Raw genomic sequence first — 71,940 nt, 5'->3', positions numbered from 1 at the left:
ATAGCCCCTCTCTAATCCCAATCTCATCCACAGGCGTCACTCTCCATCTTCCAAAACACTCCCAGCTCACTGAAGGGAGGTGCAATTTGAAGTCATTCTGAGCAGGAATAGAGGAGTGATAGTTAAGTGGTGGAGGGATGGAATTGGGGTTAGCAACTATGTGGGAGGGGAACATGTGGAGGATGATCACAGATGTGAGGAAGAGCAGGGGAAGTGGGCGGATGAGGGGCCATCTCTGTGTCCCAACCCATAGGAAGATACCAGGAATGGAACTGGTGTTGTATCTGCCCCAGAGATATTTTCTTGAGCAACCTGCATGGAACTTGAAGGGAGGAGCACAGGTTGCAGAAGGGAGAAGTTTAGAGGAGCAACAAGACGTCACTCTGTTTGCACGTGGCTTCAATGCCAGCTGCAGCACCTCTGTAAATAGTTCTCTTAATAGAGAAGTAATTTAGTATTACAAGCATGGAGTCTTCCTGGTATTACCCAGTATGTGGTACACAAAACATTGTGGCAATGGTCAGAGACTCACGGCAAGGTAGCGAGTGTGATTAACAGGCAAATAAACAGTACCTATAAGCAGAGCAAACAGGCAATAGGGAGGGACTCAGACCACCAGAAATCATATGCTAGATTGCCAGACAAAGAACCTTGCACAAGCACAGAAGTAAGAATTGAGTCTGTATACAGAGCTGAGTATAGGGGATGAAGATGAAAAAAGGAAGGTAAAGCCTTTTTTACTCTCTCATGAGGAAAAAGGATGATAAGATAATGAGATGCTGTTGCCAGGAATAATTACCTGAAACACTGAACAGCTGGTAAGTCTTTGAGTACTGTGCCAGGCATTAGAGGGACTTCAGGCATCACAATTGTAGCTGATGACAAATTGTAGGAGGAGATTATAGGCCTGGTGGCCTATTTCACTCGTCCTTACATAAGAAGCCCTAAAACCAACACCCAAAGTCTGTACAGGCCCTTCCTTCAGGACACAGTTTATTCTTCAAACATAATAAAGTTGTTCAGCAAAAGCTTCACATATAAACCCAGTCTTTTAACCTGGGCCAGGGTCTTCTGCAGGGTTCCCAAGGCCTTTCTCCTCACACTATCCCCCAGCCTGCCACAGGAGTCAACCTGCCTCCTATAACTTTCCTCCCAATTGAACTCTCTGAATCCTTCTCAGATGGGTCTGATAATCAAACAGGGCTGGCTGGCCTCTGGGCTGTTGGCCTTTAGGGGGAATACCACCCTGTTTGGCCGATGGAGTTTCCTGTGACTGTGGGGCCGTTTTCCGATCCTCGGTCCGTTCATGTATCCGGGTGGAGTTCCTCTGGGCGGCATCCACTGACTCCCTTGATGCTTTTGAGGAGCAGTGGGCACTGTCTGAGGTTCTCTGCTCGGTGTCCCCGTCCGGGTCCCTTTGTCTGACCCTTTGATTGGGGAAGAGAGTAAGGGACCCCAGCCCCAGCCATTGCTGCTGCGGACACCACCACCCTAGAGGAGTCCTTTCACACGTGGGTACACGTGACCCCCCCCCCCCGGATTGTCCACCCCACAGCCTGCCCCTCTTGTTGGGTGCTTTCAGAGGAGGGAATTGTTGGTGACACTCGGGCGTGGCGCCAGGTAACTCGAGGGGGTGGAAAACCACGAGAGTCGATGAAGCCCCCTCGCTCTGGGCCACCAGGTAACTCGGAAGGGTGGAAGACCACGAGAGTCGAGGAAGCCCCCCGCTCTGGGCCCGGGCAAGCTTGAACACTTCCCTCCCCTGAAGCTAATGAGAAAACAATTGTGATTAGTTGCTGTGTTACACATTGCATATGCTGCTTTTACTTTGTAAGTGTGTTATGCAAATAAAAACATCTTTTGCTTCAAAAAAAAAATACCACCCTGTTAAAATGATGGCAAGGAAGAGACAATCCAGGACCATGATATCAAGTTGTGACAACAGCTAACCAGGTGTTGGGAGCAGAATATTAGGCTGAATGCAGGCAAGCGGAAGCTGAGGAGACCTAAGGCTCCCTACGCTGGACATCTGTTGACTTTTGAGGGACTCTGGCAAGATCTTGATAAACTGAGAGATATTAAGGAAATGCCCAGACCAAAGGATGTGAAGAGAGTCCAGGGATGGGTAACTATCTTTCCATATTCTGCACATACCTGTTAGCAGCCTGTAAATCTCTCAGACAGTTAACACCCCGTGAAGCAGCATGGGAATAGTCAGAGACCTAAGAATAGGCATTTGAAAGGAGTAAAAAAAATCATAAGCAAGGCACCAGTCCTAAATATGCCCCATGGAGCAGCTAGAGCTACCGTGTAATGCTCAGAAGGAAGCTTAGGAGCAGCACTGGTGTGTCGCCGGCAGCTCACAGCATTTTCTAGTAAAGCCCTTGACAGGCACAGAAAGGGGAAATGCTTAACCAGAAAGAGAGCTACTGACTGTGCTCTTTGGCCTGGAATGATTCCATCCGTTCACCTCTGGGCGCAGGGTGGATGTCTGATCACAAGCCATTAGAAGCCACTGCTGAGTGCACCCAAGCCACTGCTGAGTGCACCCAAGCCACTGCTGAGTGTACCCAAGCCACTATCATGTGCGCTACTGAGACTGCAGCACCATGGTGTGGGCGTAAGATACTGCCCAGACAGTCTCTCTCTGCTGGTGGCAGATACACTGAGCAGGGCATACCTTCCCGAGTACAACACAGATGTGTCTGTGCAACAGGAAATAGCATCTATCAACATGCGACAATGCGTTGGCATCTCTGACGGGAGGTGCCAGGCAATCCAACAAAGCACTGAACAAGACGGGACACAACAGGCAGTAAAACGATTCATACTCCAGAGCTGACCAGACTGCTAGGAGCAAGTGCCACAGGAGGTTACCCCCTACCACCACATGAGGGATGAGCTGTGTGTACAAGATGGGATTTTGTTTAAAGTGGACTGAGCAGTAATCCCCCAGATTTAAGAGTTGACATCATGAGACAGATCCATGCTTCCCAACTAGATATAGAGGCAATCCTGAGATGAGCCAAGAAGTGTACCTACTAGTCAGGCAAGATTGCCCAACTGAGAGCATACATGAAACAGTGTGAGGTATGCAGAGACTACAGTGATCAACAACAAATTTAGGAGGCTCTACAGCCCCATGAAATCCCAGCCCAACATTGGAAAAAGTTCAGAAAAGATCTGTTCACTGTTCATGACAAGAATTACATGTGCTCAGTAGATTAAAGGTCTAGAAAACATGATATATGAGGGAAGATTGAAAAAATTGGGTTTGTTTAGTCTGGAGAAGAGAAGACTGAGATGGGACATGATAACAGTTTTTAAGTACATAAAAGATTGTTACAAGGAAAAGGGAGAAAAATTATTCTTCTTAACCTCTGAGGATAGGTGAAGAAGCAATGGGCTTAAATTGCAGCAAGGGAGATTTAGGTTGGACATTAGGAAATGTCCCAAGAAGCAAAATTCAATTGATCCAGCACCAAATGGGAAATAGAACACAAGACTTCTTCTCCTGGGTACCCCCAAAGTAATGGGAAGGCAGAGGCAGCAGTAAAGACAGATAAGAGACCAATGGCAAAGGAAAAACAAACAGGAAGACAGGCAACCATGTCTTCCGCCTCCAGGCCCTGCAGAGGCTCCTTTATAGTGCAGGTAGTCCGGCGTGGAGTACGTTGGTGCACGCCTTCCTCCGCCGCCTCCGAGGGCTCCGCTAAGACCGGCAGCTCTTTTTTCTCAATCTGAGAGGCCTTCTGCGAGACCTCTCCGGGCTGCCGGTCTTCTACCAGGACCTCCTCTGGACCTGGAAGCTTTTTTCGGCGACCAGGTCATTTGTGGCCACCGAGGGAGCGGACCTCCTCGTGGAGCCCCTGCTACACAACTTCAATCTCCGTGTGCAGGTGGCGGAGTCTCCCGCGGTGTGTCGGAGGTTGGTCCTGGCAGAAACCACCAGAGTCGGAGACCTCCTGGACTACGACAGTGGGGATTGGGTGGAGCCCCATGCTCGGACGACGCATGGGGCTTTCCACCCTTCCGACCCCTAGGCGCGTACTCCGGGAGGTGACGGCCGCCTTGTCACCCGATTCTGTCGCTTTCCTGTGGCGAGCCCTACGAGAGGGCGTTCCCCGCCCGCCTCTCACCCCTGGCCCTCCGGACATTTTTCTCGGGCCCCTGTTCTGCGAGCCCCCCCGGCCTCCCCGCTCCCACACCCCAAGCCGGCTGCACACCCTGCAGCTGGTCCAGTTTCAAACCGCGCCCAGAAACCATCTGTACACGCTCATGCTCCATACGTTACATTTCCTCACCCTCGTGTCCCGCCCTGACACCAAATGGTGGGACTATCTTCCACCTAAAGAGGGTGACGAGCCCCGGTGGGCCAGCCTTTATTCCACCTTGGTCCCACGGCCCGCTGGGGACATTAGTTGGCGGCTCCTTCATGGAGCCGTGAGCACGGGCGTGCACCTGGCGCGGTTCACCCCTACACCTGAGGCCTGTCCCTTTTGCGGTGTGAGGGAGAACCTGGCGCATACCTATCTCGAATGCGCCAGGTTGCAGCCCCTCTTCCGGCTCCTCCAGGACCTCTTGTTGAGGTTCTGGCTGCACTTTTCCCCACACTTGTTCCTTTTTGCACACCCTATCCGTGGCCCCACGAAGTCTCGAGACCGCCTCGTCAACCTCGTCCTGGCTCTGGCCAAAGTCTCCATCTACAATACCAGGAGGAGGATGTTGGACGAGGGGGTGCTCTGCGACTGTGGGGTCTATTGTCTTTCCTCCCTAGTTTCACGCATCCGGGCAGAGTTCTACTGGGCAGCGTCCGCTAGCTCCCTCGACAGCTTTGAGGAGCAGTGGGCGCTGTCTGGGTTTCTCTGCTCGGTGTCCTCATCCGGCATCCTTAATTTGAACCTTTGACCCTCACTCCCGTCCCTGTTTTTCATTAGTTGTGCCCCGTAATCAGTTGGTCCCTGGGTCCAGTGGTCCCTCCCGTAGGCTTGTGCCCACCCACTTCCCAGGTTTTCCAATACGACCAGGCAATGTAGGACCATTGCAATACACTCTCTCAGAGACTGTGAAAGGCGAGGCTGATTGAGGAAGCAGCCACAGCTGGGGCCATGCGCCAGTCAGGCCACAGCTGGCCCTATAAAAGGGCTGTGAGCCAGGAACTGAGAGAGTCTCTCTCTAGCTGGAGAGAGAAGGACCTGGCTGCCTGGGAGAGGAGGGTACCTGAGATGGAGCAGTGCTGGAAAAAGGAGCTGGGGAGCTCCAGCCTGGTAAACTCCCCAGGATGAAGGCCTATCAAAGGTACTGGGGCTACAGGGATACAGCCCGGGAATAAGCAGAGGCAGCTGGTCCAACCTCCTTGACAATGATGAATGGCCATGACAGACTGCAGTTTGCCCCAGTGAGCGGGGGCTAGATGACAACTGGCAGTAGCCACTGAGGCAAGGTGGGTGAGAGGGTTAGGGGTTCCCCTAGGAGGGGAGACCCAGAGCGTGGTGGGGTATTGGTGGGGCAGCACCAGAGGTAAAGGGCACTGGGGTCCGGAAGAGGACACTGGGGCCAGCGGTAGGCAAGACACTGACCTGAAAAGGGAGCTCTGAGGCTGGAAAGAGCTAATTCCCAAGATAACCAAGAGGAGGTGCCGCACCGGTGAGTCATCACCTCGCTACAGGCATGCACAAGGTAACTGACCTGCTCACTCCATCTGGTCTTTTGGGATGGATGCAGTTTCCAACATTTTTAGCAAAGTCCGGTTGAATTTCTCAGGTTGTGGATCTCCCTGAGGATGGTAAGGAGTGGTTCTGGACTTCCCTATTTCCAGGGTTTTTGTTAGTTTGTGAATTAGTCTGCTTTTAAAATCTCTTCCCTGGTCAGAATGGATTTGGGCAGGGAAACCATAATAGATAAAGAATTTATCCCATAAAATTTTGGCCACTGTACTGGCTTTTTGGTCTTTTGTGGGATATGCTTGGGAACACCTTGTAAAATGGTTAGTAACTACCAGTATACTGGAGTTGGGGGGGGGGGATTCTTGGTTTTTTTTTTTATCAGACTCCAGTGATAAAAAGTCAATGCACACCAATTGCATGGGTGCATTTGTAGTGATGATCACCATAGAAGCTGCCTTTCGCTTAACACACCAAGAGCACTGTTTCCAGTGGTTTTCCACAGTTCCTGTCATTTTGGGCCAATAAAACCAGTCTCTGACCAATTCCAAAGTCTTGTATACCCCTGTGAAGGTTCCTTCCCCACTCTGACCTCTAGGGTACAGATGTGGGGACCTGCATGAAAACCCCCTAAGCTTATTTTTATCAGCTTAGGTTAAAACTTCCCCAAGGTACAAACTATTTTACCTTTTGCCCTTGGACTGTATTTCTGCCACCACCAAGCGTCTAACAAATATATAACAGGGAAAGAGCCCGCTTGGAAACGTCTTTCCCCCCAAAATCCTCCCCAAACCTTACACCCCCTTTCCTGGGGAAGGCTTGATAAAAATCCTCACCAATTTGCATAGATGAACACAGACCCAAACCCTTGGATCTTAAGAACAAGGAAAAAGCAATCAGGTTCTTAAAAGAAGAATTTTAATAGAAGAAAAAGTAAAAGAATCACCTCTGTAAAATCAGGATGGTAAATACCTTACAGGGTAATCCGATTCAAAACACAGAGAATCCCTCTAGGCAAAACCTTACGTTACAAAAAGACACAGGAATATACATTCCATTCAGCACAGCTTATTTTATCAGCTATTTAAACAAAACAGAATCTCTTGCATATCTAGCTAGATTACTTACTAAGTTCTAAGACTCCATTCCTTTTCTGTTCCCGGCAAAAGCATCACACAGACAGAGAGAGAGCGCCTTTGTTTCTCCCCCCCGCCCCCAGCTTTGAAAGTATCTTGTCTCCTCATTGGTCATTTTGGTCAGGTGCCAGTGAGGTTATCCTAGCTTCTTAAACCTTTACAGGTGAAAGGGTTTTTCCTCTGGCCAGGAGGGATTTTAAAGGTGTTTACCCTTGCCTTTATATTTATAACAACCCCCAAGTGACCATGGTCATTGTGCAAAGACTTCAACACCGTCTCCTGGTATTCTTGATGTAAGACCAGTTTTCACACCTGGCCCCTTATAGTCTGGATGGTTTGGAATAACAAGCCTTTGATGATTACTAAACGATCCCACTATTTTAAGAGAAGAATTGTGTCGGGGGGAAAGTTAGCCTTGGAGATGGGTTTTTCACCCTTTTCCACAGCTTCCATCATGGGACCAATGTTTGAATTTTTTCACTGAGCTCTTCTCAATTCAGACGGAGTTAACTGGGGCAATTCAAAAGTTTTAGCCCAACGAGGTTTGCATAAATTGTAGGTATAGCCTTGTCAGATAACCCCAGTGTGTCGGCATATTTTTCCTCATACAGAAGGGGACTGCAGTTTTTTTTATTATGGTCTTGCAGGTGGCACGAATAGCAGGAGAAGACATTTTTATCCACTCAGACTTTTCCTTGAGTGGGTTATGAGGGCGACGGGAAAATGCATCTGTATTTGCATTGGCGTGACCCAAACAGTACTGCAGCTTAGTCATAAGCAGCCAACACAGCCGTTCATCGCTGACCAGTACCATCTAGTTTAGCTGTGGTCTGCACATAAGTAAGTGGGTTGTTAGCTGTTCTTACTACAAAGATTGCTTCGTATAGATAACTATGAAGTTTGTTCCCAACAGCCCATTCGAGAGCTAAAAACGTAAGTTTGTGCACGGGATAGTGTCTTTCAGATGCAGCCAGCCCTCGACTGACAAAGGCCACGGGATTTCATTGATTCTCATAATTTTGATAGAGAAGTGCTCCTAATCCATCAAGACTAGCATCTACGTGCAGTTCATAGGGCTGGGTAGGGTCTGCAAAGGTTAACACTGGTGCAGTGGTGAGTTTTTTAATAAGGGCATGGAACGTGTTGTTGGATTTCTCAGTTCAAGGGTCACCAAAGGGTTCATTTACCTTGAAATACCTCTCAGGAGGACTCACAAGCTTATGCTGGGGTGATTTCTTCCACGTTGGGGGGTGGGGGGGCCGCGGCGGTATCCCATTGTCAAATTGGTGAACGGTCTCACAACAGAGGAGTAATTTTTTTACAAATCAGCGGTAATATCCACAGAAGCCTAGGAAAGATTGTAAGGCTTTCAGGTCTTTGGGTATAGGCCAAGTGGTTAATGCCTTAATCTTCTTGGAGTCAGCTGCCACACCTTCTGCTGACACAACATGGCCTATACATTTTACTCGGTTTTGACAAAATTGACATTTATCAAGTGACAGTTTTAACCCACTAGCTTCCAGGTGGTCTAACACTTTTGTTAGTTGAGCTTCATGCTCTTCCAGAGTTTTCCCCAAAACAATTAAGTCATCCAAATACACCAGCACTTCTAACAAATTTATATCCCCCCACTGTTTTCTCCATCAAACACTGGAATGTAGCAGGAGCTCCTGAGATACCTTGGGGCATCCTCTCAAATTGGTAGACTCCCAAAGGGCAAATGAAAGCTCTCTTCTTTTTTTTCTTCAGAGCTCATCGGGATCTGGTAGTAGCCACTTCGTAAATCTAAGACAGAGAACCATCTGCTTCTTGCTAGGCAAGCTAAGGCATCATCTACCCTGGGTACAGTGTATTGATCTGGGATGGTTCTTTTAATCAGTGTGTGATAGTCAACACACATGCGCACAGTCTGCACCACCACAATGGGGGATGCATAGGGGCTATGGGATTCAGAAATTATTTCTGCTTCCAATAGTTCTTGGATATGCTTTTTCACACTCTCAATGTTTGCAGGTGCCAGTCTTCGGGACCTCTTCCTGAAAGGCCTGTCATCTGCCAAATGAATGGTGTGTTCCACATTAATGGCACATCCCATTCCTCAGTGAAAAACACATTAGGTCTTTTACTTAGCTATTTTTTTTAACCGGTTTTTCCAACTGGGAGATGGAGGAGAATCACCAAAATCAAAAAGATCAGGATCCAATGCCTTACAGGGCTTTCTGGCAGCAGTTGCAGGGCTCACGAGACTTTCTACCCTATAAAATTGTGCCAACACCATTCCTTTCCTGATGGCTATGGGATGGTTGGTTTTATTGCCAGCTTTCTCCATCGTAGTAAGGACAATAAACCTCCCTAGTGGTCTGATGGTTCAGAAAGGTTCTCCATCATCACTGTATGAGGAAGGCTTGTCATAAATATAAAGGGAAGGTAAACCCCTTTAAAATCCCTCCTGGCCAGAGGAAAAATCCTCTCACCTGTAAAGAGTTAAGAAGCTAAAGGTAACCTCGCTGGCACCTGACCAAAATGACCAATGAGGAAACAAGATACTTTCAAAAGCTGGGAGGAGGGAGAGAAACAAAGGGTCTGTGTCTGTTGGTATGCTGCTTTTGCCAGGGATAGAACAGGAATGGAGTCTTAGAACTTTTAGTAAGTAATCTAGATAGGGATGTGTTAGATTATGATTTCTTTAAATGGCTGAGAAAAGAATTGTGCTGAATAGAAAGACTATTTCTGTCTGTGTGTCTTTTTTGTAACTTAAGGTTTTGCCTAGAGGGATTCTCTATGTTTTGAATCTAATTACCCTGTAAGGTATCTACCATCCTGATTTTACAGGGGTGATTCATTTACCTCTATTTACTTCTATTTCTATTAAAAGTCTTCTTGTAAGAAAACTGAATGCTTTTTCATTGTTCTCAGATCCAAGGGTTTGGGTCTGTGGTCACCTATGCAAATTGGTGAGGATTTTTACCAAACCTTTCCCAGGAAGTGGGGTGCAAGAGTTGGGAGGATTTTGGGGGGAAAGACGTGTCCAAACTACATTTCTCAGTAAACCCAGTTAGAGTTTGGTGGTGGCAGTGGATATTCCGAGGACAAAGGATAAAATTAATTTGTACCTTGGGGAAGTTTTAACCTAAGCTGGTAAAAGTAAGCTTAGGAGGTTTTCATGCAGGTCCCCACATCTGTACCCTAGAGCCCGACATGCGTGGTGAAGACTGACCTTTCCTTGGCAGATTCATCTAGCGGTACCTGCCAGTACCCTTGGTTAAGTCCAAGGTAGAGATGAACTGGGCCCGTCCCAGTTTCTCTAATAGTTCATCTGTGCGTGGCATTGGATAGTTGTCTGGGCGAGTTACAGCATTTAGCTTACGGTAGTCCACGCAAAAACGTATTTCCCCATCTGGTTTGGGAACTAGAACCACTGGAGATGCCCATGCACTTCCAGAGGGGCGGATTACACCCATCTGTAACATATCCTGGATCTCCTGTTCTATAGCAGTTTTAGCTTGAGGAGACACTCGGTAAGGTTGGACTTTAATTGGGCGAGCACTACCTGTGTCAATGGAGTGGTATGCCCGTTCAGTCAGTCCTGGGGTGGCTGAGAACGTTGGCGCATACCTAGTGCACAGCTCCTTGATCTGCTGTCGCTGCATACGCCCAAGGGTCATGGAGAGGTTCACCTCTTCCACACCACCAGCACTTTTCCCTTCGTAGTAGATACCTTCAGGCCACTCAGCGTCGTCTCCTCCCTGGGCTGTAAACTGACAAACCTTTAATTCTCTGGAATAAAAGGGCTTTAGAGAATTAATATGGTACACCTTAGGCTTTCGGTTGGAGGTGGGGAATGCTATGAGATAATTCACGGTCCAGGAGCGCCTGGGAGCTGTTAATGGCCCTTCCCACGATGCTTCCATTTCATGGGCCTGGAGCGCCTTTAAGACCATGATCTGGTCCCCTACTTTGAAGGAACGCTCTCTGGCATGTTTATCATACCAGGTTTTTTGCTCTTTTTGAGCATCCTGTAAGTTTTCTTTAGCAAGGGCTAAAGAGGTTCGGAGGGTGTTCTGTAGGTTGGTTACAAAGTCCAGAATGTTAGTTCCTGGAGAAGGTGTAAATCCCTCCCATTGCTGCTTCACTAACTGTAATGGCCCCTTAACCTCACGGCCATATACAAGTTCAAATGGGGAAAACCCTAAACTGGGGTGTGGTACAGCTCTGTAGGCAAAGAGCAACTGCTGCAACACCAGGTCGCAATCATTGGAGTGCTCATTTACGAATTTACGTATCATGGCCCCCAAAGTTCCATTAAACTTCTCCACCATGCCATTTGTTTGATGATGGTAAGGAGTGGCAACCAAGTGATTTACCCCATGAGCTTCCCAAAGGTTTTCCATAGTTCCTGCCAGGAAATTAGTCCCTGCATCTGTGAGGATGTCGGAGGGCCAACCTACCCTGGCAAAAATGTCTGCTAGTGCCTGGCACACACTTTTAGCCCTGGTGTTGCTTAGAGCTACTGCTTCCGGCCATCGGGTGGCAAAATCCATGAAAGTCAGTATGTACTGCTTTCCTCTGGGTGTCTTTTTCGGAAAAGGACCCAGAATATCCACAGCTACTCGCTGAAATGGAACTTCAATGATGGGGAGTGGCTGGAGAGGGGCTTTGACCTGGTCTTGGGGTTTTCCCACTCTTTGGCATACTTCACAAGACCGGACATAGGTAGAAACATCCTTGCCCATTCCCTCCCAGTGGAATGACCCCCCCAAACGGTCTTCTACTACTGTGCTGCTTAAGTTTTTCTTTCAAGTCAATCTCACTATGTGGGGGTATGGACAAAACAGCTTTGGATACTTTTACAACTTTTCCTAGTGACTTATTGGCAGAGCTATCCTGGTCATAATGTGTCATGGATGAGCCCAGAGTCAGCTCTTGCCATGGAGGGCGAACCATGCCTGGCGTCTTCTGGCGCAAACAACCACAAACAGTGGCCACTGACTGGAACATGTTGCTGTTCATTTTAATCAATATGGGAATGCCATCAGAATTTTGCATCTCAGGACAAATCAAAGCCAGAGTATCTCAATCCTGGAGACATCCAGCCAGTTCTGCAGGAAAATTTAGAGTCACTAGTTCATAGCCATCGTACGGGTAACTAGCATTGCTGAAGCCCCATATTGCCAATTCCTCTAGAGGACAGATCTTCACTTGAGGCAGAAATTGCCGATGGAATTCTCTAGTAATGATGGTGACCTGAGATCCCCTGTCCAGCAAGGGCCCTACAAGGAATCCCTTCTACCATCACATTAACTACCGCTGCTGGGCCTATCAATCCCTCTGGGAATAGGCTTCAGTCCCCCCCCGGACTTCTCGCAGCAACTGATGGAATTCTGGAGGACTGTCCAATCAGTCTACAAGTTTCAATTTCATAATTATAAAATTGTCATAAATGGCACCTCATGTGACCTGTTCTAGTCGTACTCTGTGTTCCTGGCTCCTCTCAGTGCCTTTACGGCAGATGCACTGTTGAAGGGATGGTTCCAATCTGTGAAGATAGGAAGATTCTTTTACCTGGCTGTTGGCAACAGGACCGAAATTGAAAGTAGAGGTCTTCCCCTGTCTCTAGGCTCCCAAAGGCATCCTCCATCGCCGATAGTCATCAACAGTGGCAACCGGCTTGATGGCTTGTAAAACTGAGACGCTAAAGTTTTACATTGTTTTGGTTTTTGAGTGCAGTTATTTTTTGTACAAAATTCTACATTTGTAAGTTCAATTTTCATGGTAAAGAGATAAAAATAGAAAGCGAGCGCCGTACACTTTGTATCCTGTGTGGTAATTTAAATCAATATATTTGAAAATGTAGAAAGCATCCAAAAATATTTAAATAAATGGTAATCTATTCTTTAACAGTGCGATTAATTGTTTTTAATCGCTTGACAGCCTAATAACAATCCGCATGGAACCTGGGGAGAAGAACATCAGGTTGCAGGAGGGTACCAGAAATAAGTTTGCATGTCAATGGCTTAAGTGCTAGTAGCAGTTAAAGCACTTCTGTAAAGTTATTTTAATGAAGAACCTCTTTAATTTTAGACACATGGCATCTGTAATTGAGAAGCGGGCCCAATACATGAAATTGGGCTCAGTTCTCCTCTTCCATACCAGGAGCGCCCTTGTTTGGTACAATGAGGAGGGTGGGGCTGACTCTGGGGATTGCAAATGAGAATAAAGAGAGCTGAGACAAAGAGTAGAGCTTGGCTGAGAGCTACAGGGAAGGGATGCCCCTGAAGGAGGGAGGGGTGAGAATTCACTGGGTGGGCAGTGGAGCCAGCTCAGGCTGGTGAAAGTGGAAGGCAGTCAGGGGGTCACCTACAAACTTTGCCAGGCCAGAGAGCTGAGATCAGTGAAGGAAGAAAGATTGTGGGGGGTGGGCCAGCTGTTGTCTCCAGGCAAGGGCTAGAATCCTACCCCAGAAGGAAGCAGGGTAGAGAAATACCTCAGCTAGAGGGGTTGGTGAGAGATGCTGGCATTGTGTTTGGTATTGGACTGGTGGGCTGAATACACCATTTGGAGTGTGCTGGGGGCATTCTGGTCGATGGTAGTGAGCATTTTGCTAATAAACTAACCCTGCACAAAGGGCTGTTTATATACCCTGAATTTGTTTGAAGACTGAAGAGAGACTGAGGGGAGGGGCCACTTGCAGGACTGCCCTGAGGGGGCACCTGGGAGGAGGCCAGGCCTTTAGCGTCCTTTCATGTTATTACCCAGCACCTGACATGAAGCACCTTTAGGTGCAATTTGCCCTTCTCCTCACCGTGCTGGAAGAGGGCAGCGAGACATGCAAGCCCGGCACTCAGGTTGCCAGGGGCAGCTCTCCTACCCTGCCAGTGCCCTGTGGGAAGGCGCCCTGACAGCCTGGCCTTTTGCTGTGGCTATCTGGCATCCCCCTACCCCAGCTCCCCATGCTGCCAGGTGCACGGACCCCTGCCTGGGAGCTACCGCCCCTCCCCAGAGGGGGGCTGAGCTTGCCCAGGGGAGCTGAAGCAGGGCAGGGACAGGATGCAGTCACTCACTGTTACCCCCAGCGGGTCTGCGGTGCAGCCCCTGGTGACTGCGGGGGAGAAAGGAGGCTGCTTGAGGCGGGTGGGCTGAGCTCAGTGGCTGCGGGAGGTGGCGGCACTGGGCCCCACACACCGGAACTGGGTGGGGCGGAGCAGAGAGACCCTGTGGTTGCTATCACCGCCTCCCTCTTCTGCCTCCCTTAAATACTATGGGGTCGGCTTAGCTGCAGCGGGCGCTGCTCCCGCTCAGACTCGTCGTGCAGCTGCTCCGAGCAGTCACAAGATGCGGGCAGTCATCGCCTTAATCGCTATGCTCAGCAGCCTGCTTCTCTTCTTGTGCCTCCTTTGGCTCACGGCAGACGGGTCCCTCAGCACCAGGTAGAGAGGCTTGCAGCGGGGTGAATCCAAAAGAATCCGGGCGTTGAAAGCCAGCTCCCAGGTGTAGGTGGGGCAGAGTTTGGCTTTGGCTGGAAGCAGGCAGCAGCGGGGATGATATTGATACCTGGCTGCAAGGTGGGCTCCATGCCAGGAGGAGGTGGGATTCCAGAGAGCAGATACTCTAGCCTCTGAAATGCAGCTGGGGGAAAAAAGGAGTCTGACTTCATCATCCCCTCTATACACTAGCCACAACAACAGCAGAACAGCCTTCGCTCGGCTTTTCCTGAGCTATTTTGGCTCTGAGGCTTTGCAGTGTATTAATGATTCATGGAGGGGGAACGGTTCACGCACGGTAACGTTTTATTACAGTGTTTGACAACTTTATTTTCCTTCTTGCTTACTAGGAGCTGGGAGAAGGAGACAAAATCAGCTACTGATATCACACCTAAAGGGTTGAGAAAACTCAGGTCCCCTTTAACATCTGTCCAGCTTGCGACTCAAACCGAGAACAGGTACAGGCTATTTATTTCTTATTTAGTAGTCATATTATTTATGATTGTGGTATTACTGCTCTATACAGAAATAATTCCCTACAGTTACCATTTGCTTTTATAAGGCCTTGATCAAAAGATGTTTAAAGCATATTAGAACAAGAAAATTGGCTTGCAGTGTAATAAAAGGACTACTCCGTACTAGGTATCATCAAATGTCAATCTGTGGCTGGTTTTGTGTAGCAAAGCAAAGAGTGCTTTATAATTTGTTCTGAGCATATTTTTTTTTCTTCAAAAATGTGGGTCTGTCTGAGGGTTGTTCATTTAATTTTTTTTAAATCATCTTCACACACTTTGTTCATAATGTGGATTTCTCCTTTAAAATACATAAGCTTAGAGCCAGATTCTGAAATCCCTTACTCACACTGAGTAGCATCTTCTTCCAAACATAGTCTCGTGGTTTAGTCCCAAGTGCCATGCTCTTTCTGAATCATTTTGTGGATCCTTGTTATCGTGCCCATTAATTTATATCATAATGCTTGATAAGGGTATAGTCAATAAAATAAACTGTGGGGGAAGGGGAAGTCATTTAATAAGTGCAGGGCTTGAATGTTTTTATAACCAAGAACCATATTTTGTCACTTGGTGTCATTCCAGACTGCTCACAGCATAAGGTACTACTTACTCACCATGGGTAAGGGTAGCAGAATTGATATATTAGTCATTCAAAAGCTGGTACTATCTAGAATTTTTTTTCATGATTTTTTTTTTTTTACTTAATTTATCCATATTAACATTACAGGTGTTCTAATTAGCGCATATGTATATTAAAAAAATAAATCAACAGGTACAGTGACTAAAGAGCCACGCAATGATTTAGAGAGAGTTTAGCAATTGCCTTTTAAGCTTGAAGTGTGAAATTTTGGCCCTATTGAAGTCAGTGGCAAAACTCCCATTGACTTCAGTGGGGCCAGGATTCCACCCAAAGAGTCTAACTGAAATTTTTGGTTCAAACTACAAATGCTTTTCCCCCAGTCAATACAAATGGAGATAGTCCTACTATTCATTCAATATTTCTTGCCAAGGAACCCCCTTCCCTCATCTCCCCCCCCCCCCCCCCCCAGAATTTAGATGTTCCAAATGTCTTAGGTTTTTTAAAGTTTAGATGCAACAAACTATGTAATGCTGACAATGTGGAGCGTATGGTCAGTCTGTGTGAACACCTTTTGTGTTCTTGTCATCTGTTTCCCTTTTCTGTGTTCTTTCCCTATCTGTCTGCTTTCTCATTCCTTCCTGCTCTCAATTACTAGTAAGTGGTTTCTCAGCATGCTCTCTGTTCTGTTGAGGTTTATGTATTTGTTGCTTCTATCTCTTCTCCACTTTATGTACTCTGTTGTGTTTTTTGTTTTCTTTTTCCCCCCTCTTAACTCCTTATGTTGCTTTCTTCCTCTTCCCTGCTAGTTTCTGTGTTGTGCTTTCCTGCCACTCAGCTCTGTGTGCTAAGCAATGGAGTCACATTGAATTCGAAGTGATGGCAGACTCGGAGTGCTTCAGCAAATGGGAAATCTAGTCCATTTTAACCTGCTATTAGCAGAGTCACAACCAGAGCAAAGAAATAGAGGGGACACGAGGCATGTGGGAAGACCAGTGACAGGTTTTTAATCTCAGTTGTAAGGCAAGTGTTGATAGTCAAATCGTTGTTAGGGACCTCATGGATGCTGGATGCAGCCAACTGCTGGTTCCTAGAGGGCCATGATGATGGAGTTCTTCTAAAAACCAACATTATGGCCTCTCCCCGAAGTGGCATGTGTCTCTTTCCTCGGCATACTTCTGGAGAACTCCTCCCCGGAAGTCTGGTGGCAAAGTCCAAAAGGCAACCAAACTAAAGTATTGAATCAAGCCCCAAAAACGGAACATGACCTCTCCCTGGGGTTTGTTCCTTGCACATATTCCTGCTGGGAATCCAGACTCTTCAGAGAAATGCAGCAGGCACAGCCCAAAGCAGCCATGCGGATTATCACTGTCTCTGGGGGAGATTCACAACAACTGTCTTTGCAGTACAGTCCCTGGAGACTCCCCTCCTCAGTTTTAAAGGGCCAGTGTACTCTGTTACTGTGGACTCACCTTCCCACCCCACTTTCTAGAGGGGTGGCCAAACTGTGGCTAGTGAGCCACATGTGGCTCTTTTACCACTAAAGTGCAGCTCGTGGTTCCCTCCACATCTCCCCCCGCCCCCATTCTTCACCTACCCAGGGGTGCGGGGGAGCTCATGCAGCAGGGTGGTGGGGTAGGGGCTTCTGTCCAGCAGGGTTGCGGGGGGGGGGGTGTCTCAGGGCTGCTGCCCAGTGGGGCACACCTGCCAGGGCTTGGGGCTTCAGCAGGAGCAGGGTTGAATCCCTGAGTCCTGGTTGGTATCTCCCACAGGGCTGAAGCTCCAAGCCCCAGCAGGCACAAACTTCTGAAGATTGTCATATGTGGCTCGGAGGGCCAGTAAGTTTTGGCCAACCCTGGTATAGAAGGTAGATATGGAAAAGACCTATTAGATCACTTAGTCAATCTCCCTAAAAAATGCAGAATTATTCCCTACAGGACATTTTCTAGTGCTTTGCCTGGTCTAGTTTTTGCAATCTCAGGCAATGGGGATTCTGCCACTTCTCTTGGGAGATTATTTCAGAGCCTAATACATCTCACTGTTATAAGGAAGATTTCCCTGATGTTCTTCTGATTCTCCATTATTAAAGTTATCATTCCATTGCTATTAATCAGACATCCCTTCCCCACGCCCACTGTCTCACACCAACCTCTTCCCTTCTTAGTAGCAGCAATCTTGCTTTAAAGACCAACTAGAATAAGAAGCAGATAAATAAGATCAGCCCAGGCAGGAGGAGGGGAAGACAGCTTTCTCAAAACCCAACTAATGCAGAGATTTAGGTTAATAGAAATGATAACAGGGCAGCAAAGAGCTGGCCAGCCACCACTTGCTACATGGCACAAATTTTAAAGCACCTCTTAATATTTTCTTGAGCATCGTTATCTTTTTGACAGAAAAGTCTGTTTTGTTACAAACCTGACCTGCATTGTTGGGTTGGTCGGATAATTGGTGAAGGTGTTAAAAGAGCTGTGAGTAAGGAGAAAGGAGGTTTGCAGTGAGGATAAGTTAGAATTAATTAATACATCATATCACAGCCTTGTTTTCTCCATTTTTTTTTCCTTCTACAATAACGGATTGTTTTGCATGACTAGGGAATAAATAACTATATTGTGATAATAATGAACTATGCTATAGAATCCAGTATGTTCTTCTGTCAAACTATTGTATCAGTGGGGTGGAGGGTGGGATAGGCTGATTACCAAGGTTATGAATCGTAACCTAGTAATAAAAATAATAAGCTGCAGTTTAGATAAGTAGAGCTCCCACCCTTGCTGACTAATTTTTCTGCTGTCTTAATGTTCTGTAACTTCCCCCTTCAATGATATGTGCAGAAACACTTGAGAAGTGTATCTGCTATGTCTAAATGAATAGAAGCTCTATTGTAAGCTACTGCCAGGACACATTTATGTTCTGACACCGAGGGGTTTCTCAGCCTCTTCCAGTCCCTAGCCAAAGTGAAATTGTTGTCTGTCATTCTGTCGAGTGTGTATTGCTATAATACCATTTCAGTATTATTACCTTATTATATTCTCTTCACTAGTCTAGTAGACTGCGAATATTGTTTGCCATGTTCTCTGACTAGTTTATGGATTTTATAAAGAGAAAATATTGATACTAAATATGACACTGGTTCATATGCAACAGAAGGACTACCAAATTTCAAAGTGCCATTGAGTTAAAGGCTATTTAGGACCTGCTGTAACATTACTTATCCAAGCTAAAGTTTCATGGGAATTTTGCTTGAGAAAGGAGTGAAAGATCAGTCTCACACAGTTACCATTATTAATATTCTAAGGCAAATAGTTGCTCCTGTGGTTTGATAAAGTGTTTTTTACAGTCCATTTCACAAAGCATTTAGATCGTGTATTGCCTTATTAATCAAAGTGTCATGAACCTTAAAAACATCAATGTATTCTCATTATCAAATTCACTTAAATTGGTGGCAGAGTTAACAGTTTAATAACACCCTTATTATGGAAGAGTGGATTATTGGTTTCTAATATCCCCAACTAACACACCGTGAAAGATTCAAAATTAAATGTGTCTACTAGGGAGAAGATGAGACACACGAATATTCACAAACAGGCTGCCAGTTTTTAGTAGCCAAATCTGGTAGAAAGAGGCACATATACAGTAATATGAAGACAAAGGCACCTGAGAGACTAAGGGAGTTACTCACCAGCTGACTATCTCAGGAGCACTTCTCTTATTGCTATTGATTGATTTTAGGGGAATAAATAACTACATCTAGTTAATAAGTCTCTGTGCTATACAGACCTGGGTAGGGGAGAGACTGGGAACATGCCATTGAGTTTGGTAGGACACTGAGCTGGTTTGCTGTGTTTGGTGTATGTGAAATCTAGGCTTAGTTGCTGGCTGTTTGGGCTAGGTTGCCCTGCAGTTAGGTGGGTGAGCATCTGATTTTGAGTAGGCCTGTTTGAAGTGAGAGCTGTGGAGTTTTTTGGATAGGCCACTGATCAGCAGGGGCTGAGTGAGAAGGGGTGAGTCACCCATTCCAGCTGTGCTGGGGGGGGGGGAAGGGGGACTGGCCTTAAAAAGCACAGATGTTGCCAGTTGCTGATAAGATGAAGGCAAATGGGAGACTAAAGGAGTTAGCCAGCTGAGCTCCCAGCAGATGGAGAGAGTGTGGGTAGATGGGTTTGTTTTCTCCCCCTTAACTTGGTACTCTACAAGGGAGAACCTGCAATGGGAGAAAAATGGCACATTGCCAATGCTTCTGCTAACTATTCCTCTGCCTGCACCTGGGGGGGGACCTGGTCAGCTAGGAGTCTTGACCGTGGTCTTAACTTGCTGGGAATGTGGCAGGAGGATCCACGTGGTGTGAGTGGTGTCTGTTTGTTCCGCATACTCCTTGCATTTTGGGGAAGAAATGTGAAGGAGTGGAAGTATTAGTACATAAGATAAATTATGACTTAATTGGCATCACAGAGACTTGGTTGGAGAAATAGTGGTATAGAGGAGTACAGCTTGTTCAAGGAAGACAGAAAGGGAAAAAAGGGAGGAGATATTGCATTGTGCATCAAGAATATATATGCTCATTCTGAGGTTCAGAAGGAGGTAAGAAGCAGACCAGTGGAAAATCTGAGTGAAGATAAAAGTGGAGAAAAACAGGGTGACATCCTGGCAGAGGTCTACTATAGACCACCAAACCAAGAGGAAGAGGTGGATGAAGCATTTCTGGATAACAGAATTGCAAAACACATGACCTGTAGTAATGAGAGACTTTAACTATCCAGATATCTGTTGACAAAGTAATACGGCAAAACACAAAATGTCCAGTAAGTTTTTTGCAACCGTATTGGGGACAACTTCTTGTTTCAGAAGGTGGAGGAAGTAACTATGAAGGCAGCCATTTTAGACTTATTTTTGTCCAACAGGGAGGAGTAGTTTGTGAATCTGAAGGTGGAAGGCAACTAGCTTGAAACTGATCATGAAATGATAGATTTCATGATGCTAAGAAAAGGAAGGAGTGAGAGCAGCAGAATAAGGACAATGGATTTCAAAAAAGCAGACTTTAAGAAACTAAGGATATGTCTACACTGTGAAATTAGGTCAATTTTTATAGAAGTTGATTTTTAGAAATCAACTTTATACAGTCGATTGTGTATGTCCCCACTAAGCATATTAAGTCGGCGGAGTGTGTCCTCACTACCGTGGCTAGCATCGACTCCTGGAGCAGTGCACTGTGGGAATCTATCCCACAGTTCCCGCAGTCTCCGCTGCCCATTGGAATTCTGGGTTAAGCTTCCAATGCCTGATGGGGCAAAAACATTGTCACGGGTGGATGTCTTCAGTCTCCCCTCCATCCCTCCCGCTGCGAAAGCAACTGCGGACAATCATTTTGCGCCTTTTTTTTTTCCTGGGTTACCTGTGCAGACGCCATAGCATGGCAAACATGGAGCCCGCTCAGCTCACCGCTGCTGTTGCGAGCATTGTAAACACCTCACGCATTATACTGCAGTATGTGCAGAACCTGGCTAAGAGATGGCAGCACGAGGACAATTGTGAGGAGGACATGGACACAGATGTTCCTGAAAGCATGGGATGTGGCAATTGGGATGACATGGCAGCAGTGGGGCTGGTTGATACAGTGGAATGCCAATTCTGGGCCTGGCAAACAAGCATAGACTGGTGGGACTGCATAGTCTTGCAGGTATGGGATGATTCCCAGTGGCTGTGAAACTTTCGCGTGCGTATGGCCACTTTCCTGGAACTCTGAGTTGCTTTTCCCTGCCCTGACATGCAGGAATACCAAGATGAGAGCTGCCCTGACCGTTGAGAAGCGAGTGGCAATAGCCCTGTGGAAGCTTGCAACACCTGACTGCTACCGGTCAGTCAGTAATCAATCTGGAGTGGGCAAGTCTACTGTGGGGACTGCTGTGATCCAAGTAGCCAGTGCAATCACTGATGATCTGTTATCAAGGGTAGTGACTCTGGGAAATGTGCAGGTCATAGTGGATGGCTTTGGTGCAATGGAGTTCCCTAACTGTGGTGGGCAATAGACGGAACGCATATCCCTATCTTGGCACTGGACCACCTTGCCAACCAGTATGTAAACCGCAAGGGGTACTTCTCAATGGTGCTGCAAGCACTGGTGGATCACAAGGGACGTTTCACTGACATCAACGTGGGATGGCCGGGAAAGGTGCATGACGCTCTCATCTTTAGGAACTCCGGGTTGTTTGAGCAGCTGCAAGAAGGGACTTACTTCCCAGACCAGAAAATTACTGCTGGGGATGTTGAAATGCCAATAGTTATCCTTGGAGACCCAGTTTACCCCTTGCTCCCATGGCTCATGAAGCCATACACAGGCAGCCTGAACAGTAGTAAGGAGCAGTTCAACTATAGGCTGAGCAAGTGAAGAATGGTGGTAGAATGTGCCTTTGGATGTTTAAAAGCTCGCTGGCACTGTTTGCTGACTAGGTTAGACCTCGGCGCAACCAATATTCCCATTGTTATTACTGCTTGCTATGTGCTCCATAATATCTGTGAGAGTAAGGGGAAGAGGTTTATGGTGGGGGTGGGAGGTTGAGGCAAATTGCCTGGCTGCCAATTTTGAACAGCCAGGCACCAGGGCCATTAGAAGAGCACAGGTAGGCGTGCTGCGCATCAGAGGCTTTGAAAACCAGTTTCATGACTGGCCAGGCTAAGGTGTGACAGCTGTGTGTGTTTCTCCTTGCTGCAAACCCACCACCTTTGTTGATTTTAATTCCCTGTAAGCCAACCACCCTCCCCCTCTTCGATCACAGCTGGCAAAGGAAATAAAATCACTATTATTTTGAAACCATGCGTTCTTTCTTAATTTAAAAAAAAAAAAGCCCGGGGGCAGGGGGGTAGATAACTGATAAGGTAGCCTGGGTAGGGTGGGGGAGGAGGGAAGGACAAGGCCACATTGCTTATTGTAGCCATACTACAAATCAAAACTGTTTGAATGACAGCCTTCTGTTGCTTGGGCAATCCTCTGGAGTGGAGTGGCTGGGTGCCCGGAGCCTCCCACCCCACCTTCTTGGGCATCTGGGTGAGGAGGATATGGAACTTGGGGAGGTTGGCAGGTGGTTGTACAGTGGATGCAGCGGCGGTCTGTGCACTTGGCTTTCCTGCAGCTCCACCAGACGCCTGAGCAAGTCCGTTTGCTCCCCCATTAGCCTCAGCATTGCATCCTGCCTCTTCTCATCATGCTCACTTAATGCTCTCCTGGACTCTGCCACTGAATGCCTCCATGCATTCAGCTGTTCCCTATCAGTGCTGGAGGGCTGCATGAGCTCGGAAAACATGTCATTGTGAGTGTGGTTTTTTCACCTTCTAATCTGCTACCCCATCATCACCATCCCTGAGGTTATCGCATAGAAACATTTGTACCTGTGGGGGGATAAAAAGGAGAGTAAAATTTAAGATGATACATTTCTGAGAACAAAAGGGAGACTCTTTCACGGTGAAACAAGCAAGTCACAGCAGACAGCACATGTGCTTTAGGTACAAGGTCACATTTTGCCTTTTATATTTAGCGCCTGCCAGTATGGTGACACATTACACACAGCTGGGCAACAGAATTTGGTTTCCAGGCAGCCATGGTAAGCCAAAGGGTACGCGGGTTTGGCTCCTAACGCCTTCATAACGTGTGGGAATTTTTTTTCAAACTGCAGCACCCTCCTTTCCCATAGCAAGCAATGCCAGTTGAGTTTGCCATTTAAAAGGGGGGGGGGCTGCGGTTTTCGGGTGGATGTGCAGCATACGTCTCCCTGCCACCCCTCCGCATGGCTATTTGGGATGATCCCTTCACCCCTCCCCCCGTCGCGTGGCTATTCTCAGGGATGATCCCTTTTAGCCAAGTGCAAACAGCCCAGCATGAATGGGGTCCTTTAACTGTTCCCTTACAAAAATTCCCCTATTTCAACCAGGTGACCATGAATGATATCACTCTCCTGAGGCTAACACAGAAAGATATAGACTGAATGTGACCAAAACTCAGGACCATTTGCTGCCATGCTTTGTGCTGCAATGATTCCAGACTACTTGCTACTGGCTTGGTGTGGTAAAGTGTCCTACCATGGAGGACGAAATAAGGAGCCCTCCCCAGAAACTTTCTGCAAAGGCTTTCTGAGTACTTCCATGAGAGCTTCATGGAGATGTCCCTGGAGGATTCCCACTCCATCCCCAGACACGGTAACAGACTTATCCAGTAGCTGTACTGGCCGCAAATGCATCCCAAGTCTTCAGGGAAAATCAAACATTCAACACTATTGCTTTTAAACCCTTTACTGTAGTTACAAATGTGCACTACCAGAGGTGCCTTCTCCGCCTTCAGGGTCGGGGATCCCGCCTTGGGAGGATATTGGCTCCAGGGTGATGAAAAGGTCCTGGCTGCTGGGGAGAACGGATTCACCGCTTGCCTGCTGCATATTCTTCTCCTCCTCCTCCTCCTCATCCACAAAATCCTCCTCCATGTTGCGTGAGACTCTCCCTCCCCCCCCCCCTTGCAGGTGTCCACAGACAGTGGTGGGGTAGTGGTTGGGTCCTCTCCTCCCCTATAATGCCATGCAGCTGATCATAGAAGCGGCATGTATGGGGCTCTGACCCAAAGTGACTGTTTGCCTTTTGGTAGGCTTGCCTGAGCTCCTTGACTTTCATGCGGCACTGATGTGTGTCCCTGTTGTAGCCTTTGTCCATCATGCCCTGTGCGATTTTTGGCGCATATATATATATATATTATATAATATAATATTAGCATTTCTTCTTTTTGATCGGAGTTCTGCCTGCACAGATTCTTCTCCCCATACAGCAATCAGATCCAGTGTCTCCTATTAGCTCCATGATGAAGCTCGTTTGCGATTCTGGGGGGACTGTATGGTCACCTGTGCTACTGAGCTCGCCACACTGACCAAACAGGAAATGAAATTCAAAAGTTCCCAGGGCTTTTCCTGTGTACTTGGCTAGTGCATCGGAGTTAAAAGTGCTGTCCAGAGCAGTCACATTGGAGCACTCTGGGATAGCTCCCGGAGGCCAGTAAGGTCGATTTGCATCCACACTACCCCAATTTCAACCCAGCAAGGTCGATTTTAGCGCTACTCCTCTCGCTGGGGAGGAGTACAGAAGTCGATTTTAAGAGCCCTTTAGGCTGATGGAATGGGGTTGCTTGTGTCGATGCATTCATTATGAAATCAACCTAACGCAGCTAAATTTGACCTAACCCTGTAGTGTAGACTAGGGCTCAGAGAAGTGCTGGGTAAATTGCCATGGGAAGAAAATCAAGAGATAAAGGAGTTCGTAGTTGTCAGAGGCAATATTAAAGGCACAAGAGCAAACTATCCTGATGCAAAGGAAAGATAGGTATAATGGTAAGAGGCCAATACGACTCCATCGGGAGCTCCTTTAATAACCTGAAAATAGGAATCTACAAAAAGTGGAAATCTGGATGGATTGCTAAGGATAAGGTCAAAAGAATAGTGCAACCATGCAGGGAGCAAATCAGAAGGGCTGAGGCACCAAATGAGTTACATCTAGCAAGGGGTATAAAAGGTGGTAAGAAGAGGCTCTGTAAGTATGTTAAGAGCAAGAGAAAGATGAAGGAAAATGTAGGTTCACTACTCGGGGTGGCGGGGGGGGGGGGGGAAGGAGAGCTAATAACTGACGATATCAAGACGGCTGAGGTGTTTAATGCCCGTTTGCTTCAGCCTTCACGAGAAAGGTGTGGCCAGGCACTTAACACAAATAATATTAACAATAAGGGGGAAGGAGCACAAACTAGAATAGGAAAAGAAGAGGTTAAAGAATGCGTAGGCAAGTTAGATATATTCAAGTCAGCAGGGCCAAATGAAATTCTCCCTACGGTATTTTAAAAAAAAAACAATCTGAAGCAATCTCGGAACCATTAGTGATTATCAGTCCTGAGACCCAGGGGTTTGGGTCTGTGATCACTTGGTAACCAATTGGTTAGGATATTATTCTCGAGCCTCCCCAAGAAAGGGGCTGTAAGGGCTTGGTGGGGGGGTATTTTGGGGGAATAGGAACTCCAAGTAGTCCTTTCCCTGATTCTTTGTTAAATCACTTCGTGGTGGCAGCGTACTGTCCAAGGGCAAAGAGTTTGTGCCTTGGGGAAGTTTTAATCTAAGCTGGTAGAAATAAGCTTCGGGGGTCTTTCATGCGGGTCCCCACATCTGTACCCTAGAGTTCGGAGTGGGGAGGGAACCCTGACAATCTTCAAGAAGGCCTGGAGGATGAATGAGGTCCCAGAGGATTGGAGAAGGGGAATGAGGAGGACCTAGGGAGTTATAAACCAGTCAGCCTAACTTTGATACCTGTAAAAATATTGGAAAAAATTATTAAACTGTCAATATGTAATCACCTAGAGAATAATAGGGTGATAAATAACCACTATAGTTTTTTGAAGATCAAATCATGCCAAACCAACCTAATTTTCTTCTTTGATAGGGTTACTGGCCTAGTGGATGGGAGGAAACCTTAGACATGATCTAGCTTGATTTTTAGTAAGGTGTTTGACAAAATGGCACATGACATTCTCATAAGCAAATCAGAGAAATGTAGTCTAGATGAAATTATTATTCGATGGGAGCACAACTTATTGAAAGTCTGTACTTTTCCAATGGTTTGCGGTCAGTCTGGGAGGACATATGTAGTGGTGTTCTGCAGGGCTTTCTGATGTATATTGTACCGTTGAATGTTTTCATTAATGATTTGGATAATGGAGTGGGGAGAGTATGCTTATAAAAGCTTGGAGGGCTCGCAAGCACTTTGGATGACACGATTGGACTACAAAATAATCTTGACCAATTGGAGAATTGTTCTGAAATCAACAAGATGAAAGTCCATAAAGACAAGTGGAAACTACAACACTTAGGAAGGAAAAATCAAATACAATGTGGGGAATAACTGGCTAGGTGGTAGTACTGCTGAAAGAGATCTGGGGGGTTTAAGTGAACAAAAAACTGAATATGAATCAACCATCTGGTGCAATTGCAAAAAAGGCTAATATTCTCGGGTGTCTTAGCAGGAATGATGTATGTGAGACCAAGGACATAACTGTCCTGCTATAATTGGCACAGGTGAGGCCTCTGCTGGAATACTGTGTCCATGTCTGGGCTCCACATATCAGGAAAGATGTGGACAAATTGGAGAGTCCACAGAAGAGCAACAGAAATGATAAGTTTAGAAAATCTGACTTATGTGGAAAGGTTAAAAAAACTGCTGCTGTTTAGTTTTGAGAAAAGACTAAGGGATGACTTGATATGTGTCCGTATGTGTTAAGAGCTGTTAAAAAGAGGACTGATCAATTATGCTCCATATTCACACCCTTCATAATAACCGGCTTAATCTTCAGCAAGGGAGATTTAGGTTAGATAATGGAAAATCTTTCTTTTTAACTAAAAGGATAGTTAAATACTGGACTAAGCTTCCAAGGGAGGTTGTGGCATCCCCATTATTGGATATTTTAAAGACCAGGTTAGACCAGAGGTCCCCAAATTGTGGAGGAACGTTAAAGGGGGCACTGCCAGGCCCAGGCCAGCCCCCAAGGGAGGCAGAAAGGGAGTGCCACCCAGTTGCAGCCCTGGCCCCGTCCCCAGCCTCGCCTCTGTACCCAGCTATGGGCCCAGCTACTAGCCCCCACCGCAGCTCAGCTGTGGCTCCTCTCCCATCCTCGCTTCCAGCTCTGTTCCCAGCCCCTGACCTGCCCATAGCCATGGCCCTGCTCCCGGCCCTGGCTCCTGGAGAGGGGTGGAGGGAGGTGGGGACAGGCTCCCACCCAGTTTCATTACTGTTTATCCCAGTTGTTTCCAACCATTTTGTATTGAAGCCTTTCCTTGGAGTGGATTTGCAGATGGGCCAGCCCATACCTTCAGTTCTTGTCACACTATGCTATGGTACATTTGCTACCAGATTTCCTTTTTCCTGTCCATTTTCTCTCGTGTCCTTTCCTTGCTATTATTTATTTATTATCTTAATTTTATTTTTTACTTCTTGATTTTCCTCTTCCTTCCCCCATGCCTTATGTCTCCCACCTTCTCTCCCTCCTCCCCCCCTCCCCCAACTCACTCAAAGGCTACATGTTGACTGAGGTAGGATGCTCACTGTGGGCTAAGGCTGTCTGTGCTCTTGCTTGGGCCAGGGACCTGTACACGCAAACTGCGTCTGTGGCCTGCCATTTTAGGGGCCTAAAAGAGAAGAGGGCGGATAACTTTATCCACAGTTGTAGGAGCAGACTTTTATTGAGCAATCTAGGATCCATTCAGCTTTTCCCAACCCTGCTGTTCCTCCTGTCAGCTCAACACCCTCCTGCGGAAAGTGAGGTACCCCCCTAGGTTGGGAAACACTGGCTTAGCCTAGTTCCACTAGAGTTGATTCAGTTTTAAATCTTTGTTATAGGGGCCTCGAGGTACTAACATAATATAATCTATCAGGATGAGCTTCCCAGGGTGCGAGGCATTGTACAAAAGTGTAGACAGTCCATGCCTTAAAGACCTTGCAGTCTAAGGGCTTGTCTACATTTACTGTGGGATCCATGAGCAGCGATGGATGCATTGGCAGTCGATTTAGTGGGTCTAGTGGAGACCCGCTAAATTGACCGCAGATCGCTCTCCCGTCGACTCCTGTACTCCATTAGATTGAGAAGAGTAGGGGGAGTCAAGGGGAGAGTGTCTCCCATCAACATCACGTAGTGTGGTCCCCGCGGTAAGTAGATCTAAGCTATGTCGATTTGAGTTACGCTCTTAACGTAACTAAAATTGTGTAGCTTAGATTGAATTTCCCCTGTAGTGTAGACAAGGCCTAAGAAGCAGCCGTTGTCTGTCTTCTGTGAGAGAGACATGGATGAGGAAACCACCAAAAAATACAGCGTATGTGATGCTAATCTCCTAATGGGTTTATAATTTAAAATACACGGGGTCAAGTTCATCCCTAGTGTAATGGCAGGAAGAATTTGGTCTGAAAGCTCTAAGAAAACTGTTATATGATTATATAAATGGTTTAGGTTTATGCCGATTGAATTTAGATTTGAGGTTTGCTATAAGGTTTGAACACCCCTAAAAGCTCACAGGGAAGCTCAGATGAAATGGTCAAGTTTCCTCTGGTTTAAGGTCAAAACCTCTGGATATTGCATGGTTTCTGCCCTAAGCCACAGTTTCAGTTGAAACGTTTGTGGAACTTGGCCTTAGTCCTGGATGAAACCAGCTTGATTGTTGCTTAGTTTCCAATTCATCAGAAAAGTTGGTTTTGCACAGTTCTAAGTATTAGCCAGAGATGTCTGTTCACTAGGCCAAGCAATTTTTAGATCATCTCTGTTAGTCACACCATGAAACATTTACTGACTGGATAAATTATTTGTTCAAGTCAGAAATCTGCACATCTCTGGATAGTGCAGTAGAATCTTGAAATGCCACCTGCAGACCTTAGTTATTCCAGTGTAAACCCCCTGCTATTTTGGGAATTAAGATATCTCTAATGGCAAAACAGGAGTAATTTTAGCCATTCCGTGACTAGGAGTCACTGCTATACAAGCAATAATACTAAAATTGGCTTTGGGACCTATAGACTTCCATTGTTTTAAAATTTTGTATAGCACCATGAGCTTTGAATGCATGCTTTATAAACAAAATACATGCAGAAGAGCTATCTTTGGTGGCCTAATGTGAGTGTGGATTATAAGGATAAAAAGTAAAAGCCTCGTGCTGTCATTTAGAGGCAATATCTTTCTGTTGGTCCAAGTGCTATAAACTAAAAGCAGGCCAATGATCTAGTCAAAAGGCTCTTGCTGGGACCAATGAACTTCATGCAGTATATCCACTAGCACCAGGAAATGTAGCAATATGGAAACTGAAGTTGGTTTTGTGTGCGTGGCTTCTCACTCAAATGTGAAAATCACTCCTGTGCAGAGGCTCAGCACAAAGGCCTCAAGGCTTAAGTGGGACCAAATAGGGCCCAGGCCCTCATGCTGGTGCTCTGTATAGAGCTGAAGTTCACTCCTTGAAAGAACATCAGTTCTTGCATAGTGATGTGTTAATGTTATGATGGGATGTGCCTCAGATGGTCAGTCTACCTGAAACAATGCCATATCAGATCTATTTTCTGACTGACTCTTCCTGGCAGAAAGTGATTTCTTCTCGACAGGAAACCTAGCAGGCCAGCTTTCAGAACTTGTTTGAACAGGCTTCAAACAAGCATTTAAGTACTAGCCACAAGCCAATGGTAGTGTATCAACTGAGTTTGTAACTTTGAACCAGCCTTACTTTATGTGGAAACCAACTAATGCAAAGTATGACTGATTATTACCATTGGCTTTTGTGTATCTCTGAAAAACCACTGTCAGCAGGTGATGAGGAGGGTCTCTGTGTAAAAACAGCTGCTGTTGGATCCTCTGTGGCTGTGTGTGTTTCTGTATTTGGAGATCACTTTTGTCCTGTTTTGAACTCCGAGGCTGCTGGGGCTAATGCTTTGTGTGCCTGTGGATACAAATAGTCGGTATATAACAGACATGGGCCTGATTAGGCTGATCAGACTTAAACTCCATGTACATAAATGGAAGAGGTTCTGATTTACACCAGCTTAACTGAAATGACAAGTGGCACCTATGTCTTCAGTTCTCCTTGGCTGACTTTTGAGGATGTCTTCCTAAAAAGTGCTCCCTTACAGAGGTAGAGTAACAACTCAGGGCAAGTCTACGTTGCAGCTGGGGGTGTAATTTCCAGCTCAGGTAGACATACCTGCACTAGCTTTGATCGAGCTAGTGCGCTAAAAATAGCAGTGTGGCCATGGCCACATAGGTAGTGGCATTAGCTAGCCTGCCTGAGTACAACCCTGCCTGACCCCCCTGGGTACCTACCTGAGTGGCTAGCCCAAGCTGCCACCTGTGCTGAGATGGCCACACTGCTAATTTTAGTACACTAGCTTGAGCAGACCTAGCTCATGTATGTCTACTCAAGCCGGAGACTACATCTCCCAGTTGCAATGTATGTTTCCCCTTCATTCTTTCTGGAGAAGCAGCTTTTCCCCCCTCATATGCTGTAAGTGTCCTAACACTTCTGACTGTGTTCTTTCATGTTGATAACATGCAAGCAAGTAGATGAATCGCAAGGTTTTATTGAATATTCCAAGATCTGTCCTTAGCACAGTTCCTTTTCACTCTTCCATCCAGTCCCATATCTCTGGTTATAAGCCATGACCGTTTGCACCAGTAGCAAGCATTTGGCTGATAATATTTTTCTTTTCAAGATGGTTTTTTTTATAATTAATCGTAGACTGTGTTCCCATTTGTGCTTTGAACTCCTGCAATATAAGAGTAATTTTTAGCAACCATAGCAGTAACAGGGACAGAAACAGAAACAAAAGAGAAGAACAGTGTATTCACTTATTTTTTCGTGGTGTCATTCTGGTTGTCTTTTTTTTTTTTTTTTTTTTTTAAAGAAATATCTACATCTATAAATCTGGGCTAACCAAAATCTGCTGAAGCACATGTGTGCAGAGCTCTTATGAGAGCCAGGAAAAAAGGGACCTCATTTAGTTCTTTTGTACCTTCAACCCACTTGTAAACCTGTGTGTGTGTGAGAACTGTATTGACAGAACGTTTATTGTCAATTATATACATGCTGTACTGAGTTCAGTGCCCTGAAAACCTGCTGCCCTTATATTTGTATGCCACTCTTCCAAAAGAAGTATTAACCTAAGAAACCGTATCCAAAATCGGCCACTGAGCTGATAACAAGTAATACCAGCTGTTGTCTGTGGGTTTTGGGGTTTTTTGGGGTTTTTTTGCTTGTGTGGGGTTGGTGTTTTTTTTTTTTTTTTTAGCTATACAGGACATCTAAGAGCTAGATTGTGGCATTTTGCCACAGTCCCCAATAAAGTGTGTGCAGAGCTGCAGCTCCCCAAGGAGAACCCTGGATGTACTCCTGGGGGAACACCCTCTCTCTGTCCAGGGAGAAGTGCAGTCTGTGACTTCCCTCTTAGGGATGCCATATGTTCCCTCTCCCCATCACAGCAGCTTTCTTGGTGAATTGTTCCTGTGGTCTCCAAGCAAACGGTTGCAATTCTGCCCACCCCTTATGTGCCCTGTCCTGGTGGAGGAAAGGCTTCTTACTCCCTCTCTGTCCTACTGCCTGGCCATGGAAGTGCTTGTCATAGCCTAGTACCAAAATGTTGTTACTGGTTGTTTGCTCCTGCTTAGTCTGGTAAGGGCTGGTCTGCGATTCTTACCTGAGTAAGTCCTGCCCGAATACGAACTGCAGGATTGGCCCCTAATTCAGTATTTGTGTGCCAAATTCTACTTCGATATGTGGGTGCAGGCCTCCCAGGGACTTCATTGTGAGCCTGGTGTGCACCCAAGGACAGGATTGGGCCCCTGCACATCCCAGTGATGGTGACACAGGTGCAGGAACAGCATCAGCGCTCCTGGCTCATCAGCCTTGAGGCTGAAATGTACAAAGCCCTTGACATGCTAATCACTGGAATATGAGTATGTATGCACTGCAGTGGTCTGGTTGCTGTGACTCTGAGAGCTGGATTGGGTTGCTCAGGAGAGCGCCCGCACATAAGCAGTCATGAACAAATGACACCACATCTGTGCACAAGCTACACACCTTTAACCATGATTTGTGCAAGTATGCTCCGAGTGTCAGAGCTACACAGTCTCCAGAAATGAAGCCACTCTTGCACAGTGTGAGTTTTGGTGTAGGGGGTGAACAAATTGTGCATTCAAAGGGCCAGATTTACAACTAAGGATCTGGCCCACGCTACCTGATTGTTAAAAAGGGTGTTCATATAATTTAATTCATACAGTATCAATAAGCACGGAGGATACTTTCTCCTTCCAGTTGCCTATTGAGACAGGGTCTTGGCCTTTCCTGTGACAGAAGGGAACTCTTTAAGAAGAGTCATTTTTGTTTAGGCTGGTTTTCTCTGCTGGAATAAGAATATCTTCACCTAGGTCTAGCAAATGTGTTTAGTATCGTTAAAGGGGATAATTTAGGGCCCAGCATGCCAGAAAGTGAATTTACAGAGTCAGTTTTGAAATGTTTGGCTACAAAAGCCTGTTAACTTAATGTTGGTCAGTTCAGTGTATGAACTGAATCAGTAAAGAGGAAGAGTAGGTGCAGAGAATGAGAAATTATGGTCAGTGGAGCAAAAAACCTCATGTCAGAGGGAAGAAAAATGTTGCAAGAGATGATAAAGAGGAGGATACTGTTTGATATAAAACATGGATACTAGAGTGAAGCTAAGAGAAACAGAAGATACTTTTCTCAAAAGGTACGTCTATACTGCATTTGAAAACCCACGACCGCGAGTCTCAGAGCCCAGGTCTACAGCTATGGCACTAAAAGCAGCTTGTGTAGACCTTCAGGCATGGGCCGGAACTTGGGCTCTGAAGCCAGGGGTGATTTTCAGAGCCTGAGTCCGAACGTCTGCGCAGCTGTTTTTAGTGCCATAGTCTGAATCTGAAGGGCCAGGCTCTGAGACCATAGGTGCTGGAACGATTTTTTTAGTGGGGGTGCTGAAAGTCATTGAATAGAACTGAAAACGCTGTATATGATGGAAACCACTTCAAGCCAAGGATGGTGCTGAATCCCCAGCACCCCTAGTTCCAGCATCTATGTTCGAGACTCACTGCTGTGGGTGTTAAAACACAGTGTAGCCGTACCCAAAGAGGCTTAATAACCAACAGATCTGTCGTCTATCAGGAACATGGGAGCAAGAGGCATACTTAGAGGTTCAGGGGCGGAGGGGAGGGAGAACAGTTATTTAAGGTGACTAAATGTTGTTCATGTGACTACATTTTCTTTATACATCGTCTTACCCTATAAAATAAAGAGGAAAACAATCTTGGGTCACTAGATTAAAACTAGTGACCTAGAGGTGAAAGTTTTCACATCCAGTTACGTAGCCTCCCCGAGTTACCCAGTTTTCTTTGAATTATAGGCTGTTCCTGAGTATTGCATTTTAGCAACAGCTTTGGAAAACCACCCTCTGTTTAATATTAATTGTAAAAATATTTTAATGTATCTTCAAAATGTAATGTTCAAGCTGCTTCCGAGTCCCATTTATTTTTTTTAATTACATTTCTGATTTACATTGGAATTGGCACAAGGCAACTGATATGAACTGAGATTGTTAAATCAAATTTGTTGCTGGTGAGAACAACCACCTCCCCTTCTGCAGAGGAACCTCACAATAGAAGTTATTCAGACTTCATTGGTAATGTTTTTCCAGAATCTGTGGCAGTTATTAATCTCATTATCACAGCAAATTAACTGTGGGGTTGCTAAGAGTGTTTTCTGTCTTTTGAAGATTTTCATCTTTTTTTTTTTCCCCCCCAACAGAACAACTCACAAAAATGCAATTTACCAACTTCAACTGGCTTCAAAATGTAAGGAGATGCAGGAGTACATTTGGTCTTCATCTATCAAGAAGAAAAGGTAGGTGTTTGGTTTGCTCTCTGCTATGTTTGGTTTAAATAGAAGACGAAGCGTCTGCTCATCTTTTGCACATAATTCTCATTGACATTAATGCAAAACCATAAAACCGCAAACTGAAAATGTGCAACTAGTGTTTGGCTGTTTTAGCATCCACTGGATTTATTCTTGGTCTAAATTAAAGAAAACAAAAATTAGTAAGACAAGATGATTTCTCATTCACAGCTAAAAACGAGAGGGAGACTTCTTCAATCTAGGGCTTTTTTTTTTTTTTTAAATCTGCTTGACAGAATCTGAGAAGCAGATTTTCCTTTGCGGTTTTCTTTCCTGATTAGTTCACATTCTTACAAACCAATACACAATCACAACAAGTGGATTCTCTTCGGAAAAGGTCTAGAAATGAGCTACTATAAAAACTGAATTACCTATAGTGACTGTAGTATTGCCCATAGGAGACTAGTTGTTCCATTGTATAGACAGACACCAGCATCTCCTCCTCATTACAGCTTTCATCATTGGCTGCCACTGGTGAAACTGCACCAGGGCAGGGAAAAATCTTATATATTTTCCTAGTGTAGACGCTGTGGACTCTGGAGTATAGACTCTGACATCAACCTGGCTCAGGTTCCTCCTGGCCCCTCTGCCCCTCTTTGTGCAGAAAATGAAGTAGCCCATTAATTTTGCATATGCCATCTCTCCACCCCTCTCCCACTCCCCATACTATTACATACTATGAAAGCATATGCTTAAATATCTGCGAGATCATGGTCGTGGCCTTTTATTTGTTCACGGAGGACAAATGATATGAAAATATGCTAATAAGTTGGGGCTCTGGTAAACATGTCATGTTTCATTGCACTTAAATGTTTATTTCAAGACCATGTATGCTACACTGTGTATGTTTAAAGACCTGATCCAAAGCCTAATGAAGTCAAACCTCAGTGGGACTTTGGATTGGGCCCTAAATGATTGCATTTTCTTTTTCCATTTGCAAATGGGTAGTAATTAGAAGTCTGGCAAACCTGACCAGAAAGTTAACGTTACACAGTAAACAACTTCTGTTCCTTTCTCAAGCAAGCAAAAGGAAAGATGCAATTTTCAGGAACGTTTGCATATAAAAACTGTGGCACTCTAATTATCCTTTGTGATTCCAAAAATAATCCTTTTCACTAAAAACACTGGGTACAGGTTTTCTGAAGATATAAGTCCTGTGAAATTAGTAGTCACGTTACAAACACACAAACAAACCAAAAAACCACAAACCATAAATCAGATTTGTTTCTAGGGAATAAATATACACAACTCCGTTAGGTTCCAGGTACATAAAAAAAGCACAAATGGAATCTGTCCTAGCAGAGATCCATAGCAGAAGAAAATTTCTCCTTTCTTTTGATAAAATGTTCTGCAGTATTTCATCTGTGAACTAACTTAAATCTCTTTTTTTTTTTTTTTTTTTTTTAAAAGGTTCCTTACCATATGCAAAAACCTCTGGTTCCATATGCTCTGGTAGTATTGATTCTGTGGTTTATACAATACAGATTTGATATTTTTACTTAAGATTTTTACAAACAAACTTTCATGTTTAAATATTGATAGTCTTGGATAATAAAATTAATCTTGGAAGAATCTATGAAGTAAATAAACGAATAAAAGGAGAATTGCAAGGCTACTTCTTGGTTTGCAACAGCTACGTCTGAAAACATCATTGAAATTTAAAGCATTTGAATACAAGAAAAAGAGGCTTTCAGGCATAATACAGGCAGAGATTTATATATTAATTTGGACTGCTGAATTGAGATCACTTTGATTGGTCCAATGAACCTAAAATATGCAAGTTCTAAACCTGTAGGTGTATTGAAAAATTCTGAAAATAGAAGTTCAATAATGTATCAAAGAGGTAAAAGAAGATGGTTTAATAGGCCACAATAATTAAATGAGGATAATAGTATTACAAAGTGGTAAAATGGGTCATGGAAACTCAAAGGGATTTATTTGTTTATATGCACTATAAAAAAATTATTAATACCTATATCATTTGAATGTTTGAGAAATTGAGTTTATAGCTGTAACTAAATACATATTATATATATCCTAGCCTCTGACCCTTTTTTTTAAAGGTATTCTGAAGATTATTATCTTCAGATAGTGACAAAAATACAGAACTGCACATGGAAAAGAAGACCAGAAGAATATACAAAATTTAGGTAATTTAATTTTATTAATTTAAAAAAGCAATCTGTTGAGGGTTTGCTTTATAAATGTGTGGTGCAGATCTTCCCCAGGAAATTGATACCAAATAAACCAGTGCCTCTTGTACGTAGTACATTGTTGTAAGATTCTGTTATCTCTCTGGAGCTTGGACTGTCTTTGTGCTCAGTGCAATACATTACACAGAAATATTCTAAGAGCTAAACACATCTAGTTTCTCCAATTTTCTCTACATTTTGGGAGTGAACAATTGGATAATTTACTAGAATTAGCCAAATAAATAAATCCCAGCTCCAGAAAGAGAAAATTGACAATTTTAAATGAAAAGCGGTCGCATAGTGGTATCTATTTAGATATCTCTAATGTGCCTGACACTCTGGTATCTGAGAGGCTTTGTAAATGTGCAATACATTTCTTAATTCAAGGTTCTAGACTATTATTTATAGTTTCTATTGTAGAAATGCTTGGAGGACCCCCATCAGGACTGATGCTAGATTAGGGTTCCCATTGTAGCCAGAGTCCAAGTAAACCCATGCCTAAATCCATCCCTGTTCAAGACTGCATGTAAGTAAGCATGTGCTCAAGTGTTCTCCTGAATCAGGGCCAGTGAGTAACAATTCCTGCCCAAAGATCTTACAGTTAGAAATGCACAACTTCAGGTTTAGTGAAGCACAACTTCATTCTGCTAATACTGATTTTTCAAGAAGGAAAACTCTCTTGAATCACATTATTCTACAATGATGTGGCAAGATGATTAAAAATTTGACCTCCCTTACAGCTGTTTAGAATTAGGTAGCTCTGGGATTTTAATATCCAGTTTGACTAAAGTCAATTGCATCTGCTATTGCATCTGCTACTAAAGTCAACTGCTAAGGAAAAATTGTTGGGTGTGTGGGGTGGAAACGTCCTTTTGTGGAGAATTTGAAATGGTATGCTCCCATGGCTGGTCGTGAAGCATTGGTTAACTAACCAACACTGTTCCTGTAGCTGAGCCAATACAATGTATGGTGCTAAGGCCCTGACCAAAGACCACTGAAGTCCAATGAGAGTCTTTGCATTGATTCTAGTTGGGTTTGAATCAGGCCCCTCAGGCACAAAGATGTTAGAGCATAATAAGGAGCTATGTAAGTTCACGTCTCTAGGCAAAATCAGCCATGCTAATTTCAGACCCTTTCAGTCATAACTCAGGGTGGGCAGAAATAATATGCCTGCAGAACAAGCTGGAGGGGAGGCTGTGGTTATCTGCTGTTTCCCCAGCCACAGTCAGGGCTGCTGTGCTCTGATGCTTTTCTCTTACGGCCTACTACCTAGAGAGCCGCTTCAGAGCAGCCCAGTTGCCACTCTACGAGCTATTTCTGCCCTGCCAGTGAGGCAGATGTATCCCCAGAGCAACCTCTCCCTGTTCCAGGCTTGTCTCCACCAGAACCTCCCGTTCCACACCTGTTCTAGCCCTTAAATGGAATAAGTTCCAGAAGAATCTAGCATGGTACCTTCTATCCAGTCATTTTGTTACAGCATAAGAGGAGTCTATGAGCATCCTCACTGTTGCTCTAGCAGTCTTTTTTTTTTTTTTCCTCCTGACCAGAAGTATGTACAATGAGCAGCAAAGGCTCACAAGTTTTGTCATGCTTGCAAAGATCAGGGCAGAAGTATGCAGAGGTGCAAACTCTGGGATGCACTAGCCTTCTAGGAAACTTAAGGTAATTATATGGCCTTCTACCCTAGTGCTAGGTTAGGGTAGGCTTACTGAAATTTGGGCCCATTGACTTTTACTGTAACAGTTGTATTAATTCCTAAAAGCTTAGGAAATAAGTTCCCTTCCCCCTATCTAATTTATATATAATATACACAAACAAAATAAAATGTGATCACTGACCTATAAGTTAACTTGTTTTGGTGGCTGGATGATTATCATGCGTGGGGTGTATGTGTTCAAGTAACTCTCTCTCTTTATCTCAATCTCTTCTCCTTTCTGTTCTTTTCAAGAAGCCGGATATTAAAATTTGATAGATATCCTGCTCTTCCAGCACTTCAGAATCTTGCAGAAGTTCTGATCCCTTAGCACATCAGAGGAAATATGCTTTCCTTTAAGATTCAGTACATTGCTTCCTAACTAAATGTGTGCACCTTAAAAACCCACCACACACTTTTTGGTATATTTATCAATCACTGAGCAAGAGACCTGGAACTAGAATAGCAGCTTAGAAATGATGATGTACTGGCAGAGTTGTGTGGGGAACAGAGCTCTAAGAGATTATTGAAATGTTTTTTGAGCCAGGAAGGGGAGGAATAGCACCACATTGTGTAATGTTGGATAGGAAAGGAGTTGCACTCTGGTATTTAGACTTTTCACAGAATTTGGGGACAGTGGAAATTTTTTATGCTGAAGCATATGAAAAGTCAAAGTTCTGCTTTTGCTTATAAATTCACATTTGTCTATTTCTACCTCTAAATTAATATTTCTGTTTGTCCGCGTGTTCCTGCTTTATAGGCTACTGGCCCAATGCACTGAGCACAGGGCTGGGAGCAAGGAACTACTGAGTTCTGCTTCTATCAGAATAGTACATGACACTTGTGTCGTATGTTACAAATACTGCTCCGTTCTGCCTCCCTATGAGCTAGGTAAATACAGTCACACCCATTTCACAGATGATGAAACTCAGTTTAGAGAGGTATGTGACATGAATCAGGTCATGCAGCTACTTACTGTCAGGAGGAGGATTAAAATTGCCATTCACGTGCCTAATCCACTGGCGTCCTTTAATGGCCAGACCACAGTATCCACAGGCGAACTACTGAACTTCTCTGTGTCTGTGTTTGCCCATCTGTAAAATGGAAATAGTGCTTACCAACCTCACAGGCATGTTTAGTATTGTTGTACAGGATCACTTCTCTTCCCTGCAGCTTTGAAGAATAGAATAGATAAAATAAAATAAAATTTTTTTATAAGAGATGTAAATCTTTATGCTTCCAGGCATAAACTACTCTTGAGTTAATGAGATTTGAAAAAAAGCTTCCCCCATGCATAGCTTATTCCATAACTGAGCTCTGAGCTTTGTTGCACCTTCCTCTGAAGCATCTAGTACTGGCGGCTATCAGAGACTGGTACTAGAGTAGATAAATCACTGCTCGGTTCCAGTACGACAATTCCTCCGTTGCTAGAAAACAGCCCCACCTAATGTTGAGTAAGCATCTCTCCTAGTATCATAGCTCTACTGCCTTCCACAGATGACTCCAGCCTAGCGGACCCAAAGACAAACAAGAGGGCAGGGGAGTGAATTAGTACAAGGAACAGGTATGGATCGAAGGAAGAAATATTTACTTAAGTGTTTGGCCAAAAGGTAACAGCTGACAATTCTATGCTGCAGATCTGAACACAGGGTATAAGCTTGCTATCCACTACCTGCCTCAGCTTGTGCAAAACTGACAGGCACAATGAGTCTTCTTGCTACTACTCTTGTCTTTCCCCCCTGTCCAAATGTTTTCCTCCAGCATTGTCCCAGTGAGTGCTCATACTGTATAGAGCTCAGTGGTGACTTTTACCTACAGCTTTGTGTGGGACTGTCCTCGTTCTCAACCAGTGGTCAGTGTTCCGACAGCTGTGTGGTGAATTGTCCTTCCCTCACATCTCTCAAAGTCAATGACTGCCGCTAAACAAATCCCAACACACACACACCCCTACCTACCTACCTTTGTATGATGAATTTTTGCCCAGGCCTCATAGGTAAATAAAAGTGTTGTGTTCTTTCTCTCCATTTCAGGGTGTCTGTCTACACTGTGCTAACAACACTTCCACCAACTTCAAACTGTCTACTGGAGTGCACGGCACACCTGGCACTTGTCTTCTGGTTATTGCCTTTGTGCATCCAATGGGGGGCATATTGTGTCACATGCTTGGGTATATCATCCATCCCCACTGCTGTTCCTACTTCTTATTCTGTCTTCCAGCTCGCTATGGCAGAGAGATACCAACAGCTGTAGTATCTTGTGATACAGTTTTACCACAACTGAATGGAATGCAGATGACAGGTGACTGAGGAAATAAGGAAAAGTGTGTCTAAACTTCTACTGTTTCCAATACTTAGTACTACATATGAATTTTGATCAGAAATATTTTCCCATGAGACCATTCGTCTCAAAATTCATTCTTATTCCCCTTGTTCTTTATCACCAATCAAAACATAAGCATGGCAACTCCACTAGCCTAACTCTTAACCTCTCTGCTTTAAAGCCCACCTGAATTCTTCCTGCTTTTAACAGATTTACATCAATCTACGCTTGTTCTAACCAAATCAAGACTTCACTCTTCTTGGATATTACAGTGAAACAGCAAACATTAAAAAGATGGGTGAAAGAGCCTTGCTTTTTCCCAGAAGGCTCATTCCTAAAGCTTTGGAAACTACTGTAGGGTGGATTGCTTCTGCCCCACAGGCTTCTCTATCTAGAGTTTTTAGTCTCAGGTTACCTAGGGAACCTGAATATTAACTACTACATTAACATTCTTCAAAGATTTTTCATGTAAGAGGTATATTGTTAGTACAACAAGCTACAGAACCCAGCTGGGTACCTCCACAGCTATAATTGGTTTTCATACCTACACATTTCTTTTGAGCAAGATGCAGCTTCACAATTTCTTTGCTTTAGTGATTTTAGGCTTTATTCATTTGTGCCAATGGAATTCAAGCTGCAGACCTTTATCCTTCATCAGCAATCAGGCCTTAGCACTGCAGATGCAGCCTGGTTCGTCTCCATATTGGTCGCTGTATCCTTCAGCTTTGCCACTGAGAGACTTTTCCTTCCATGGAGTTCTTATATGTCTTCTCCCTCACAGCCACTTCGGCCTTCTCCACCATTTTTGTGCACCCACTCTGGGCCTCTGGCCCTCCCTTCCATATCTTTCCCTACATGTGGCCCTTTTCCTGGCAACTTACTTTCTTTCTTGTTCCTCATCAGGACCCTGTCCTTCCCTGAGCTACAGTTCTGTTTGTGAGGGCACTGCCTCCTCACATGTCCTGGTTTTGCCCCTCCCACTTCCTGCTTTCTCCACAGAAAGATAATCTGCATCCAGGTAGGTTGTAGACAACTGCAACCATCATTTTGTTGGGGGGTCAGCAGCTAGCAACAATTCACAGATAACTCAGGAAAAATCAGACTTTTAAAAGTAAATATATCAGCTGGTCTTTCAATTTAAAAATACAAAATAATTTATATATATATAATTTTTTTTTAAAAGCAGCAAAATATTTAATTGTGTTCATAATTTCCCTTAGAGAATACAGTTAATTATATTGATCCAACGGTCCAACTCTAGATAAGTGTTTCAAATTTCCAATTATAAACTGTTTTCAAAAAACCAAATCATCCTGTTGCAGAGAGGCCAATAAAGCCCCTTTCACTGCTTAGACCATGAACATAGGGCTAAGTCAGGCTTAAGCAGCACACAAGGTCTTGTAGAGATTCTCTACACTCACTAGGATTAATAACTCTTTTTAGACAATATCAGACTATTTTGTAACCATACTATCTGCTCTGAGTAAGGGTAGTGGTGCTCTAAGAGCACACCAGAGAACTGTTCACCTAATTCTTCTTTGAGTGATGGTCCCTATAGTATTCCATTGAAGGTTGACGCATGCGCACCATGCGTCCAGAGCTGGAGAACTTGAAAGTAGTGTCCGTTGATTCATGAATGCGCTCTTGTCTCGCCTCATGGTTTCGTCCAAGGTGATAAAGGGTGGAGCAGACCGACCACGTCTCCAGTTCCTTTTCACTCCTGCATGATCCAGGTCAGAACTACTAGTGTTCTCTTGCGTGTGATACACTCTTTTTAAAAGGTGCAATTGTGTGTAGTTTTTTTATAGTATTTAGCTGTTTTACTGTTTTTACATAGTTTTTACCTCATTTTAGTAATTATTTAGAGTTGATTTGGGACTTTTGGGGGAATCTGTTTACTTATAAACGCCCCCCCCCCCCCCCCCGTACGCATGCATGGGATACGGGACTGTGCTGAAGACCCCAGGCTTTAAAATCTGTGCTTCCTGCCCAAGTTCCTTCTCAGTCAGCAACAAACATCAATGCTGCCTCTACTGCTTGGGAGAAGCCCACGTTGTGTCCAGGTGCAGCATCCGCTAGTCCTTCAGTCTGACATTCCAAGGCTATCACTGCTGACCACAGGCTGACAATCTGGAAGTGTGAGGTAAAAGTGTTTAGAGATAAAGGCCCAGACCCTCGGTGGGAATTAGGCTCCGAAGTATCTTTTGACGTTCTGGGCCAAAATGATTCCCCAGTATCATGGACATGGTGCATTGTGGGGTGTATCAGAGCCCAGAATAAGACAAAGGGCAGCAGGATCAATGGCAGATTTCAGAGTCCTGATGGTGCTGTTCACGACTTTACTGCTTTTCAAAATAATACTGCTTAGCATTTACACACGCCCCTTGAAGAAATAAACTGAGTTATGAGTTGGACAATCAAGATACCATCCTTCTAGAAGTCATTGAAATGGAGGCTGCCTTATTGATTAGATGTTTTTTGTGGATCGTGTTGGCTTATCTTTCTATTTCTCACACACACACACACACACACACACACACACACACACACACACACACCCACACCCACCAAACACGGAAGATATCTATCTTATTTATTTGTATCTTCTAATTTATTTAACATCTGCTAAATCTTGCACAGCAGAACTGTGCTGAGTGGTGGAAGACATTAATCATTCATTAATTAGCTCAACCATCTAGCTGTTCTCATAGCTGAGCTACGTAACCAGGTGTCTCCTTTCACTGTTCCCACATCCTCTCTCTCCATCCCTTCTGATTGTTACACCCACCTCTTACATTTTTGTTGAAATCTGATTAACTCTTCAGGGCAGAGACTAACTCTTATTATATGTTTGTACAGCACCTTGCACAGTGGGGCCATGGTCTCTGATGGGGCCGCAGTGCTTCTGTAGTACTAATTTATAACAATAATAAGGGTGATTGTGGCCTATTTTCCTGGAGGGTGGAGGGAGTGGAAAAACAAGGAAAGAGAAGGGGTTCTTGGGTTTGCCACAAACCGTAAAATCGTTGTTGACAAAGCTGAGCTGTTTTGTACTGGTTACAAAACAAGTCAGGGGAAAAATCATTCTGAAAGGTTCACACAGCTTTATTGGTAACTAAATTAATTAAAAACAGACTTTATTTTCTAGTTCTCTGCCACCTCCTTATCGTTCATTAGCTACACTGGTCTTTTGCAGGTTAGAACTAGCTTCCTGCTGTGATGCTGTTCACAACTTTATTGCTTCTCAAAACAATACTGCGCTGGGAAGTAACATGAGTTATGAGGTGGACAATAAAAAGACTCTCCTCATCACAGAGGACATTTTTAGGATGCTGCCTGAGGTAAGAACAGTTTCTTTATCTTTCAGAACTAGAGCTGTTTTATTTGGCTCTTCAGAGGATGCACCCACCACACACACATCCACACTCTCTCCTTATTTCTTGATAACTTTCTTGTGCAAAGGAGAGGGGCTGGCTGGAACTCCCATTAGGATATGTCTACACTGAACCAGGAAGAGCGCCTCGCAGCTCAGGTCCACAGGTTTATACTAGCAGGGCTTGCACCAGTGCATTTAAAAATAGCTGTGTAGAGCTTGCAGCTTGGGCTGGAGCGTGGGCTCTCAAGCCCACTCAGCCCCCACAGACTTCAGAGCCCAAGCCACAGTATCTATGCAGCTATTTTTAGCACGCTTGCACAAGACCCGCTAGTGGACCTGGCCTGGGAGGCTCGCTGCCAGATGCAGTGTAGACGTACCTTTAGTATCTATGAACTCCGCTGGTAGCTCAGCCCACAGGGGTTACTGCAGAACACTGCAAATTGCAACCTCTCTCAGCAGCCAGATGTGCCTCGGCAGTACTTTCAGTCCAGGGGCAACAGATCAGGTCTATGGACTGAAGGCCATTGTGCAAATTAACATTGCTCTTCTCACACCTAGTTTCAGGTGATTATGAAAAGTTTCAGTCTTCAATAGATGGTTTGTATTCTTTTATTCCATGCTAATCCTGGTTACTGTGTGATAGATCTCAGGAACTGAACCAGACCTCTCTAGAACTGAAAACATGACTATGTTACAGGTTGAGCTAAAGAGACTGCTAGAGACACTCATCCTCTGTGGATGGAGCACAGAAAGGAACATTGCCCATTGGATTACATGTGCCTCTCCCTTCCTGAGTATCTGACAAAATGGTTCCTCTTGACACCTCTTCACCACCTTCTTATGTATGCTCAAGTACTATGGACCTGATCCTCCTCTCTCACTGATGTTAATCAGGAGTAAATCCATTGAAGTAGATAGTTACAGTGGTGTAAAACTAGGGTAAGTGAGAGGATAATCAGGCCTTGTACATATATGCAGATACCAGAGAGATACATGCACTGGCTATCCCAGACAGACTAGTTTAGCCTCAGGTCTGTCTCCTGCAAATACGATGTGTTTCTTCAGTGAAACTGAGTGACAAAAAACAAATTCTTTCTCCAACATCAAAGAGGTGCCTTTGTTCTCCAGACAAAGCCCTTTTATTGTGTTGTCTTGAGAGAAACTTCTGTAGGGACTGGCATTTACCAGCTTTCACACACTTTCTTGCTTTCCTGTATGGCAGCCTCTCCTGTTTCTCTCCTTCTCCCTCCTAGCACACATAGCCAGTCTGAGAAAAGGGGAAGGATAACATTAGGCACCTGAGTTTCCCCCTGGCAGTAGCAGTTCCTGGAGGTCTCCCTAGATACATGGTCCCACTAAGGGTATATCTGCACTGCAATTCCATGCTTAAGCTCAGGATCAAATGTAACACACCACCCTTGCATCTACACTGCAATTGCACAGACCTAGGGTCCCAGGACCCTCAGGGCTGCAGGGTCTGAGCACAAGTCAAGCTAGGACTGCAGGTTCAAGCTCTATTGCTTTGCAATGTAGCTGCAGCCTTGCTTCAGTCTTGTCCTCTGAGTCCACCAGAAGTGTCCCACAATTCTATGGGCCAACCTCCTTAGTTCTTGCTATCTCAACAATTTCCAGTCGACTCTATTGAAAATGGAAGTCACCCCGCTTGGCGTACGGTAGCAGCTCAGGTCAGCGTTAACCCCTTCTCTTCTGAACACCAAGCTCCCAGCACACTGTCAGAGAGCCTCCTGGGTCTGCAATGGAGACTGAGCAGGGCAAGACTTTTGTAAATCGTGCTGCTTCATGGTCACAGGAGCACAGCCCAATTTTGGTGAATCTCTGGTGCAAGGCCAGTAAAACGGTGAACTTCAGCAAATGTACCAGGAATGACCATGTGTACCAGCAGATAGCTTTAAAAAAGCTGGCAGCTTTAGATGGGTGCTCAGTGCAGGGAGCGTAGTAAGAGGCTTAAGAGCAAGTACTGGAAGACCTAGACAAGAACCACACCTCGGGCAACTTTGCCAACATCATGGATGTCTTATGAGGCGTTTGACCGTGTGCGGGGCACTGCACCCAGCATGGAGCCAACCATGAGTGATAACCTGGTGAGCTGGGATGGTGCCCTGCTGGCCCCTGAAACCAGGATGGGGACTGATGAGAGCCAGCAGCAGGCTTCAAGAGAGGTGCATAAAGTGACTGTTTATGAAACCAATCCCAGAGGAGGCTGTGTATCAGGATCAACAGCAAATTCAAGGTCCCTACTCAGAAGAGCTGTTTGATTTCTCCCCCTCTGAGAACAGTCCACTGCTGAGTCTACAGCAAACCTGGTGGAGACGGAAGCCACCCTGGAGCCTGGTAAGTTTATGACTCTGATTTACAGTTTTTATTACAGTACTGGGAGGGATTTCTGCTCTAGAAGCAATGCACAAGTTATGATCAGCCTTGGCTACCAGTGTGTGTTCACTAATGGTGGATTGTATCACAGCGCCTTGGTGTCCCCTTTCTCTCCCCCGCCCCCTCCAATCAGGTGGAGTTCAAAATGGAGACTGGGAATTTCAAACAGTCAGTCATAAACAGCTGTAAAGGTATTTTCACTGTAGTCACAGATGTTTCAGGGTCATGCATGTTTTTCCTTTCAGTAGTAAGGGCTTGAAATTTGCCATTCTGTAATCATTCCTCCTTGCTCTGTGGAGCCACCTGGAAACAGTGAAAACTGTGTGTGTGTGAGAGAGAGAGAAAAACAGTATTCTATTTCCAAATCTAGTCCACTTCAGTCATAGGTAGTCAATGCAGTCTGTGGGTCACCAAATTATTTCTCCCAAGTGCAAGTGGGGTGTCAGTTTTTGTCCAGAACTGTGGTGGGTGCAGGGAGGCAGAATGCTGTGGAGTTCCGCATGCTTGCATGCAGCAATAACCGGGCACAGCCATGTGTGAGCTAACACAGCATCCTGTTAATTCCCTCATGGATTCAGACCCAGTCCTGGTTAATGATAACTTTTTTCCTGAAGCAGGAACTCCAGATATGCAGTTACACTGTGGGAAGGGTATATTTTCCAGGGCGACCTCAGTAGCTGACTAGCCCACTTCACTCACAGATGTGCTGTTCCGTCACTGTAGATTTGACTACTTCTGCTGCATGCACTGCAGGTTTCCCACCAGCAGCTTGGAATAACATCTCCCTGTGGCAATAGGGCACCACAAGAGGAGTTTTATTTCCTCCAAAGTGTGAAAGGCCTGAAATGATGGGGGAAGCCTTTGCAGCAAGGGCACTATCCTCCCCCACATATGTGCTCCATATGCCACTTGTTATAAAATGTTTATAAAACAGAAAACTGGTTGTAATTTTAACCATGGTGCTGTAACTGCAAATAACCAGGCTGTGGCCAGAGAGAATGTGGACTGAAGCATCCCTTTCACAATACATGTCGGTTCAGTTTCTAAATGTATTGTTTTATGTCCTTGCGATTCCACAAGAATTAATTCTGTGCTCCTCCACTGAGCTACTTTAGACAGTATCCCTCTGTTTCTTGTCCTATTTCAGGCCACTCCACCTCTACTGCCTGCTGTTCATCAGGAATTGCTCACGGGCCATTCCAAACAAAGCATTTCCATGATAAGTTATGATCAATGTTCTTGACACAGCAGACCAGCAGGTCCAGTACCAGAAGAAGAGGGATGGAAGCCTGGAGCAACGGCATGCTGAAAGGCAGGAGGAATTGCTGAAACCATTCTCTGAGCTCTGTCCTCCCTTAGCTGCCGCTCCTGTTCCAGGAGCCGCTTTGCAAGTGTCTGCTTCCTCGCTGAAACCCTCTCCTCCACCAAAGAGCCCCACACCTGATTGCCTCAGAGATCTCTGCTACCACTTTACCCACAGTCAACTTTCCAACCCCAAACTGGTTGGCAATGGACCTGTAGCAGTCTGGAATAGCCAGCTTCCAGACAGTTATAGAAACCTGCTTCTGGACCAGCAAGGATGACTTCAGTTGTCTCTTTACACAGGAGGGTTGGGGTAAGCTGTTCACAAAGCTCCAGAAATGTAGCTTGCTTCATGCAAAAGTTTTGGACCCACTGCTGGTCCTCCCAGGTCTTCATGACAATGTGCTCATGGCCCTGTGCCAGAAACTCTGGTCTACATATGGGGCATCAGTGGCTATGCCAGTTGTACCAAACAGCAGCAGCCAGTGTGAGTCTGCGGTGCCAGGGTACTCCTCCTGCTACTCCATCAGGAAATCCGTCCGGTACCTTTGGTGGGACAGAAAATGCTGCTGAAATGTCCACCAGTGCCTCATGGATGCTTTGCCAGTCACAAAAGTGAAAGTACAAGCAAGAGAAGTTCTTCAGAAGGCGTCTCCTCCATGCCACTGGCTCCAGTCATTAGGAATGCACAAACCACAATGACTGCTCGACAGGCTCAGGCTGTTCAGACTTCCTGTAAGAGGAAGGGTGGGCAGTAAAGTTTTTTTTCCCACGGTCAGAGGACTAGAGCAGCACTTGTGACTCTGGGATATGGTTGGTTTGGCTCAGGTCTGTGTGTAGCTGTGTGGATGCCAGAGCCCCAATTTGAAGCATGGGTTAGAAAAGTCTTAACATAGTTTTAAAAACAGTGTAGATGCTTAAACTCAGGATTCCTTAACAGGTCAGTAGACTCGAGTCCCACTAACCCTGAGTCCCGCTAACCCTGGGCTTACATTGCAGTGTAGACATACCCTGTGCCCCTCAGGGGATACTGTCCATAACAGGAGTGTTATATGGTAAACATATATCAAATATGTTCTGAGGAAAGAAACAAAGCAAGCTATTTATCTTTTTTTTTTTTTTTTTTTTTTCAATTTTAACAATGCAAAGTGACTTCCCCAAACTGTTGAAAGCAAAGATAGCAGCTCACAGTCCATTCTTGCTCATTGCACCTCTCTGTTACCTCTGACTGTTGCAGACTTGTACCGCATTCTGTGTGCGTTCTCTGCAATTTACTGGCGTTAGCCTGCAAGTAGTTCTCGTTCTGATTCCATATCACTAGAACTGCCAAAAAAAAAAAAAATACCCCACCCCAAACTCTGTTCATGCTCTTTTTGTTCTTTTCAGTCCCCACCCCTTTTGGACTATCCTTTTAAGCACTGTGCAGTGGTTGGAAATGGGGGCATTCTGAAAAACTCCAGCTGCGGAGCTGAAATCGATAAGTCTGACTTTGTATTTAGGTAAGAGCTCCTAAACACTATTGGGATTAGAGTGCTTGAAGGGACTCTGTCAAGATTGGTAGGCCAAAAAGTAAACCAAATGGCTGTGCTATGGTTAATTGGCATGCACATGCCCACCATCCCCGTCTCACCATCCTCTCAGCCTGTCTGCCCCATTTTTCAACACAATAGCCACGCATCATGTTCTGCTCTGTAAATTTCACTACTCTGAGTGCGTATAAGAAGAGAGCAGAAGCAGAGAAGAGCGCACATGTATTCACACACCTGCGATTTCAGGGAATGCCAGCAATTCTTTCCCAAGTGTCTGTCTACTGGGTCTTGCCCACATGCTCAGGTTTAACTGATCACCGCATTTGGGGTGGGGAAGGAATTTTTCCCCAGATCAGATTGGCAGAGACCCTGGGGGGTTTTCATCTTCCTCTGCAGCATGGGGCACAGGTCATGGAAATGGTGGATTCTCTGTAACTTGAAGTCTTTAAATCATGATTTGAGGTCTTCAGTGACTCAGCCTGAGATTAGGGGTCTATTACAGGAGTGGGTGGGTCAGGTTCTGTGGCCTGCGATGTGCAGGTCAGACTAGATGATCACGATGGTCCCTTCTGCCAATAAAATCTGAGTCTATGAACCTGGATGTGTTCTAGTTTGGGGGTTGAGCCTCTGAGAAGCTCCGATTTTTGCTTATTGAGCATTATTTAGGGTTGAGGGGTATTTTTCTTTTGATCAGGAGAAGAGAGGTTTTTTTATTGTGACCCAAGCTAGCATTAAATGTTACATGCTTGCCCTTGCCTTAGTCTTCATGCCAGGCACCTTAACCTTCTTGAGCACTTTTGAAAATCCCCTAGGCCCCTACTGGCATTTTTGGATACCTTTAAAAACTGGTTGTAGGAGCCTAAGTCACTTTGGGTACTTTTAAAAATGTTACCAATTGACATTCAGGGGACTACTCACAGGTATAAAGTCAAGCAGATGGTTACATGTTTTGCAGGATTGGGGCCTTGGGCTTAGGTTTTTTAAGGTTTTTAGGCCTTGCAATGCTGAGTGGAGCAAGGCCTAGGGGAAAGGTTTTTAAAGGTGTTTAGGTGCCTAAAGATAGGCACCTAAATAGCTTCTCAAACTCCCAATGGGAGTTGGGCACCTCAGCACGTTTGAAAATCCCTATAGGCACCTAACTACCTCCTGAGGTGCCTAAGGGTATGTCTATCCTGCAGCTGAGAGCAAGTCTCCCAGCCCGGGCAGACAGACCTGGGCTAGTGAGGCTTGAGCTAGTACACAAAAAATAGCAGTGTGGATGTTGCAGCTTGGGTGGCAGCTTGGGCTCTCGAGCCCACCTGACACCGTGGGTCTGAGCTTGGGTGGCAGAGATTCCTTTTGAGTCTCACTCCAGGTTGTGGAAGTAAAATTCCACTTTGTTCTCCAACAGAAACTTTCCAATATGTGAATGAGCAACAACCTTGCAGGCAGACCTGAGTCCACACCCATCTCCACTGGATTTTGTCTTATTTTTGACTTACATCTGTGCTTGTACACAAGACAAAAGAGAAGCCTTCCTTCTAGTCTATGTCTAGTTTAGATGATTGGCTTGACTAGAAGTGTTGCTAAACCTAAATGTAGCAGGTTTTTAAAGAACATAAGTGTTGGTAAACATAATTCAGACTAAAACTTTTTTCTTTTACCTTTAATAGAAATTTGAGTATTTACTACTGAATCAGTAGTTGGAATGCATTAGTAGTTGGACACTTTTCCATTTTCATCTTTGATGCAGGCAATAATATCACTATGCCAATTGCATCTTTAGTATTAATCTCACTGTTTTTAGTCAGAAAACTACAGAAAACCTTTAGAGGAGCTGCATTACTTTATCTTGGAAGGACATAGTGGCAGGATATAGTCTAGTGGTTAGAGCAGGGGAACTGGGAGGTGGGACTTCCTGGGTTGTTGTTAGCTTGGCTACTGACTTGTGTAATTTGGAGAAAATGTGACACTCTGTACCTCAGTGTACTCATCTGTAAAACCGGTTAAATACTTATTTTCAGGCATGTAGTAAGGGTTCATTAATATTTATTTATCGGGTGCTTAGAGGGAGGTGACATGTAAATGTTATGGTGCAGTCGAGGAATTTGCATAGAATAACAGCAGGGCATTTGTGCTGGGGTTCTGTTTAAATAACTGTTTCTAAATCTCAGGTGTAACCTTCCCCCAACCACAGGAAGTGTTAGCAAAGATGTTGGCAATAAAACAAATCTCGTGACTGTTAATCCAAGTATCATAGCACAGAAGTAAGTATCACCCCAATTTTTGTTCCTGTGTAATGTTGTCTAATTGTTGGACATGCTTTAGATTTTGTTATTAAACCCTTTGGGAAGCTATCACGGTGGGCAATACATTCTGATTACTTCATTAGTGATCCTTAATTCCCAGGTAAAAGCCATACAAGCAAATGGAAGCTCATTAAACAAGTCCTTTTGGACAGAAATGAGTCAACAATACAGAGATGAGCAGTGCCTCTGTTTGCACCCACCACATGTTTCTAACCAGGAGCAACAGCAGCATTTCTCATCTCAAGTTCATTCTCTAAAGCTGGCATTCTAGCCATGATTTAGGAAAGCCCTTAAACAAAAAACTGAGCTTATTGCTTATTGACTATCATTTAGGGTCCATCAGTGGGACTTATCATTAAGAGTATGCTCAAGTGCTTTCCTGAATTGGGGCCTAAATTTCTGTAATGCATTGTCTGAACACTAAAGAATCCAACCCAAAGTAGATCTCCCTTTTTTTTCCTCCAAAGTGTTTTGCTTGCTTCCCCGTCTTGGGAAGAAAACAACAACAAAAGTCTGATTAGAACTTGCTAATTATTGTATAACCTTCAGTTTCACATTGGGCCATTAGCTGTTCTAGCTAGTGCTTATCTGCCAAATGAATCAGTGTGGTATGTTGATATTTATTGCTTAATAATCTTACAGCATCTTACAGTTTGTCTTCTCTGTATTCCTCAAACAGACCAACCAGACAAAATTGACTCTAGCTTAAAAGTGAGACGAAAACAATTGAATACACAGAAAACTGAAGTTTTGTTGTAGCCATGTCGGTCCCAGGATATTAGAAAGAGAGAAGGTGGGTGAGGTAATATCTTTTATTGGACCAGCTTCTGTGTCTCTCAGCATCAGAAGTTGGTCCAGTAAAAGCTATTACCTCCCCATCTTGTCTCTCTAAAAGAAGTTTGTCATTGAATCAAGGAGATAGCTGGAGTCTTTGGAATAAATTCCGCTTTGATGCGCTTGCAACCCTTACTGATGTAAATGGAGATGTATTAGTGGCTTATACCAGCAGTGAATTTTGCCCATTGACTTCAGTGGGGTTGCAAGTAAAAGCAAAAGCAGAGGTTTAGCATAAGAAGGTAGTTTCGTTGGTGGCTATCGAATCTATTTATTGCTCTTGGGCTTAATCATGATGTTCCACTAAGTTTTTTACTCCGGTTTTTATTCAGGCAAATCTCGACTGAAGTTAACAGCGTCAACCTTCATAAGACTCAATAAAAATGAGTCAGAACTTTGGGATTTGGCCATTTCAATGATTGTAGTTTTCAGGGAAAGCTGTAAGTGCCTTAGAAGGAGGAGAGGGAAAGGGTTGTCTAGAGAACTGCTCTAATTTTAATCACTTCTAATTAGCAAGCTAAGTGTGGGGCTCTTCTCACAACACTGTAGTTGAAGTTATATCAGCCATTCTGTTATGAACTGTGTTTTCAAGGCATTTACAGTACAGATGTAAAAATTATTGCAGGGCTGAAACAAAATCCCAAAGCAAAATCACTTTGACCGTTTTTCTTATATTGCAGAATTTTGGAGGGCTCAACAGTTTGACATGAGATCTGGCAATTCATTAGAAGTATGGTCTGATCTTCAAAAGTGCTGAGTCAGTGAGAGCTTTGGGTGTCATCAGCTTGGAAAATCAGTCCAGTAGTATTTAAAAAGCAGCTACGGTTCTGATTCTGCAAAGACTTAAGCGTGTGCTTAACTTTACCTCCATGAGGACTATTCACATACTTAAAGTTAGGCACATGCACAAGTCTTTGCATGGTTGCAGCCTACATTTGTAAAGCAGCTATCACACGTGTAGTGACTACTTGGCATAAAGATTTTTATGGTATATGCTAATGTGCACATTTTTAAATGTGTGGGGTTTCTCGCACCTTCCTTTGAAGACATGATTCTGGACTAGGCGGACCACAGGTCTGATTTGGTATGGCAACTCCTGTGAAATTAAGTAAATTGCATAGTGAATTTGTGATTATTAAATAATTCATATAAGGCCAGATTTTCATAATAGCACATGCAAAACTGTGATCATATCATTTACAGTTACTGCCATTTAATCTGTACATGTAGTAATAGTGCTCACAGATTACGTGCTCAAGCAGTTGTGAAAATCTGGCCTGCAACAATAAATTGTTGAATATTGAATTCAAGCATTTTTTCCCTCTAAAACTGATAAGTTCACTAGTCATTTTATTTGACAGATACAACAAGCTGAATGAAAAGAAGGTGACATTTCTGGAGAACATTGCAAGTTATGGAAATGCTTTCCTTTTATTGCCAGCGTTTTCCTTCAAAAGCAACACAGCTGCTTCTTTCAAAGTATACCACACTCTACAAGAGTTCAGAGCAAAACAGAGGGCGATATTTTTTCATCCCAGGTACCTGAAAAGTCTAGCCCAGTTCTGGAGAACTAAGGGCGTGAAAGCATACCGATTATCTTCTGGTTTTATGATTGCTAGTGCTGCTATTGAACTGTGTGAGAATGTGAAGTTGTATGGCTTCTGGCCTTTCTCTAAAACCACAGAGGAGTTGCCAATCAGTCACCACTATTATGACAACCAACTGCCCAAGCCGGGTTTCCATGCGATGCCCAAAGAATACAACCAGATTCTCCAACTTCATGGGAAGGGCATTGTGAAGCTGCAGTTTGGTAAATGTGACTCAGACTAAAAAGGTACGTCAGATTCCTCAAAGATAAAACACTTCCGTTTAAGTTTCAGGGCAAAACTGCCTTTTCTGCAACCAGGTGCTGTTCCCCAGATATGCACATTATTCCCAAAGCGTCTATGAGAGTTAGAGGGAGGATTGACTGCTCTGCCTACATGTACAGTACCCAAGGTTCGGGTCAACTCCAGCTTTTTCTTCCACATTGTCAACTTCTGAAGGGTGCATTGCTGCATACATGAAGGATTGGCAGCACCATCCATGATTGCCACAACTCAGTCTATCAATAGGGTTCTATTGCCCCAGATCTGTGCCCGCCAGTCGTCTGTGTTTTGTGATGGATTCCCCAAGGTGTCCTGGTTTGACTAAAAGTGGGCTATTTTATTTAAGACCGACACATTCTACCACCTGAAAGAGAAGAGGCAAGATTTTGGTGCTGCCTAAACCTTTCTACGCTGCCCCAACAGTGTACGGGACCATAAAAAGGGCCAAGCAGTCCATGGAGAAATTCACCCAGAGAAGAGGCAACATATGGCAGGTGTAGGGAACCTTGTGCCCCCCACCCACATGTCCCTGCAGAGTGGCTATGCCAGGTTGGCACAAGGAGAGGGAGTGACTACAGTACTCCGTGTTGCTGCAGTTCTGGTCTGCAGAGCAGCTGGTTGATGAAAGTGGAGAAGCTGCCATAGGTTACAGCAGCTCTTGGGACTGCTGTAACTTACTTTGGGGATTGCACTGGCCCACAGAGCATCCCAGAATCATAGAGGCATGAAGCACTGCACCCTCTTTGCCTGGGCTGCATCTTCTTTGTTCTGCATCCTAAGAGATGCAGCACAGAACTTGGCCCCAGATCTTGAGCCAATTTACTGAGTGCAAATTACAGTTGACTGTGGAAAGATTTGGTTGTGAGATTCTTTTGACCTGTTGACAAAACACAACCTGCCAATATCCTTCAGCTGCATCAAAATTTCCAGCTCAACATCTCGTACTGTTACTCACTATGACTCTCCAAAATGACTCCTAGTCACTAGGACTTTGACTCTCCAAAAGATGGGAGTCCAAACACCAATAAATAGATTATAATGAGACCTGAATATAGTATTTTAATTGGACTGATATAATCTTTCTCCAGTATTTTTCAAGTTATATAAAAGAAAACTGCCCAGCAATCTGAAAGTTCAAAAGCTAAGAAATACTTTTTCTTCTGCTTAGACTGTGAAATTTATTTCAAAATGGTTTTCAGTGCTATTTAGAAAACGCACTTTCACATATATATTTCACAGTTGCTTCATAACGATAAGATTGCTATCTTTTAAACTTTCAGACTGCTGGGCCAAGCCAAATAAGCACAATTTTCTTCCAGTGGTTTCAGATCTTCCCATGTTCAAAAGAAGAAAACAGAATGAGGATTGCTTATACATAACATTACAATACTTAATAGAATGGGGAGGTACACACTTTACTAGGTTATACTTTTTAATTGTAAAAAGGAATGGCATATAGGGAATGTTGAGAAATACATAATGTATTTTGTAATCACACATACAGTTGCTATGCTTTTTACATCCTGCGGTTTCCCCTGTTTGCACTTCATATAATATTAATCATGATAACTATGCCATATAATTTTAATTATAGTAACTATGCCAGCTAGGAAAATGAATAGGAAGCTGTTTATGAATTTTTCATCAGAATGGAGCACATAGGAGTCACAAAAAAGCTTAAGCATATATATGGGTGAATTAAACACTGTCAATGCTTGACAGATTGAGGATCTGAAAACCATTTCTGTGGCCAGATTTGCATGGTAAACTGCAAAAAAAACAATCTGAGGAGTAAATTGCACTGCCGTAACTCTGAAACTTTTTGACTTAATGGCTTGTATTTCCAAAAGGAAAGAATTTAATCCTTTAACAACAAAGAAGTGAAATGTTTTATTAAGATATCCTGTAGAGATGGTTGAAATTTTTAATGAAGCTTTTCATTGAAAAATGATGTTTTCATAATTTTTTTTAAAATATTCCACTCTGGAGAGCACAAGGATTAGGTCTGGGTCTGTCCCCTGAATGTGTGTGCAACTGGGGCAGGTTACTTAGACTCTCTTCCCCTTTGGGGCACCCACAGAGGTTTCAGCCATAATCTTGCCCACAGTGTTGTCTCTGCGGCTGTAAATGAGCACTGTGTTTTGTTGACCTCAATTGAGCAATGCTCTCATATACTCTAGCAAAGTGGCAGGATTCTCCTGTTGACCCACCCTTTTTAGCAGGTGTTCGAACCCTGCAGGGAGATGGTAACTGGTTCCTGATAACACCTTGTAGCAGGTGTCGCTTGTTAACCCCACCCTGGCGATAAGGGAAAGAAATTAGAGAGAGGAAATTATGGTTTGGGCTACTGATGTGTTGTCAAGGAAACGCAAGGAGTAGTCAGGAAGAAAGCTTAGCCTGAGGCTTATGTTTCCATTGCAGCTTGAGTCACCCATAAAGGCAAACCCCAGGAAGAGGGGAAGATTGCACTTCATGCTGTGGGCTAAATCTTCCAGCCATGTAATTTGGCGCAGATCCACTGATGTCAATGGAGCGGCACCATTTTCCACCAGCTGATGGCTAGTATGTGTAGAATCAGTTCAGAGCAGTATGGGAGCTCCATCTACTTAAATACACCCTCATGCAGGCACGTCCTTAGGCACACACGTATTTGCACTAGAATACATGCAGACTTTGTCACAGAGAGAGAAAATGAGAGATGCAGCAGAATCCTGGAATTATATTAAAAGAATGATCTAGAAGTGTTTCTCAATGACCGGTCCATGGACCGGCACTGGTCCCTGACATCTCCCTGACACAGATGAGGAAGGCAGTGAGCTGGTCCGTGGTATCAAAAAAGTTGAGAATCACTGATCTGGATTATTTTGTATTAGATAACTAAGTCATTTTTGCTATGGCTCTGTGGTTGAGCAGTCTTGTTTGCTCATTGGTTAAACCAGATAAGCCTGGAGGATTCAAATAAACATAGGTTCCAGAGGAGAAAAATAGCCCCTTTCCATGTCTAGAAATAGCAGGAAGAAGAATTGGCTTCAAGAAAAAATGTCAAATGATAAATTAATTAGTCTGGCAAAAATCTGATTGTTCAGAAGCCTCATTCAAGTACCTGGATAAGCAAACGTGCCAGAAGTTCTGCTTGCCAGAAAGAGACAAGGAGACTGGCTCCAGACTGAAGGGTATCTGACATAGCATTAAGCTGCTGCTCACTGGGGTGGGTGGCTGACCAGAGAAGCTGAGCAGGAGTGAAGCAGGGAGGATTGAGCCACCTCAGAGGTAAGAGGAGGAGAGGTGGCTAAGCAGGTTAATATTACTGGGCTGCCCATCAGAGGAGGGGCAAAAGGAGGAGGGGCTGAGCAGAGTGATGGAGTTGAGCTGCTCCTTGGCGAGGAAGGGGATGGGTATCATTGATGCTAGCAAAGCCTCGGTAGGTAGGGCCAGACAGAAAGGTACAGCTGAATATGCCTTCATCTGAGCCTCAGTTTGAATATTTGAGGTCAGTGGTGGTTGTGGAGCCTAATAATTGGGGTTGGGCTTTTCAGCTATAGTCAGGTGGTCCAAAGGTAGCTGTTTTGATAAAAAGGCAAGCAATAATGTGACTTTCCAGCCAAGCTAGAGAAGACTATGTAGCAACTTATGGAGCTATGCAACCTTAGCAGCAGCTGCCATTGCTATAGTACTGCATATAAGTCCTGATCCAGCATAGCACTTCAGCATGTGCTTAACTTTTAGCTCATGAGTCGACTCTATGAACTCAGTGGGACGCCTCACACACTTTAAAGGTAAGCATGTGCTGAAGTGCTATGCTGGATCTGGGCTGCAATGGGAATGATAATGCCGGTGAAGATAAATTGTTCTTGTCTAATTAGCAAGCCTCAGAATAGATATAATGGATCTGAAATTGTAAATAGAAACAATTTTATTTACAATTAATTTCTGCTAACTTTAATCAGGAAGGGGAGGGAACCATCTTCCAGAAGAAATGCAAGAATCTGAAACGCCTAAAGTTACCTCTACAGACATAGAAAATTCAGATAGCCATCTTATATTTGTATCTCCCATGTACAGGTCCATTGGCCTGACCCTGCTTAGCTGATAGGCCACCGCATGGTATGCCTCTAACTGTAGGCACTGCTGAATAACCACTACTGGAGATGTTCTAGTGATCTTAGAGCCCTCCTCTAAAGAGAACAGATGTTTGAACTAGATAGCTCACTATCGGTCCTTTCCACACCCTGAGGATTCTATGAGTCTATGATGATGTATAACAAATGTCTGAGACTCTATTCTAACATAAGGCTGAATACAGATTTGTGAGGCAAAACAGGCTTAAGTTACAAGAACTGTAAAAAAATTGGCTTATTTTGAATCTAATATACCGTTTACTTATGTACAAGAAACAGTGACACTTGTTGTTGTTTTTTTTGTTTTCATTCCAGGGTGGTGATTCCAAAGAAGAAAATTTGTGTGTATATCAGAAGTTTGGTATTGGATTTGATATGATGATGATTTGTGAGTATTAAACTGCACTATTATAATTTGGGAATATTTTACACTTAAGGAGAAAAGTAAATGATTTTTGACATAGCGATTGCTACGTTTTTGAACTTCTTGTGATCAAAATTGTTTATGCAAACAAAATTTATCTGGAAAATCTTTGGACTATTGGTTAAATTTAACAAAGCACAATCTTAAGATGGTGCCACTATGTGACATTTGTAATTTTTGCTTGTCAAATTATTATAATTTAAAAATGTTTTGACATTTTTTGTTCATTTCACACAAGGTGGACAAAAGTGTGTATTTATTAGCTCCACGGTCTGATGTGTTTACATTTGGCAATTAACTTTTTCTACTGAAGGCCTTGATCCTGCAAATTCCTCCACTAAGAGTAATTATTGCAGAAAAAAGTCATTTTGATTGTGGAATAGAGTGCCCGTGCCCTCTAGTGTCACCGAGACCACTTAAAGAGAGAGATAAAATGAGTCTGCTCTACAGTCTTAGCTAACAGGCAGTTGGCTTTTTATCTCATGCAGTAGAGGCTCATGCATTTAGCTCCAGAGGTCCCAGGTTCAATCCTGCCCGCCGACAACCAGGGTCTGTTGGTGTTACAAGTGGGAGCTTGTCCAGGATTTCAACTCGGAAGAAGACTCTGAAGCTCCGGGCATGCTTCCTCAGCTAGGGGAAGTATGTAACCTACACACCTTCTGGGTGTGGTGTTCTGTCCCCTCTAGTGGTGGGGGGCGTGGAGAGAGAGACTGACTGCTCTATAGCCTTAGCTAACAGTCAGTTGGCTTTTAGCTTGAGCGGTAGAAACTCATGCACTGAGCTCCAGAGGTCCTCAGTTCGATTCTGCCCGCTGACAATGGGCATCTGTTGGCATTACACCCACACTAGGGTGTTATACCACTAGTCAGTTTCCCCAAGTAGATAAGCCCTTACCCATGTGTTTAATTTTATGCACTGTGAGTAAACTCATGGATGTAATGGGACTACTTGTTTGAATGTGTGTAAGTGTTTGCAGGATCAGAGGCCTATGGTTGTTTGGTTTTTTTTTTTTTTTTTAAAACCAGTTTAGTTAATTGTATTCTCTTCTCAGTTCAGTTCAACTCCTGCTAAGGACAATGGGCTAGATTCTATGCTGTGCCTCCCAGAACCCTGGTAGTGCACACCACTATGGGCATTTCTCCTCCACCCCAGATGTGCATCCCGGCCCGCATACAAAATGGACCTGTCAGCCAAAGAAACCAACTGCAAAACCTCAGTCACCCTTTACATTTCTTCCTCAACTCACTGACATTCAGGCATAAAACCTTCCAAGGAGTTAGGACGTCTGATGCATTCCATTAAGACTCCCCAGTAGAGCTCTTCCAGTGTCCTGCCCCAAGCCACACACCCTATGCCAGGGACTGTAGTGGAGGTGGGGTTGTGTATGGACAGCCCCATACTAGTCTTGTGATGAAGCAGTTCTCCCCTGGCCCCTTGTGGCTCCTGTATGGTCCCTAAACACCAGTGGAGATTATAGGGGCGAGAGCAGAGGCAAAGTTGGCCCCACTGGAAAGAGCCCTATTAACGTTAGTGGGAGTTGGACTGAGCCTTTGTTCCTGTGCTTTTCATTTACAGGAAGTGATGTTCCTTTGCACATTATTACTCACAGATTTTAATATAGAATAGGACAAAATTCTAATAACCCGTTTCTGCTACCAGCAGAATCTCATGATCTCTTGGAGAGTCTATTGAATGATCAAGTCAAATATGACAGGTTTCAGAGTAACAGCCGTGTTAGTCTGTATTCGCAAAAAGAGAAGGAGTACTTGTGGCACCTTAGAGACTAACCAATTTATTTGAGCATAAGCTTTTGTGAGCTACAGCTCACTCACGAAAGCTCATGCTCAAATAAATTGGTTAGTCTCTAAGGTGCCACAAGTACTCCTTTTCTTTTTGCAAGTCAAATATATAATTTTTCTTACCCTTTGTACATATTCCGCTAAATCTCAGATATTTGTTTACTAAATATCATCTTTGACCAGATAACACTAATTCTTCATTCTACATTAGATTAAACATTAAATATTCCAATCATTGAGCTTAGCTGAGAGCAAAGTATTGGGGAAAAGACTGTTTAAATAAAGTGTAAAAGAAATTACTGTTTTTTCTTTAAATTTTATCTGTTATAGAAATATTCCTACATTCCTGTGAAATTGAAGTATATTTAATATATTTGTAATTTACACATGTTTTATATGTGCATTTTTATAACTGCTTCATATTTGGCCCTTATGTTTATATTCTTAATGTTTAATTACATCAAATACCTAATTAAATTAAATTCTGTTAGAATGAGACCAAGAAGTTACAAAATATTTTTCCAAAAATAGAAGGAAAAAGAAGTGATGCATCCCAATGGCAGAATTTTGAGATTATCTCATTGAATTCTGCATTAACAAGTAACTCTTCACCTGTCATTTTGAACAATTGCTTCCTGGATTTACTTCCTCTAGAAAAGTCAGAGCAAATAAAGACCGATGTTACACCAAGAGACTTCATTATCGTGGTGGTTTCAGAAGTGAGAGAATCTTTCTTCCATTTGCCTTTTTATTTATAGGAGTTAATCCATTGGAAAAAACTTTGGGTTTTCCCCCCCAAAATTTGCCTTTCCTGTGACTCCCTCAGTTTATTACAGAATGACCCAGTACAAAACTCTTACAGACATACTAAGGGACAGATTTTAAAACCTAGCCTCCCATTTGCAAGGATAGTTTGTGAGTTCAAATAATGTCACCTAACATCCTAATCTGCAACTGGATCACCCGAGTGCACCCCTGCAGACCTTCTCCTGAATTCACGCACTGCGGAATCCAAGATGATAGACACAGGTGCAGGGGTGTGTATGGGTAGATCCAGTTCCAGAATCTAGCTCTTTGAAATCCAGCTAACTGATTGTACATATCAGTTAGACATCTTGGTGAGATTAATTGTGCCTGTAGACAATTGCAAAACTGATAGGTGCAAAATCATGGTTGCAAATTGAGATACTGGTTGAAGCAGATTTAGGAGTTAAGCTTCTTTACAGACCATCTCTACTTTTGTTTTAGTCCATGTGATGCACAGACTGAAATTAAGGGAGAGTGGTAAATGGGGAGATTCTAAACTACATGACAGTTTATAAGGTTTATAAGTGAACATACATTTTCATTTTCAAGATAATTCCATGCATCATAACACATAACTATGGTCTCAGAAAGGTTTAAAACTTGTGTCCCTTGCCTGAGGTTTCAATGTCTCCAAAATGTGTATTGCTTGGGTTTGCTTTTATTTTGTTTCTTTTATATGTGAATATCACACTAGTTATTACACATTCTTTGAGCTGTTAGGACTGTGCATTTCACCAGAAAAAATTATGCTGATGGTGTAGGCTCTGCTAATGTTATTTCCAAAAAGGTCTCTTAAAAATCTATCATTGTACATTCTTATGCTTTAAGATATGCACTTGCTATTGTCTGTTCTCACATATTAAGATGTTACAGTATAATGTATAACTGTCTGTCTGTAGCATTTAGGAGGAGGCATGCAATGCCCCTCTACTGTATGTGTGCATCACCACTTGCTTTTATAACAGGAAACTGAGGTGAAGTTGTATTGTTGAGACATCAGTCAGTTGATTTTAATTTATACTTTGTTTTCTGTTTTTAAGTGCCTAATGATTTTATGTCAAAAACACATTGGTTTCACAGTTATGATGCATTCTTAGGACACTGTACCAGTTCCATATTGTTCTGTAATGGAATATTTTTGCAATTTGTTTGGAAATAAAGACTTATTAGACATACCTGTGGGCTGCTTTTTTTATCCTTAAGACGTACCTATTAAAAAACACAGTCACTGAACTAGAAACCCCATGTTGACCTTTAGTTTGTGCAATAAAGCCCTACTTTCTGTTGATTTATTTGGTGCAGGTTTTCTTTGAATAATACTGTTGGGGTAACAATTGCCTGCTTAACTAGTTAAAATGTTAACTAGAAAAGGTCTTGAACCTCTTCTTTGTGGGTAGAGCATAGTTTTATCCCCTAGAGAACATGAATAGACCATTGAGATGTTACTGTACTGCAGCAATCACTAGAGCACAGCTCTAGAAAGAATATAAGCATTTCAGGAAGATACAGCTACTTTGAAACAATAAGGACTCTAAAGTGACTTTTAGCCATAGTCCTACCATGGCCCTATCCCCTCCCTCTTGGTGGCTAGTACCCAAGGAGGTTAGCAAGGACTGTGAACATGCCTGGCCCTGGCTCCAGCTCCTTGCACCTACCTCTCCTTGTGCATCTGTGCAAAGGGCCAGTCACAGTCTGACCCTAACCTGGGCTTTAATCAAAAATCATTTCAAGATCTTCTCAGCCAATTCCCAAGCATTTTAATGCAAAAATAGACACTGTCCCCTCAAAGCCAGGATAGAGGCATATCAATGTTGAGAACACGCAGAACTCAGCCTTGTGCTTAGCAACTTTTCATGGAGCAGAAAGAGTAATGTCGTATCTGTGGAAGCAGCTCCCCTCTTGCCAGTTAAAGAGCAGAGAACCCGGTTCTTGAGGTAGCTATCACTTTTGGTAAGATATATCTGGTTTTCAAAAGATGGACGCTGTCTCTCAGAACCTACCTACAGGGTCAACTTTATGCTTCTGCAACAGCTAGGCATTCCTCAAGTGAACTAGCAGCATCTAATCCCAGATAGAATATTCAAAAGAGTACTGCTGTCAGGTTACCAACATGTAAAATCAATACAAAAAGGCTATTTATTTAAATATATTCTTTCAACAGCAAATATTTATTTCTTCCCTTCTTGGGTACCCCACAGAATAAGAACCTCACTTTTAGGTACAAGGTGATTTTTAACACCTTGTTCATTGACTGAAGGTCTCAGAGTCCTTCATTATTATACGCTGGGGAAGTTGGCTTCAGGATGCTTTGGGCATTACTCTCCACAAGAGGGCGCCAAGTCAGTAGCCGGTCCTCTCCATTTATAGCATCCAGGTACTGCAACTGCTTGCCCACATACTCCACTAGCTGCCTGGGGCCCTCCGTGCTTATTGAAAAGGATTCTCCAAAGGGCTGCTGCCAGTACATGGTCATCAGACAAAATCCCCTCATCATACCCAAATATAGCTGCATAGCAATTTTCTGTCATGCTTCTTCTAGAGTAACCGAATCAATCCGCATCACCTTACCACGCTGTTCAACATCTTCCCACATAGAATGAACTATATAGTGACACATGTATTTCCCAGCTTCACCCTCCTGTTTCATTCGTACCAGACATATACAGACATGAAGTGGGGCTACTAGAAACCATGAGTTCAATGTATCGGGCATATGGCACCTGTGAAAGAATTCCTCGTAGTCAGTTCTCTCCACACAGCAAGTGGATATGCGCAGAGCCGTTATCTTAATCTTCCATTTGTTATATTTCAGTGGTCCTGTGAATCCCATTGCTTCTAGTGCAGTAGGTTAATAATGCCCTAGACTTACCTCTACTGCAAGGTTATCAATGGTCTGTGTATTTACTGAGGCTCTCAAATAGAGATGGGGGAAAAATTGGACTGTACTTCAAGTCAATAAATGTATGTATATATATTCTGTTCCATAAATACCAGCAATTGCAGACCACAAGCAAATATTTTCCATTCCTGTGTGGGGATACCCTTTGTTTCTTTGCTTCATTGCTCTGAATGACTTGGAAATGCCTTTTTTTATTTTAGTGGATTGGTTAAAAGAAAGCAAAGATTTTTAAAAAATAATCATTGCTGCTTTTCTCTTTTCAAAAACTGAAAGGTTAAACATTTTCAAAACAGCAATTAAGTGAAAATGTGACAAACACCTGGTTTGAAGGTATTTAGTGAGTACCGTAAGACAATAGTATGGCTTCTTTAATAAAGTCATTTTTGATCATATAGAAATCTAGGGCACAATAGTTCTAAGTTGGCACATACAAGAAAACAACCCTCAAGTGGATGAATTTCAGAGGGAAAGTTTACACTCCTTGCCTTTCAGTCTAAGAGAATAGCAGGTGATTTAGCTTCTATGCTACTTATTTGTGAGATTCTCCAAATAGAATCTGACTGTTTTATAAAATTAGGTCAAATATGTACAGGTAGTGGGTGTGGCTTTTGTGATGTGAACTTTTATCCTCTAGAACAGAGGTTCTCAAACTGTAGTCTGCAGACGGAGCTCCATTCAGGTGGTCCGCGGATAGTTCCCTCTAAGTTGTGCGCCTTGGTGGCTGCACACAAGACAATGAAGGGCCACCCAGCTAATTAGTGAAGCTGTGCAGGCCTGGCTCCACTAATTAGGTGCCTGGATCCTGGAGAAGACACACATATAAGGTGAGGTGGTGGCCTTGGTGGGAATAGGGTGTAGGTGGGAGGGGGCAGTGGGGGGAGAAGAGGGAGTGGGGGGAATTTGGGAAATGCAGGGCTGCCACGGCCAGAGAAAGAGGTGACTTTCCCTAGCTCTAGGGCTGCAGCTGCCAGGGAAAGATGGCCCTCCTTCCCAGCCTCAGCAATGTGGCTGCTGTGGTGGGGGAGATACCCCCCTCCACCCCAGCTTGAGGGCTGCCACGGTGAGGGGGAGAGGGAGAGACCCCCCGCTTCTTCCCAGCCCAGCTCGGGGGCTGCCATGGCAGGGGAGAGAGGCCACATCCATCGCATTAGAAAGGTAAGACTACTGATATTAAAATATGAGTTGGGTGCTTTTTATTTTTAGAACAAAAAAGCTAATTATTGTGTTTTTTTTATATAGTTCTTTTATCCAAAGCGCTTTACAATAGTTAGCTAATAGTACAAACAACATTTGGAAAGATCATTAAGTGGTCCGCCAAGACCCTCAGCAATTTTCAAGTGGTCCATGAAAAAAGTTTGAGAACCACTGCTCTAGAGCCCCTTAGGGACTGAACTGCAATTGCCAAAACATATTTGAATCAGACCAGAGAATTAGTAATGAAAGGATACATTTTTGTCAGTTTCTGACAATGTTTAAAAACAAACCATTTCTTTTCTTTGTTATGCAAACAACTGAAGATGCATACCTGAGAAACAAAGAGAATAATAGGTCCCAATTATATGTGGCGTTGCTAATCAGATATGCCTTTCTGCATCAAAAAGAAAATTCTCTAGAATGTTTTAGAGCACTTAAGCAAGCTGAAGTGTTTATCTGATGAGATGCCATTTGACTGGAGATATCATACACTAATTTTGAAATATACGAGCACCATGGGGTATGCTATTTGCTATGCTGATGTCAAAGCATTGCCAAATATTCAGAAATGCAAATGCCAGTTTCTCAGCTGCTGTGACCTTAAGGCATATTTTCACATATAATCCTGCTTGCTAACTAAAACCTGTCTTTGAAAACACTCCCTTATTGGTAATGAAACCTGATGGATTGTTAATCTAGGGGCAGTAGGTCTCTGTAGTCTCCTCAGAGAGAAGTAAGAGTAGGTATGTCAACAAGTTTTCCCACAAAGTTTGTGATTCCCTCAGAATCTAAGCTCCTGTTTAAAAAAGAAGAAAAATTGGTGTCCCTTCTTTGTGTGAAATTAGTCTTAACTATAGAAACCAGCACACTGCTATTTTCTTTAGTCGGTGACTGGAAAGAATGAAGAAAAAGAATATGAACATTAATGTATCACATTATCTCAGATACTATGGCGATGAGCATGCTCTAAGAACCTGTATGGAACGGAGTAGCGCACAAAGCACTAGACTGAGCCACCTGGATACTGGATGGTAGAATTTTGCCAAAATTAAAATGTTGTTCAGCCTGGAGCCTGTAAATGGGTCTGAAATTGTTTAACCACGTGAGGGAAACGTGATACCGTCCTGAAAGTTCTACGGCTTTACAGTTCAAATTTCACTTGGGGCAGATCCTTGCGAGTATTCCCATTACACTCACAGTAACTCAGGACTGAATGTGCACCACTGTCTTTGTGCTTTCTTCCTATCAGGGACACTAAACTGATTCATATTGTCACTTATCTAGCAAAGTAAGAGGAAATCCTGGGTATTAGGTGTGTAAGCAGAGTCAGGATGAGCTCCACCATGATATCTGGTGGTGAGGGGTGGCAAGTTGTGGAAAAGAACTTCAGGGGCTGATCTCATTTGCATAGGCACACCCACCCCGCCTAGAATGAGGCCATAGCTGCCCAAATGGTCACTTTGGCTGCTGTGGGATCCCCAGTGTCTCTGTTATTGGGGCAGGAAGAATAAATTGTTATTACCCTGTTTATGGGAATCAAGGACAGTGGAACGGTACTTGGCCTTTTGTTATGATGGAGGGACTCACTATCAACTAAGTAGCACTCGCTAGGCAAGGGACATGGGTTCCAAAACTCTGTGAATTGAGAGAGGTTGGGAACAGGTATTAAGACCTGGTAGTATGGGCCCTCTGAGGGCCTTACATGCTAATTGCACTTCCTCCTCTCTCCACTGTGGAATATCAGAGCTAATTTTGATTCCATAGGAGTCTAGTTACAGGCTGCTGAGCTGAATTCACTTTCGGCTAATGGTGCACCAGCACTGTGGCTCCCCTACTACAAGCTGAAATTACAAAAGAGCTGAAATAGCTGAGTGTTGTGTTAAGTAGTGGGGGAGCTCTTTGCAGCACAGTGAGCGGAGCGGCTGGCGGAGCAGAGCAGTTTGCAGGACAGCGAGTGGAGCAGAGTGGCTGGCAGAGCAGTTTGCAGGACAGCAAGCAGAGCAGCTGGCAGAGCAGAGCCCCATGGAGAGGTGGGGCCATCAGTGTTGGACCACGTAAGGTGCCCCTTAACACCCCCCCCCAAGCTCCACCCAGGTTGGGAGGTAAAAACTCTGCAGATAAACTTTTGAACTCTGGGACTGCCCTGACCAAGGACAGAGACTTTTGGGTCGTTGGGTTGCTGGACTCAAGAACCAAAGGGAAAGGACATGCCCCAATGTGCTTGGGGTGGGTTTTGCTCGTGGGTTGTGTTATGAATCCTGTTGGTGGTGTTTCCCCAACATAATGCCCCATTGTTTCTCTCTGTTATTAAAAGGCTTTTTGCTACACTCAGACTATGTGCTTGCGAGAGGGGAAGTATTGCCTCTTGGAGGCGCCCAGCGTGGGTGGTATATATTTGTCCCAGGTCACTGGGTCGGGGCTCGAGCCGGTTTTGCATTGTGTTGTTGGAATGGAACCCCTAGATACTGAACCTGGCCCTTGTTGCTGCCAACTCTGATGGGCAGAAGGGTTACAGGTGCATATGAAATAAGGGTTTAAAATGGAATAACTTTATTATTATCATACTTTCCTCTTTCTTTTCCAGGTATTTCAAAACATCTTTAGGCAACAAACAAGTAAAAACGGTGTAATTTGCCTAACCAGCTCACATGGCCCCCCCCCTGCTGTGGGACCAGGACCCTTAAAGACAGTGGAGTTACCCCGTGTATAACCAGTTCTGTCCAAAGCCTGTTGAAGTGAGTGGGAGTGTTTTCATTGTCTTTAATGGGCTGTGTATAGAAGCAAAGGACCCCCTTCTAGACTCTAGGAGCAAAGTGCATTCTATGCTGCACTGGTTTACTGTTGTGAGAAGGTCTCACATTACCCAGTGAATAAGCAACACTTCCTAAGTACCTAACATTTTCTGAGAGGCTTCCCACCCACTTACTAAATGTAAACCTGCTTTTCTTACAAAGGCTGAAAATATCGGGTAGTATGGTTAAAAAAGCAAGGCACTTCTGAATTCAGCAGGAATTTTGGATGTGTACAGAACACAGACAGGACTGGTTCCCGCATGGTTACAAAACTACAGTAAAGTGGAACAAGTTTCAGCTTGTGTGATTGGAGGATATCTGGATCCATATTATAAGACTGTCCTACATAAATGAGGAAAAGTTGAGGTGTCTTTGTTATTCTTTTGTTCCACTCTTCATTTCTGTGGGGAATTTGCCAGTGCAATATTACTGTCTTCCTTTTAAACAAGCAAAATTTTAAAAAATGGTAATGGCTGTTGAAAATAGCAATTCCAGCCCTAGTTAGCACTGGGACGATGCCAGCATTTGTTGCTCAATTTTATCCTACTTTTTCTACAGCAAATTACAGTGGATTGGAATATTTGATTTGGGAGAAATGAAGTAACAGCAGCCTAAATTGAGCTTGGGCGCTCCTGAATTTTGAGGATGTTTCAATCTGGAAGGCAGGTGCTAGATTCCCTTTCTGAATATTAGATAAACCTGGAAAGGAAAAGCCAATTTCTGCTTCCATGACTCAGACGTGGAAATCCTTCTACGTGCCTGGTTCTGTATCTAAAGCTGCCCAGGTCCTCTAGTAGAGCCTCCTCTCCCTTACTTTTCATTTTAACTTCTGGTGGGATCCACATACCTCCCTTGCTAGGCTTCAGATAGAGAGGTGCACTGTCCATTTAGTCCACCCAATTCCTTCTTTGGGGGCTGCCAGGCAAGGTCACACCAGCATCCCTAATCCAGTCTGGAGAAGTCTTCTGAGGGTGATATCTGGGCCAAAGCCTTCTACTCCTTGGGCATACTTGTTCCCCATTCACAGTGCCACCCCCTTCTAGCAGCCAGCTCTGCATCCACAGCAAGCTGCAGCACATGGCGTCTCAGCTTCCACTCCCTTTCCCGTTGATCGCTGCCAAGGGAATGCTGGGAAATGTAGTTCCTTCCCTGCTCCAGGGCCAGCTCTATAGGCAGGGAGCTGGCCGAGGAACTACAGTTCCCATGGCCCCGTGGGTTCTCAGCGTTCACGCTGGATCCCTGCTGCTCCGAGGCTCCTCACTCTCAGAACCTTCACTTCTGCAGCGCTGCGAGAGGGGAGGAAGTGAGTGTTATGGGGCCCCTTCCGAGCTTGGTCCCAGGGCTGTGGAGCCATTGGCGCCATGGTAAATCCGGTACTGCCTATGGGGCTGATCGGGTAGACGTGCTCTGAGTACACCTAGCTCCACACAAAATGGTTGTGGGTGGTGAACTGATGGAAGAGGTTGCCTCCCTCATCATTTTTAAGTCAGTGGTTAGGGCACTGACACAGCATGTAGGAGGCCCAGGTTCATTTACTCCCTCTGCCTGAGGAGAAGAAAATATTTGAGCAGGGATCTCCCACCCCTCAGGTGAGTGCCCTAATCACTGGGCTGTGGAGAGGTTCTCACTTGCTCTATGGCCCAACTAATAGTTCAACACAGAGCCCCACGTTAGAATAGCCCATAGTTCAGTGTCAGTTACTCTCATCAGAGAAGTAGGAAACCCCTCTTCAAAGCCTTTACGCTTCCCAGGCAGAAGGGGGAATAGACTCATGGTGTCCTAGATCATAGGCACTGGGCTAAGGTACATAAGGAAGTTGCCTTCTTCTCCCTCAAGCTTTGTGTGGTGGTAGCCAAGTGTCTAAATCATGTCTTGCAAGAAATGGCTTAGGAGCCTGAAACACATAACTCCAGGAGAGGGGTTCCATGGTTGTGGCTCACTAACAAAGACAGGCACCTCCCTGCAGCCCAGACTTAGATGCCTCACTTTCTGAAAAGGGGTAGCTTAAGACACACATCTTCCATTGCCATCTTCCTCTGGCTAGCATAGGCAGCTCCCCACCTATCAGTAGTCTTTTGTGGATCACCCTCTTAGGTGCCTGCTTTCCCCATGCATTGTATAGGGAATCAAGGGGCCTAACACAGGCTTTATGGATTCCAGTGATTTTCAGGGTGCCTAAGAGTTAGACTTTTGCAAAATTCAGCATTGCCACATCTAAGTCCCTTTGCAGCTCTGGGCCTGAGGTGCCAATCCTGCAACGAGTTCTGTATAGCTAGATCCCTGTGCCTGCATGGGCTTCTGTTGGAGTCAATGAGGCTGTATGCAGAAAGAGCTCTTTGCAGGACTGAAGTCTCCATCAGAACTTCGATATCACATATGTATAGAGTGAAAAGCTTTCCCCACTAAAACCTCCTGGTACTAAATTGCATGATGGCTGTGGTGTTTTTCTACTGTTACTTTTCAGAGGCGTGTATGGACATTTGCTGCTGTTCACCTGTTGTCATACTTACCAATACAGACAAATATGGTAAAGAGGGGCATTTAGTGAGAAAGTGAAATAAATTAAAATGTACTGACCTAAGAGAAGTTTTATGAGGCACAAGGTAGGGAAAATGATCACTAGGGATAGCAGCAATTTTGTATTGTAATCTACTGATGAAAAGTACAATATAAAAACCAGGTATTATTATTGTATTAGCAGGGGGAGGTGTTGATTCAGCAGATAATTTATGTTGTGGCTCTTTGCTGAGGCTACTCGATTCTGAGGGCCTCATTTTCTACAGTTTTACAGCTAAATCACTTGCACCTGAGCACAAGGCAGTGTAAAATGCCACCCCAGCAGTATTTACTCTCTTTAACAGGTGGTGATGTTCTACACTCACTGTGCACAGGTGAAAGTGCCTATACTAGGGCAAGGCACTGGAGCACACAGCCCTTGATTTGTGGAAGCTGGGCATAAAATGTTATCTTTAGGACAGAGTTGAAGAGAGACTGCCTAGCAAGAGAGAGAGAAGAAAATATTGCCAGCGCTGCAAGACTTTGGGGGGGCTTTTAAAGTTATTTGCAGGTTTTTAAAGAAGGTTTTTAAACTGCTATGTTGTAATTGAGGTAAATTTTCTGTGGCCCTTTGGTCTACCTCTGTAAATGACCCCCCCCCCCCCAAAAAGAAAAAAAAAAAACAGCACAACTGGGATTATTTTGGAGGCTTTGGTAGTAAAACCTGGCAAGTGAGCATAACTATGGTAATGCAAAGGACAGGCTCAAAGCTATAGAAAGCAGTACGGTAGGAGTGCTTATCTACCCTGCATTCTCACTGATTGTGAGAACTGCTGACTGATGAAGTGTCCAGTGTAAGGGGAAGGAAGTCAGTGCTTAATTTGTAATGAAAGAGGTGCTGGGGCTCAAGCAATTTTTTTACATTCATATGTGATCCAGCAAGTCCAGAGGCGCTGGGACTATGAACTGCCAAGCCCAGAGGTGCCAGGGCTCAATCCTGACAAAAATTAAGCACTGAAGGAAGTAGACGAATCGGACTGTGGCTGAAACAGGCAACAAGTTAGCTCCTCAAGAAGCTTTTATAGTTTCATGTAACAGTGGAAATGGGCTGATCCTGTCAAAAGACAAATCAAAACAAAAGCCACCTTGAATCCAGAAGTGAAGGGGGCAGATAATGTTCCCTATTTTAGCCACTTTACGCTGTGCTGGCAGCCTAAAGCATAGCAACTACCCTAGGGGGCATTTCCTCAGGGGAGTGGTGGCACAGGGTTAGCATAAGCAGCCCTATGCATGGCCCTTGCAGCAGTGACAGAGACAGCAGGCTGGATGCTTTGCCATTTTTTAACTGCTTAATTGCTTTCTCTAGTTCTGCTTCTGAAATTTCTAACAGTGAAACATTTAATTTCTCACCTTCTTTGCATCCATCAAATGGAATTGCAGTTTCTTAGAGCAACCTCTCACAGATACTGCTTCAGCTTCTCTCCCTTTTGATCAAGCCATTCTCTCTTATCTTTCTGACATGACTTCTTTGTCTTTTTCTACAGACTCCCGCAGCAGCATGCCCTGGTGATTACATGGGACGCAAGCTCTTCAGCTAGTCGGGCTTCTGCTTTCACCCAAGCCATTGTACAAAAGTACATAATAAATGAGATGAGATTAAAAAGAATAGATAGTGACCTGCCTCTTTAGTGCTGTGATAGAGGAGCTGATGCATACAGTGGATGACACTGAAGTTCATGCAGTTAGGCTCTGCTGTGCAATG

The 71,940-nt window shown here is 44.2% G+C and overlaps 1 protein-coding gene and 1 pseudogene across 1 annotated transcript; one reads left to right on the top strand and one right to left on the bottom strand.

Annotated features, from left to right (window-relative positions):
* The first annotated feature begins 14,008 nt into the window (after positions 1 to 14,008).
* Positions 14,009 to 60,020, top strand: ST8SIA6 (ST8 alpha-N-acetyl-neuraminide alpha-2,8-sialyltransferase 6). The gene is made up of 9 exons (XM_074946020.1): positions 14,009 to 14,226; positions 14,631 to 14,738; positions 33,711 to 33,806; positions 35,921 to 36,007; positions 43,258 to 43,402; positions 48,517 to 48,629; positions 50,813 to 50,905; positions 53,143 to 53,615; positions 58,083 to 60,020. The coding sequence occupies exons 1-8, from the start codon at positions 14,132 to 14,134 to the stop codon at positions 53,609 to 53,611; spliced, it is 1,206 nt and encodes a 401-aa protein (XP_074802121.1). The 5' UTR covers positions 14,009 to 14,131; the 3' UTR covers positions 53,612 to 53,615; positions 58,083 to 60,020.
* A 3,037-nt stretch (positions 60,021 to 63,057) lies between these two features.
* LOC141981755 (ubiquinol-cytochrome-c reductase complex assembly factor 1-like) lies at positions 63,058 to 63,627 on the bottom strand (annotated as a pseudogene).
* Positions 63,628 to 71,940: the final 8,313 nt, after the last annotated feature.

The sequence above is a fragment of the Natator depressus genome, chromosome 2, assembly GCF_965152275.1.
Source record: "Natator depressus isolate rNatDep1 chromosome 2, rNatDep2.hap1, whole genome shotgun sequence".
NCBI classification, from domain to species: Eukaryota; Metazoa; Chordata; order Testudines; family Cheloniidae; genus Natator; species Natator depressus.
Note: the sequence above shows the minus strand (reverse complement) of the source record. Positions and strands in the feature narration are given on the sequence as shown.

Coding starts and splice junctions, on each gene's coding strand:
- ST8SIA6 (XM_074946020.1), top strand. CDS start 14,132: ATGCGGGCAGTCATCGCCTTAATCGCTATGCTCAGCAGCCTGCTTCTC. Junction 36,008..43,257: donor GAAGAATATACAAAATTTAG/GTAATTTAATTT, acceptor GGTCTTTTGCAG/GTTAGAACTAGCTTCCTGCT. Junction 48,630..50,812: donor AAGTCTGACTTTGTATTTAG/GTAAGAGCTCCT, acceptor TCTAAATCTCAG/GTGTAACCTTCCCCCAACCA.